General features: G+C 34.0%; 7 protein-coding genes and 1 long non-coding RNA gene across 17 annotated transcripts in view; 4 read left to right on the top strand and 4 right to left on the bottom strand.

Moving 5' to 3' along the window:
• Window positions 1-343: 343 nt before the first annotated feature.
• On the bottom strand, window positions 344-6,473 carry LOC132055333 (glyoxylate/succinic semialdehyde reductase 2, chloroplastic). Of its 3 annotated transcripts, none has more exons than XM_059447099.1 (12): window positions 6,189-6,473; window positions 4,995-5,073; window positions 4,667-4,732; window positions 4,357-4,432; window positions 4,215-4,270; window positions 3,600-3,684; window positions 3,372-3,432; window positions 2,073-2,125; window positions 1,925-1,995; window positions 1,760-1,832; window positions 809-913; window positions 344-731 (listed from the first exon to the last, which is right to left on the bottom strand). In XM_059447099.1, the coding sequence occupies exons 1-12, from the start codon at window positions 6,316-6,318 to the stop codon at window positions 573-575; spliced, it is 1,014 nt and encodes a 337-aa protein (XP_059303082.1). In that variant the 5' UTR covers window positions 6,319-6,473; the 3' UTR covers window positions 344-572. The 3 variants fall into 3 exon arrangements, with proteins under 3 accessions (XP_059303082.1, XP_059303081.1, XP_059303083.1); XM_059447098.1 differs by having other exon boundaries at window positions 4,995-5,076; window positions 6,189-6,469; XM_059447100.1 differs by having other exon boundaries at window positions 4,995-5,087; window positions 6,189-6,330.
• A 352-nt stretch (window positions 6,474-6,825) lies between these two features.
• On the bottom strand, window positions 6,826-10,049 carry LOC132055332 (heterogeneous nuclear ribonucleoprotein 1-like). 3 transcript variants are annotated; one of them, XM_059447096.1, is made up of 7 exons: window positions 9,899-10,049; window positions 9,648-9,785; window positions 9,485-9,525; window positions 8,319-8,482; window positions 8,106-8,208; window positions 7,864-8,033; window positions 6,826-7,765 (listed from the first exon to the last, which is right to left on the bottom strand). In XM_059447096.1, the coding sequence occupies exons 2-7, from the start codon at window positions 9,752-9,754 to the stop codon at window positions 7,202-7,204; spliced, it is 1,149 nt and encodes a 382-aa protein (XP_059303079.1). In that variant the 5' UTR covers window positions 9,755-9,785; window positions 9,899-10,049; the 3' UTR covers window positions 6,826-7,201. The 3 variants fall into 3 exon arrangements, with proteins under 3 accessions (XP_059303079.1, XP_059303078.1, XP_059303080.1); XM_059447095.1 differs by having other exon boundaries at window positions 9,648-9,784; window positions 9,889-10,047; XM_059447097.1 differs by having other exon boundaries at window positions 9,648-9,776; window positions 9,889-10,013.
• Window positions 10,050-14,658: 4,609 nt separating this feature from the next.
• LOC132058063 (uncharacterized) lies at window positions 14,659-15,585 on the top strand. The gene is made up of 3 exons (XR_009415176.1): window positions 14,659-14,851; window positions 15,070-15,182; window positions 15,492-15,585. It is a non-coding gene; the product is annotated as an uncharacterized LOC132058063 (long non-coding RNA).
• Window positions 15,586-16,629: 1,044 nt separating this feature from the next.
• On the top strand, window positions 16,630-22,345 carry LOC132055334 (nucleosome assembly protein 1;4). Its single transcript, XM_059447101.1, has 11 exons — window positions 16,630-16,784; window positions 16,874-16,917; window positions 17,463-17,558; window positions 20,319-20,411; window positions 20,578-20,665; window positions 20,753-20,814; window positions 20,900-21,087; window positions 21,171-21,351; window positions 21,440-21,483; window positions 21,645-21,825; window positions 22,066-22,345. Exons 1-11 carry the CDS (start codon window positions 16,712-16,714, stop codon window positions 22,132-22,134), a joined length of 1,119 nt encoding a protein of 372 aa, XP_059303084.1. The 5' UTR covers window positions 16,630-16,711; the 3' UTR covers window positions 22,135-22,345.
• A 5,687-nt stretch (window positions 22,346-28,032) lies between these two features.
• On the bottom strand, window positions 28,033-33,015 carry LOC132055336 (fructan 6-exohydrolase-like). Of its 2 annotated transcripts, none has more exons than XM_059447102.1 (6): window positions 32,646-33,015; window positions 31,363-31,803; window positions 29,774-30,351; window positions 28,811-29,052; window positions 28,611-28,710; window positions 28,033-28,250 (listed from the first exon to the last, which is right to left on the bottom strand). In XM_059447102.1, exons 1-6 carry the CDS (start codon window positions 32,800-32,802, stop codon window positions 28,068-28,070), a joined length of 1,701 nt encoding a protein of 566 aa, XP_059303085.1. In that variant the 5' UTR covers window positions 32,803-33,015; the 3' UTR covers window positions 28,033-28,067. The 2 variants fall into 2 exon arrangements, with proteins under 2 accessions (XP_059303085.1, XP_059303086.1); XM_059447103.1 differs by lacking the exon at window positions 32,646-33,015 and adding an exon at window positions 32,473-32,622.
• A 2,073-nt stretch (window positions 33,016-35,088) lies between these two features.
• LOC132055337 (putative hydrolase C777.06c) lies at window positions 35,089-42,394 on the top strand. Of its 3 annotated transcripts, XM_059447104.1 has the most exons (13): window positions 35,089-35,277; window positions 35,807-35,849; window positions 36,619-36,746; window positions 36,859-36,971; window positions 37,273-37,314; window positions 38,588-38,643; window positions 38,785-38,861; window positions 39,506-39,625; window positions 41,047-41,123; window positions 41,220-41,283; window positions 41,391-41,441; window positions 41,569-41,617; window positions 41,923-42,394. In XM_059447104.1, exons 1-13 carry the CDS (start codon window positions 35,161-35,163, stop codon window positions 42,084-42,086), a joined length of 1,101 nt encoding a protein of 366 aa, XP_059303087.1. In that variant the 5' UTR covers window positions 35,089-35,160; the 3' UTR covers window positions 42,087-42,394. The 3 variants fall into 3 exon arrangements, with proteins under 3 accessions (XP_059303087.1, XP_059303088.1, XP_059303090.1); XM_059447105.1 differs by lacking the exon at window positions 35,807-35,849 and having other exon boundaries at window positions 35,089-35,308; XM_059447107.1 differs by lacking the exons at window positions 35,089-35,277; window positions 35,807-35,849 and adding an exon at window positions 36,140-36,173.
• A 6,942-nt stretch (window positions 42,395-49,336) lies between these two features.
• On the top strand, window positions 49,337-52,189 carry LOC132055338 (protein indeterminate-domain 11-like). Its single transcript, XM_059447108.1, has 4 exons — window positions 49,337-49,707; window positions 49,939-50,187; window positions 50,393-50,789; window positions 51,086-52,189. The coding sequence occupies exons 2-4, from the start codon at window positions 49,977-49,979 to the stop codon at window positions 51,918-51,920; spliced, it is 1,443 nt and encodes a 480-aa protein (XP_059303091.1). The 5' UTR covers window positions 49,337-49,707; window positions 49,939-49,976; the 3' UTR covers window positions 51,921-52,189.
• Window positions 52,190-63,488: 11,299 nt separating this feature from the next.
• The window catches only part of LOC132055339 (DUF724 domain-containing protein 6-like), a 12,628-nt gene continuing 6,209 nt past the window's right edge, over window positions 63,489-69,907 (bottom strand). For 2 of the 3 annotated variants that reach the window (XM_059447112.1, XM_059447109.1), the window contains 5 exons: window positions 65,954-66,056; window positions 65,715-65,875; window positions 65,127-65,190; window positions 64,952-65,059; window positions 63,489-64,363 (listed from right to left, as the gene is read on the bottom strand). In XM_059447112.1, the coding sequence (XP_059303095.1) occupies window positions 63,672-64,363; window positions 64,952-65,059; window positions 65,127-65,190; window positions 65,715-65,875; window positions 65,954-66,056 (1,128 nt within the window). In that variant the 3' untranslated portion in view covers window positions 63,489-63,671. The remainder of the gene's footprint in view (window positions 64,364-64,951; window positions 65,060-65,126; window positions 65,191-65,714; window positions 65,876-65,953; window positions 66,057-69,907) is intronic. The other variant, XM_059447110.1, reaches the window with a different exon arrangement.

Consider the following 69,907-nt stretch of genomic DNA (forward strand, 5'->3'; position numbering starts at 1 on the left):
ATGACATGTAATTTGAAGATGATAACAATATTGTTATGTTTAGATCCCAAGTTAGTTGAGGTTGGCAATCTATTTTCCTATTTTTAAACCACTTCATTATGATATTCACTAATTTGAGTTCTTATGTATTCCCTACGTTTTCCTACTGATATACAAATATTATCTAGACTAGATATGACAATAACACTAAGCATGGGAGTATATGAGGTACTTAATCAGAAATCGTGTTGTGTTGATGAATGACAGGCATTTCTGCCGACAGAGTGAGATTTACTGTTGACTGTTGTAGTTAAAAGCTTCTAAAAGAACATGAATAGAAAGTACTCAAGTGCCATCATCCGAGTACGTGCAAAAGGTGCCAATTCAAATAAAGACATTCCAGTTGTTTGAACAATACCCAGAAAGATTTTTAAAAGGGTGAAAGGAGGTATACATGTAAAACCCTTTGAAATGGGTTAACAATGAAAACAATAGTTGTGAACCTAAAGATTCGCCGCATCATGGTGGATATATTGTACGCGAGCTCTACAATACAAAATGCCTCTTGTCACCAGGAAAGACTACTTTTATGTTTACTGTTGCAATTTCACTTTCAACGCTTCAATTACTGCAGAGAAGTCCTGGTCACTCAGTCCATGAGATTTTGCTACCTTGTAAAGTTCATTAGTTGCTGCAGCAATTGGAATGGGTTGTGAAACAGATTCAGCCAAACCCAGAGCTAGACGAAGGTCCTGAGAAAATCATATTTTTTGGTTAGAAGACAACATTTAGTTTGCCTACAGTAGAGAGTCTTGGAATGTTAGAAAACCTTTTGCTGATGCTTCAGAGGAAACGCTGTCGGATACGAAGATTTAACCATTGAAGGACCTTTAAGGGCATACATTGGGGCACTAATAGCACCCTGCGAGATCACCTGTGCATAAACGATGGAGCAAAACTTAGCAACAGATATTAGACATATTTCTAGATTCAATGCATCTTGTGAGAATCTTATACTAGAAAATCCCTCGGGTATGTCATTGAGACGACAAATTTCTCAAAAAAGTTCTCCTTGCATATAAAGAGGAAAAAGAAAGCCGGAAAGTCTTCACCCTGCATTAAATTGTGAGTACTTGCAACTCAAACAAAGATGAGCTGATTTTACATCAGCAAGTGAATTGAGGATTCATCGTAGGCGTTCTCATTTTACTTTTCCTCAGGCACAATTTATCTATTTTAAATCATTTTCACACCATGCATTGCTCAGGAGCTCGGGGAGCTATTAATAAGCCAGTGCAGACTTTTCACTATGTAGCCATCTCTGTAACTTTTCCACACTCAACAGCCTCACAGGATGCTACTCAATATCCTTTAAGTATCAGTTTTCAGCAAATCGAATTGATCATGGACATAACCTTTCCCCTTTGTTTCCCTTTTTGTATTTACTGCTGGCTTAATCGTATCCCAATAAAGGTAAATTCTCAACAACTTTTAATCAACATTGAATTCCATTCTTCCTCAGAAATCCAAAAAGATAATTTTTCAGGATGTTATCAACATTTACCATCCTACAGATATCCAGTTCAGAATCCCTAAAGAGCACAAACATGCATCTCGTTATATTGTTCTCTTCATTAGACGGGTTATTTGCGACTAGGCAAATAACAGAAAATCGTGCAAGATAATTTATAAACCATTTAGAAGATAAAGTGATACAAGAAACATATTCACAAGGGGGGGCCAGCCTAAAAAATAAGCATTTTGTTTTATCAGGAAATACCTCCACTAATACACTTGGATCAAGTCCAACTTTCTCGCTAAGAACTAATCCTTCAGAAAATGAGGCCATCATACTGCACAGTTTTTTAGTGAAAGGACGTTGACATTAGTTTTAGTTAAGATAGAACAAACTATGAAGAGATGAAAATGGATTCAGAAGCCGAACCTTCCCATAACCATATTGACAACAAGTTTCATTGCAGCTCCATTACCAACTTCACCAAGGTAAAATCTTGACTGAGATAAAAGGAAGAAAATATTAGAAGGTGGAAAGAGTTGCATCACTCAGACTCAGTGAAGAGGCAGAATGAGACCTTCCCCATGATATCCAATAGTGTAGCAACTTTTTCATACAGCACAGCATCACCTGAAAAGTTTGCATCCGTGGTTTTAACTTAATTCTTGATAGCCTCAAGAAATTGACTAAACAGCTTTTGACGAAATTAGAGAGATAAATGCATTGCCTGTGGCTATATTTCAGGTGAAGTATCATGTGGACAAATTAAAAGTCAATTGTTTGTCAAATAATAGGTTATCCCAGCTATAAACAAAGTTTGTGCAATCCAAACTAATTATAAATGAAGGGTGATTGCTAATTTCATAAATTTGTTAGACACCAGTTCTCATGCTTCTAGGTATACAGTAACAGCCCCGTCTTTTTTTTTTTTTTTTCTCTTTAAAAATAGTACATTTCATAAAATGAGAATTAAGAGTTATCTCACAAGATGATGAGTTGAAATTTCAGTCCCAGTACAGGGCACACCTTCTCAGGGTGATGGTGGAAGGGGAAGAGAGTTTAGACTTATGAATCACAATAGAAGTATGACCTCCCATAGGTTTATACACTACTCATATTTTACTCCCATCCCTTGGAGATATATAACCCAATTGATTCATATGTTATGGTGTGTTATCTTCTAGTTGAGAACATAAATCAGTATACAATTATCACCATAGATAGGTTCACCACCCAAAGCTTAGCCCCATCTTGACCAATCGCTTTACATATGCGACATTCAGATGCTTGCTATTTCAGTTTTATCTCTTTTCTGCTTTAACTCCTTTTCCAACTATAAGTTTTCCCTTAATTGAGATATTTTTCTTTCCAGTTATCGCGTAGTCTCTCATGCTTCGATGTGTATTACTATTTATTGTTGCAGTTGGTTTGCCTCTTGCTATTAGGAATATTATTTAGTACTCACGTAGTTTCTTACTCTTCGATGTGCATTACCATCTGTTGAACATTTGCGTTGTATCTTGCTATTTTACTGCTATACTTTTTGTATCTGCTTCGAAGTACTTTTCTGTTCCCTTCACTTTCTTTTCTCTTCTTTCCTTCTCTTTTCCTTTCTTTGAGCCGAGGGTCTTTCGGAAACAGCCTCTCTGCCCCACAAAAGCAGAGGTAAGGTCTGCGTACATCCTACCCTCTCCATACCCCACCTACCCCACCTGTGGGTATGTTGTTGTTGTAGATATGGAGTATATATCGGATAAGGAAAAACTTAAAAGTGCATAACGACAACCAAAGTTTATTATTGAAAACATGTAACAGTATCTAACCAATGCACATTTCATGGCCTATGACTCGAGTACATTGAAGGGAAAAGCCTCACCTGCAGTGAGAAATATTAGCTGTCCATCTTCTGCTGGCTTCTTGGACCCTGATACTGGAGCCTGTTCGAGAATATTGAAGAAACATGGAATATTATTCAACATGGTAACACACACAAGACAATAGTTTGTTCTTATTTGGTTTTTCATTGGCCTGGGAGAAAGGTGGCGCCGTAAAACTGGAATTATAGCTTTCGTGTGCAGAATGAATGACAGACAGAAATATTCACCTCCAAAAAATGAGCTCCAGTAGCTCTAATTTGTTCACAGATCAGTTTAGAAGTTTCACCATCAACTGTTGAGACATCTACGTAACTGCATTTACCCATACAGAATGAGAAGGCATAAATGAAATTCAGAGATCTGAATGAGAGTCAAGATAAAGCAACCCAAAGAAACTTGCGTTCATAAAATGCAATATCTACTTTAACAAAAATTTTAAATCACAAGGATGATTAAATCACCAGTTTTACATATGACAAGGTCCACAAAATTCAGATTATATAAAGGTGTAACTTATAATTAGTTCCGCCTAAAGCATGGAAACTTTGCATTTCTTTTCATTCCAACTTCTTGCATCATGAACAATCATAAACCTCATGTTTCCAGAAATAACTAAGACAGATATCTCACATAATAAGCACCGGGGAAAAGAATCCCAAGAAAATTCATTTTGAAATTAACAAAATCAACAAAGCATTTGCTGCACTTCTTGACTAGAATCACTTCCAAACTCAATCACATAACTAACAGTAAAATAATTAGAATTATATACATGTCACCCAGAAGAACAATTATAAACGTCCAAAACTTGAAAATTTCAGAGGAGAGAAAGTAAATCATACCCTTTTCCTGGACCCATTCCTTTTGCAGCTCCATATTTTCCACAAGCAACATCCAGCTGGAAAAATAAGGTAATGCTTCTAGATGCTAGCTAGACATGTCAAATAAACAGAAACATGAGAAATTGCACTTAAATAAACTCACTGCACTCTCCGGGTCTGCAAGCATGGAAAATGTGACATCACAAGATGCAGCAACCTCCTCAGGGGAGGACTTGTATCTGTAGAAACGAACCTCAAGTTACTTTGAAATGCAAAATATCCTCAAGTACCCGAAGCAACAACAATCGAGAAAACTTTTGGTGATCTAATACGAGGCCATACAAGCATTACCACAGATTACCATTGGGTACTTCACTGTTGGGTTATCTTATAAGTTTAAACCCACATTTCCTGGATTTCCAATTCAAACAAACTTATGCCTGCAGCTTAAACCAAAATCGGCATATACTTACTTTGCACCCAAGGAGATAAGGGGTTCACATTTGCTCTTGGTCCTATTCCAGACTGTCACGTCACGTCTGCAGCATGAGAACAAACACAATAAAACCATAAGAGCTTGAAATTCGATTATTCAGAAAAAGAGGTATTTAAGTATAAAGATTATGTCTCATTGTTCCAGACAAGACCACATGTTTAGACTGTTTCAGCTGGTTAACAAAGAACGATAACAATGATGAGTATGAAGTTAACTACACGCTGTCCTGTGATTTATGAAGTTTACAAAGTGAAAGCCCATTGAAATCCATCAAATTAGTCTATCAAGTAATAATTGGATCATACCCTGCTTTTATGAGATTTTGTGCCATTGGGGAGCCCATAATTCCAAGACCTAGAAAGCCAATGCTTGCTGGAATATCATCATCTGCAGACAAACTAAAATTTCAATCAGACAAAATAAACACCTAATATTTCTGTCAATTGTAAAATAGCATCAGAAAGAGATACCTATAACTCAATGCAAAATGACACCTTAAAAGAGGAAATCAGCTTCTCAACCACCAATAATTTCATCCTATTTCAATTTTCACGTGATGTTATGCTGCCAGAATAATTTCTTGTTGCTTTCAAGTGTGTGGATCAAGAGAAATGCCTTGATAATTTTCTATTGCTACTAGCTGCTGGTGCTAAAACTTATATTACAGTACTTAAAACTGCTAAAATTTAACGCTTTGCATAATAGCCTCGATACCATGCAGCCGTGATAAATCAACTCAAAAAGCTCATCATGTTATCCAACATATTCCCATTCAACTTTTACATACCAGTGCTTTGGATATCCGCAAGTCCTAAAGACTTTCCAGTTTCCACTGATTAAAGTCTTAAAGACCTTCCAATTTTCTAGCTACAGAAAGAGGCCTTTCCTTAAGCTTATATAAAACAGGGAAGAGTATAATATATGCTTAATAAAATAGACTAATATCTAAATTAGTCGTCCTCTTTCTTTTCTACATCTACTAGAATGTTACATAATCACTAGTACAGCCAGAAGTAGCAGCCAGTGTAGCGGATAACCTTATTTATGGAATAATAATAGCATGTTTGGTCAAGCTTTTGAGAAGCCAAAAATGCTTATTTTCTTCAAAAAGTGCTTATTTTAGAAAGTCAGAGGTGTTTGACCAAGCTTTTAGGCGGAAATAAAGTACTCTTGAGTAGTAACAGAAACTATTTTTTTCAAAAGCTAAAAGTAGTAGCTTTTGCCAAGAAACACTTTTGCAACCTTCGCCAAGCATAAATTACGTTTATTTTTTAAATTCCAGTTGGTTCCTCAACAGTCGCTATATTCTGGAAAACTCAATTGAGTAAACAAACCAAAGAGTAGCATTGCGCTCAGAGATACCCAACTGCCATCCACATATAATATCTTATTGCAAGAAAATCAAATAGTAACTTTAGTAGTAATAAATTTCTGAAACTACAATTAGAGAAACAGAAACACGTACATGGAGTGAAAATAAGAGGTAAAAGAGAGAGTACCTTTGGGAGTAGAAGCAGAAGCTTGAGCCTTGATTGAAACAAAGAAGCGATGTTTAACTGGGAAAAAGGAAAAGGGTTTGGAATTTAGGTGAGTTGATACACGGGGGCAAAATGTGGAGCACATTGCCATGGCTGCTTTGGAGATGAACTGAAGAGTGCAGCGGATAGGATTTGGAAACTGCAACTGGATTTAAGCCTGAATGCTTATCTCAGATAAGTTCTCTGGCTTTTCTACTCTGTCAATTACAGCTACTGGGTAGGGTCTATCAGTGAGACACTTGTCATTCTGCTATCTCTTTCTCTGCCTTATCTATCACTAAATTTTTTGCCTAATATACCATTGGCAATAATGAAGTTTAATATTCGCAAATACAGGATTAGCTATCATTATTTGCAACCACTAAACTTCTGCGCGAAATATTGAACAACTTACGTTTTATTTCCTCACAAGTCGTCAATTATTTTCATGAAAAATTCGTGTCAAAACATGTTTCAACTTAGTTTCTTAACCTCAATGTCAATTAGTCTTTAGTCCTAACGTCTGCTTACTATTTTAGTCTAAATAGTGAGCATAGATTATCTCCCACACAAACATGAGGACAAGAAATACCCAAGTTCGATTAAGAACTAACAAACAAACACAAAACAATGGCTTCTAGCCTTCTGCATAGTTTCTCTGAAAAAATGAAAAGTTGTTTTAATATGTACAGCACACCTCTAATTTACCAACTAGCGAATAGCCCGGTCGGTAGAAGCAACAGTATCCAAATTTGAGATCGGTACTACAAAGTTTGCAACTTCTTCCCCTTACCTTAACAGAAAGGGTAAAATAACTTAAGCCAAGAGACTGTTATAGTTCACTCAGATCAGTATGCTAATACAATCTACAGATGGTTTACTCAAAAATTAAGCAGATTACATCTAACTGAATCATCAGCCACAAAGAAATCTCAGCAGCAACGATTTTACATCTAGCTTGAGCCAGTCAAAACAATTGCAACATTAGACTCGTCTCAATTCCGGTAAGGATGAAACCTTCCGCCAGCAGCACCACCATTCCCATATGCTTTAGCACCTCCAGAGCTACCACCAGTGTCGTACCCTTTAGCATTGAAAGATACAGAGCCTTTAGCCCCACCATACCAGCTACCATCATCACCACTTGTATATCCTCTACCGCCAGCATACCCAGTGGGACCACCATAGCTACCAGCAGCACCATAGCTAGCGCCTCCATACCCAGCTGCTCCATACATAGGTCCACTAAACCCAAATCCATAACCATATCCACCATAACTTCCTCCCATGTTTCCATAACCACCATAGCCACCACCTCCGCCATAACTTGCTCCCATGTTTCCATAACCACCATATCCTCCGCCGCCGCTGCCGCCACTATAGCCTCCATATCCGCCGCCATACCCTCTACCCATCCTTCCACCATATCCACCAAACCCTCCTCCTTCAGATCCACCAAACCCATTGTATGATCTAGAACCACTTCCACCACGACGCTGCCTGCTCTCATTTGCATGTTCAGCACCAGCTCTTTTTGGCTCAGCCCTCTTAATTTCAACCTGAAGATATCAAAATGTCAAAGAACTGTATACATTTCATTTCACATAAGCACCAGAGAGATAATCAATCATGATAAGTACAGAGTCGCGTGACTTACTTGTTTGCCACTGATTTCATGCATACGGCCATTGTTTAAAACTTTCTCAACGGCATCTTCACTATCAAAAGTCACGAAGCCAAAGCCTCGGGATCGACCAGTTTCGCGGTCCAGCATGATTTGTTGCTCCAGAACATAGCCATACGAAGAAAAATATTCCTTCAACTCATCTGCAACGAATCACAAGATTAAAACATCATTTTTTTAGATCATAGATAATGAGAAACTGTATTCAATGGTACCTTCGGTTAAAGATATTGGAAGGCCGCCGACAAAAATTTTCTTTGTTTTTGGAGCTCCTTTGACTTGCATGTCCTCCTTGGGTACTGTCCTCTTCACTTCCACCTGATCCACAAATTACAGAAAATTTACTTAAACACATAAACTTCCATAAATGAGGATGATAAACCAAATAAAACATGACAGTACAAGACACTCCCACGCAAATATCCTACCGTTCTACCGTCTATCACGTGGTCTTCCTCTAAAACCTTATTTGCAACTTCTGGGTCAGCAAATGTTACAAATCCAAATCCCCGTGGCCTACCAGAGATCTTATCCATCATTATTACACAATCTGTTATCTCTCCGAACCTGCTGAAATACTTCCTAAAAGATTCTGGAGAAAATAACATGTACAAAATAAGTATAGAGCTAAAATTGGATATAAGAGTAGGAAATAAAGACAAACTGGACACAGTATACACAGTTCAACTAACATAAACTATTTGAAAGTGCATTCATACAAAAATAACAGTTTGTCTTTTTTAAAACATCTAAATAAATTACAGACCCAAAAGAAGACAGAGACAAGCCAATAAACAAAGGAGAGAATCAACTCGAAAATTGTTCCAAGAAAGCTCAAACAATGCAGAATTTAGATGTCAAAGAAGCATATGACTTAAAGGCTGCAGCGCTTTACTGATTTATTGAAGATGTTTGCAAAATTCGAACCAGGGAACTACAACTGGTGATGGAGGCATGGAGCTAAATATATGTTCATGGCTTCGTTGAATAAATCATCAAAAAAGATGCGTATGAGTTGTGAGATTTTAAAAAGTCGAACATTTCATATTTGTGGGGCAAGAAAAAAGCTCTCAAGAGATGAGAGTATGAACAAAGGGCCAACTTTCGTATTCCCACCTTCCTAATCGAAATTATAACTTCAACAGAAGCAGAGTTTCAAAACTTCCACTGCATCATAACCAAATTCCAAAATGATCAACAAGCAGAACTATTAGACAGCTGTAGTAAGTAAACAACTACTCCCTCCGTCCCAATTTATGTGGCACCTTTCGAATTTCAAGAGTAAAACTAGTTTTTCTTTTACCATGATCTTTTCGTATGCCTTTAAATATTTTAAATTATCAATTATTGGGACTTATAGTACTTTTTATGCAGTGTCCAAATAGTAAACTTTATTAAAAAACTAGACTTCAATATGTGGTCATCGATCCATATATCAATATACTTGTCCAGACCAACACCACATTTGTATACAAAGCCTATGCTAAAACAACCCGGCAAAAAAAGAGCCTGTGCTAAAACATCAATCACTTACAGGTGAAAAGGGACATAGAAAAGGAAACAAGAACAACTTAGCAGTATCAAAAATTAATACCTTCTCTGGTCTCCCAAGCAATGCCTCCAACAAAAAGCTTTCTATCAACAAGCAAAACCAGCAGTTATAACACTTTCACCACATCCTCATGCAAGAGGGGTGATTTTGTCATTATCTAAAACCTAAAGGACTCAAACTATAAAGTACTAAACTACAAACTAACCCTGCAGAAGAATCATCAATTGACGGCTTTAATTCATCGTTTCGTTCCATCTCTTCTGTGTTATCGCCGTAAACGGCAACGTTTTGTTCAGCTACATCATAATCCATTTGGTTCCTATTATTTCTTTCTCTAACTACCTGCAAATAAATACAAAATTATTTCTAAACTACACTTCGTATTTTATTTTTATTTTTTTTCATCTAAACCCTAAAGGGGGGAAAAGAAGAAACCCTAACAAAACCTTTGATAAATTAGCAGAGGCGTAGAAAGCTTGTGAAATTAGACGAAATTGAATAGTGAGAAGAAACCCTAGCTGCTGCTGCTGCTTTGCGCTTTTTCGTATGGTGGAGATTAGCAAATTGCCGCCGAGCTGGACTTCTTATAGGTTGGGTTCGATTCTATTTTTGTTAATAATAAAATTCAAATTAAATTAATAAAGGAGTTTTAAAATAAAGAGAAAATTTCAGAGACATGCCCTCACTTTTTACTTCGTTTCACTGACCTTCCTCGCGTTTGCAATATTACAGCTACCTCCACTATTTTAACTTTTTTATAATAACTATTTTGTTCTATTTATTACTAATGAAAAAATAATATATCTTGACTGCTTTGCCCTCCCTAAGATAATGCTCTTTTAATCAATTCTTATTTTGTCAATATATCCTTTAAAAGTTATTTCTTAGGAATATTAAGAATTATATGTACATGTATGCTAAGTAAATTTCTTAGTTCTCTGTCACTTTGCTCTGTCTATGTGTGATGTTTAATTTTCAGCGACTTCCGTAGAAAAGAGATCTATTAGATGGTCGCGCTTCTGGATACTGCTCAGAAGCCAGATGTATGACAGAGGCTAAATTTAGACAGCAATAGACAAGCTGCTAGAATTGTGAATGTAATGTACATATTGTTCAACTCATCTTCCTGGTAGTAATGATAATCTTCATAGAGCCTTCCTAATAGATTTTTTTGATGTATTCTCTATTAGACACTTCAATTCATGAATTTCAATGAAGTAGATCTTTGTTCATCCATTTGAAATATATTTTCTTGTGATATGGTAAACAAAATAATCTTTGAAGAGGACTAATCTTCCTGTTTGTATACTAACACAAAACAGTTCATTAGCTAATAACATAAGGGAGAATTTATCCTTATAGAGATCTTTGTATCGGGGTAACAAGTTATAGAAACTTTAACTAAGGGGGATTTTATTGAAAAGGTATAACCATAGTCAATATAAATTCTCTAAAGATATTCTAGTACATACACTATGTACTAGACCACTATCAAGTGTTCTAACGAGCAAGAACATATATAGTTAGTTCGTAGCTCATATACTAACACTTGGAGGAGAGGCGGAGCTGGGCCAAGTTTAAACCTCCACACAACAAAGTAAACCTTCAGTCTTGGTTTTGAACAAACCCATATTAAGCCTTTGACTTTAGTGTGATCTCAATGTCATAAAATCTTGCTCGTATCATATATACATATAAAAAACATTGTATTAAATTCTTATAAGAGAAGAACAATTAGTCCAGAAATTAAATGAATTTTTTGATAAAAAGACATTCTTTAAACTGATGAGGCAGTTTGGAGACCTTAACCTCTTAATCCCAATTTGTCAAATCCCATCAGAATACTTCATTCCTAGAAGCAAAAACATAAGGAGCACTTTGACATATATACTTACAAGAAAGATTACAAGTAAATTATTTTTATTTGTTGATGGCACAATCAGTAAAAAATGATTTTTTATTTATTTATTTTTTTTACAGAAAATACGATGAGAACAATGGAGACGGTTGAAGAGGAATAGGAAAAGAGAACTCTCGGTTGATGAGAATACTGAAGAGTACTTGGGGGTATTTTATTTTCAGTTTACCGGAAAGGAGATATTGACAAAATAAGAATTAATTAAAACAACATGATCTTAGGGAGGGCAGATCTGTCTAGATATATTATTTTTCATTAGTAATAAATAGAATAAAATAGTTGTTACAAAAAATTTAAAATAAGGGAGGTAGCCGTAATACTGCAAACGTGAGGGGAGGTCAGTGAAACGAAGCAAAACGTGAGGGGAGATCTCTGAAATTTTCCCTAAAATAAAAAACTAATCTAATTTAACACAAAAATAATGTTTATCGATTTTATTTTATCTTTCACTTTTTGTCAGTTTTTGTATACATATACTAGCTAAATTTGTCTGCATATTGCACAGCCATAAAAGAAAATCAACGAATTATGAAATATTTATATTTTTTCTGTAAAATTTATTCCGTATAAAATAATAAAAATTTGATGTATATCATATAAAAATTAAGGGCTGACCGGCCAAATAGATAGCTCTATTTCATTTTATTTTTTTGGTTGACATAGGAACCGCAACTGCTCCCTTTTGGGTGCACACATGGTAAATTTCACTCTTGTGTAATAGCCCGCAAATCACAAAAGAGAGTTAAATCACACTAGACAAGTCTCGAGCGACGAGTTCGACCCAGAAGACAAACCCCTGTTGTGCATATAGGGGTTTCGAACCTGAGACCTCCCGTTGAAAGTGTCATACTCAAACCAACTGAGCCACCTTTGAGGGTTATATAGCTCTATTTATTTGCTTTCATTTGTTTTTCCTTGAGCCGAGGGTCTATCGGGTATAACCTCTCTACCTCGCAAGACATGGGTAAAGTTTGCGACTTTGCGTACATTCTACCCTTCCTAGACCCCACTCGACCCCACTCGTAGAATTACACTGGATATGTTATTGTATTTATCCTATTTTGTCATCCAGAATCCCTACTTTCCGTGAGTTTTCATCAAAACACCTCAATTTATTTTAAACACTTTCAATTAAGAATGTGTAAATTTCGGTTTAATCGATAAATCAAGTCGGAAAAAAAAAACTATTGATTTATCGATTTTCAAATAATTTTATTTCTCCACATTGGCTTATCAATTTGATTATCGGCTCTTTAAGTTTACTTAACGGTTAAATGACAATTCAATAAGTTGTACTTTCTTATCTCTGATTACATAAAAGTGACTTTATTTACCCCTAGTCTCCTATTTCCCTTTCCTAAATCTCGTTTGGCTATAATATGTTGGAAGTTTGTTATATTAGTTTGACTATAATATATTGGAGTTTGTTATAATTAAATCGATAATATGATACTTGAAATTTTCTATCCAGTGAATGGTTATAGTGTTGTCGCTTTAGTAAAAGGCAAATGAGATCCACCATGTTATGTACTCAACTAATTGAAAGTAAAAACAAGGAAATAACTTAGACCGAATTGATGCTAAAATATTGTGGTTATCCATTAGTTGTTTGTTGTGGTAACACATGCTAATGTGGAAGTTTAAGACAATAAACTGGCTTAGAGGTTGTCATTGTTGAAGCCAGTACATATCAACAATGAAAACAAGAAGGGATATAAAAAATATTTATAGAGAAGTATGTTGGTCGTTGCCCAGCGGAAGAGTTTTTTTTTTTTTTTTTTTTTTTTTTTGTAGATTAAATTAATAATCGAAATGTTAAGGATCACTAACGGATAACGAATATATTATTAGTTTGATTATCGATTCAATATATTTATATAACCGTTAATATATAAAATCGAATCGAATCATTTGATAAATGACCCTACTTTCAATATTATATGTTCATCACTTGTTATGACACAAGAGACACATCACATTCACGTCTAATAAATTAAAAGAAATTAAATCAAGCATTCTTCTTCCTTGTTGTTGCTCTATGCTTTCCTTCTATCTAGCTTTATACATTTGAAATATAAACTTAAAAAATCTTGGCTCGTAAAATTGAAAAAATAAAAAGATTGCGTAATTATTCATTCTCCGCAAAAAGAAAAAGGTACATATAAAATGACACTTCAATTAAAAAAAAAAAAAAATTAATCATACGCGTAGAAATGAAACATCTAAATACACTAAAACGGATGCTTATGATAATAGTCATAATAAAAGTTACTACATCCCAAGCACTGTTATATATCTCTACTAATTTAAAGTCACTTTTAACTCCCTATTTTCCTACTAATTAGTCATTTACTATTTTCCAAATATTTAAAATACCACATAACTATTTTCCTTATATTTAAAAATTGACTAAATTATTTTCCTATTATTTATTGCACTTGGACGTTTTTTTGCCATTAAAACATCCTAATACAACTCAAACTCTAAACCTATTTCTATTGGACCCATAAAAATCATTTTTGTTGAAACAACCGACTGTATATTCTTATCACTATTATTACGAACCAAATAAAATTCCTTCCTATTTCTTATTGAAAAACTACTACATAACAGAACTAACAATTTGATCTCCTTTTGTTTTTCTGTTTGAATTGTACTGCCAATTTAATTTGATATTTGTCCAGTTTCGTTATTATATAATTTTTTTTCATACTAATGGGTGAGATGAGATTGTTAAGTTGCAATTATTTAAATAGATCGATTATGATAATTATTTTGGTTAATTGTGACAGGCTTGATGCTTTTTAGATCAGTTAATCAAGGAAAATTCTCTTGAATCCTCATCAAGCCGTCAAGGTATGTAACTTTAACCTACTTTCAAAATCTATTTTCTATTATCATAATATAATCTTACCGGAATGAGTTGTATTCGTCCATTTTCATTATTGCAGAGTCCTTTTCATATAAAATTGTTAAGTTTCAGATATTCAAAGAGATCGATTAAGATCATTATTTATAATCAGTTGTGATAGGTTCAATATTTTTTACATCAATTGCTCAAGGCAAATTCAAGCCACCAAGTGAAGGTATGTGATTTCAACCTGCTTCCAGGATCTATTTTTTTTTTATATATATTTTAATCTTTCTGGAAAGAGTAATACTATTCTTTAATAAGTTTTTTTTTTAATGGTGGACTCTATATATATAGATATGTTTTTGGTAAATTATATATTTATGCAATGCATTTGCGGAAGACAAATATTAGAAAGTAAATTTTCCTATGTTTTTCAATGTAACATAACAACTCATCTACATTATTTACACGGTTAGAAGTCTTATTGAATGTCATCATTGAAGAAAATCGTATAGCATGAAAAGTGTGTCGACCAAATATCAAGAGGAAGGCAAAATTGGTACCAATAAATTCCAAGAAGAAAGTAAGCAGCTTCCAGTAATGTTTGATTTCACATTCAGCAAGATCCGTATTGAAGGTTAGTTAGGTTTGTGATCTACTTTATTTTACATTTTTCCATAATGTATATGAGTATAAATTTGTGTATAACTACAGATTAGTTTGTGTGGATTGCAATGATTTATTCTAACATTTTGTATATATGCTTTTCACGTATTATGTAAAGATAAGGTTACTGATTCTTTTTATTTTGTTTAATCTCTATTACTATATGGTGCTTGTGTATTTCACATGTAGAACAACACAGCTATGGAGGGTACGACTATATGTCACACGGAAACATACGGACAATACACAAATTAATATGAGAAGGGCGCTACCTATGCAAATATTTTGTTTTTCACCTCAAGGTAATCTTCACTAATTTTAGTTGATTCGTTGATGCACAAATGTTATTATTCATCTCCAAATTGCTATTGTCGTCGTTTCGTACAACTGAGTTAGATGAATTTAGATAATATAATAGATGTTGTTTTTATTATTTGTTTACAATGTTTTGAGTTTTTTGAATAATATTCAACTCCAAATTGCTATTGTCACCGTTTCATTAAACTGACACATTTTCAGTTTCGTATAATTTATTATTTAACGTTTCGAAGTTGAAAAGATTTCATATCCTCATACTTATTTCATGATGATTTTTCGTAAATTTATTTCAGGTAGACAAGCTGAGGGTAAAAAAAATTCCTGACCACGCACTATAGATTCTCAATTTTTGTTCCATATGATATATAAATATTGATTTATGTACTATTGCCGCTCTTTGAGATTACTTTAGTGTACTCGAGTTAAACATGTTCATATTGTTATTGTAAGCTATGAATAGTGTGTATTATTTATTTACAATCTTCGTCAAGCTTGAAGTTTTACGATATATCGAATTCTGATTAAACTAAATAATTCAAGCTCAAGTCATATAAAGTTATCAAATAATGAATCATTCAAAAATACTAAAGAGCAAAGCCATAAATACTAAGCAATCGTATAGCCTATAGGACTTCCAGGTCGTCACCAAAGCTATGTCTTTAATCGCTAATCTTCGTAGTGACGGATTAAATTGCATTGTACATCCAGAATAGTCCTGAGAAGACATGATCCTAGGCCGATACTTGACATGTACCCCCTCTTCCAAGTCCATCGCAAGGAAAATGAAAACCAAGATTTGCTTTATTTGGTATCAAACAGGAACTGCGAGCAAATAGATCACCTTTCAAGAGTATTAATAACGTCACATGAATCGTAAATGCATGAATGTGATGTACCAAGAAATCAGCAAGAGTCATGCTTTTAATCCTCCAAGCCACCAACAAATGAACTATATACCATTTGATCCCTCTATCACCAAAAATATTAATTGTGATAAAATATGTCATCGAGGGATTTTACTTTATCATGAATCCATTGATTCTATATGACTTATTACTACTCCCCCTTTCGCACTTTATATAGAATTTTCTTTTTTATTATCCAAAAAAAAAATAATTATGAGCAATTTAGCGACGTATTAAGGACGAAGTTCGTATCTAAGTTCATCTTTTTATTTTTTTATATAGTATTTGTTATTAAATGAGGTACGCGCTTTTGATCACGCTAAACTAATATTATATAAATGTACTACCTTTTTAATGAAAGATGTATGTGCTCTAAATAACAAATATTTACGCTTTTACATGTTTTGATTTATTGGTTTGGTCTCGAATACGCACGAGCGTGGCACCGCCGTAGGTGCCTTTATAAACTTGAAATTTATAAAGGCACAAAAAACCGCTGGCACCAAAAACCCACCCTTTATACAAGTTCCCTCCCTTATCCCCCATTTCTCTTGTCTAATTGAAATTAATTCAATCTTTTCCAATTAGGGTTTCTAAATTCGTCCATTATGAGTAATAATCCGAATAAAGATCAGTTCGATATGTCCGATCTCGGCGGTTCTCTCCCAGCCGCTGCCGCCGGTAAAATTCCTAATCGTTTCCCCAAGCCAATTCGCTTATTATTCATTTAATCTTTGAATTCCAATTATTTTTTGGTTGTTTCTGTGTAGCTTTGAGTGCCGAGGATCGTGCTGGCTTAGTAAATGCGCTTAAGGTTTGGTTTTATATAATAATCACTCCGCTTTAATTTGTTTGTTTGGTTTTAACTTGGCACGGAGTTTAAGAAAATAAAAGAATACTTTTGAATCTTGTGGTCTTAAATTAAAGAATATGTAGGATATACCAAAATGTTCTTTAATCTTGTAGTCTTAAACATGTCATGTGGAAAGTTAGAATTAAAGAGTTGCCAAAAAAGTAAAGAGACATTCTTTTTGAAATGTACTAAACCCCTCCGTTTCAATTAGTTTGTCTGGTTGACTTGGGATGTAGTTTAGGAAAATAAAGATACTTTTGAATCTTGTAGTCTTAAATTAAAGATATGTAGAATATACCAAAATGCCCTTTAATCTTGTGGTCGTAAACTTGTCATGTGTAAACTGTAAAGTTGGAATTAAACAATTGGTAAAAAAGGAAAGTAAGACAAACAAATTGAAATGAAGGAAGTAATATTTTGTCTTTTTGCTTTGTATTTGTTCCACCTATTTTCAATCTAATAATGCTACGTGTTTTATCTTGTTTATTTTTTTGTTTGATGTGTAGAATAAGCTTCAGAATTTGGCTGGGCAGCATACAGATATACTTGAGACTTTGGCGCCACAAGTTAGGAAGCGCGTAGATGTTCTAAGAGAGCTTCAGGTGCTTTTATTCATCCCTTAAGATTATCATGAATTTTTGCTCTGTTTCTTCTTTATCCATTAATTTGGCATAGTGTGGAATAATAGAATTGATTAACCCTATTTCTCTGCGGTTTTGTGGGCCCTCTATTGAGTTAAAACTGATGTGTAATTCAATCTATAGTTCGAATTGTAATGTCTAGGTTGATAAATGTAGAGCAGAATTTAAAATAGTACCAGTTTCAAAAAAAAAAAAAAAATGTAGAGAAGAATTTAAATGATGTTTGAAGGTTTTTGAGGTACTATTTTTTTGAAAACTGATTTTGTGTTTTGGAAGTTTAAAGTTGTCCCTGTTACATGTCCTATAGTGCTGTTGGGAATGAAGTTAGTAGTATTATTATATAGGCTTTCTACGATTGACTTGTTTCCTCTGTAGTTTTTTTTCCCTCCCAAAATGATTTAACTCCTTTCTCTCTTTTTATTCATGTTGGACTTTCCAACATATTGCCTATGTCATTGCAGAGGGAACAAGTGACATAGTGCTGATAAAATCAAACCGAGAAATGAGAAAAGAACACAACTGAATGACTTAATTCCATTCTTGAAGCTTAAGAACTTGAATGAGAATGTAGAAAGTATTGACCTCAGCTAGCCCACTATTGACCAATAATTCTTGCCGCCTTGTCAGGTGATCCTTCTTTCCTCCTTCATTCAAATGTGAACTCTGGGTGGCATTAGCTGTGTGATAGCTATCTTCTTTACCAGCTTCACCAAGCCCTGAAGCTTCTGTTTCTTTACCCCATGTAACATTTACTTCTGAGGGCCTCTATCAAACTTTAAGAAAAAACAATCATTAATCTAGCTGCACTGCGTACTAGGCGTCTTTTTAGAATTTCATGAAAAGCTTTGGCTTATAAAATAATAGTGTAATTTTTAAAAGGATACCTTGGTAATAAGCGAAGGAACAGATGAACCAAGGGCTTCTAGCTCAGCAGGGCTGAAGTAGTGCGAGCTATTTGGATGCAGTAATTGCGACAGTGGGCAAGGCTTGTAAGGCTACAAGCTTGATAACTGGGAATAAAAACAGCTCTATAGATATATGAATGAGAATGTAGAAAGTATTGACCTCAGATAGCACACTATTGATCAATGGGGGGCTCACTTTTCCATTGATCTTTACCTCCTCTTTTTTTTTTTTGGTTTGGAAAATGGTAATTTGATCTTTACCTCCTCTTTGACTACTGCAAGGAATTAAATCGAAACCAGTTTCTTAATTTACTCAATCAACATTGGATAAGAACATAAGATTTAATTCAGCTAATTAATTACCTTCACTGGTTGATAAGAAACGAGAAGATGCTGCTGAAATAAAAACAAATAGGAAGATCAGAAATACAAGAAAACATATGCTTTGCTTCATGAGTAGTACTTCAGTTCCAAGCTTAGTTAATTTTAGGTTTGACAATTTATCAAATGAGAGAAAGTGGAAGAGAAAGATATAGTAATTGTGATGAGAGTAGAGGGCTTTGGAGTGTTGCCTTGCCCACAGACAAGTCATCGCTAAGATTTTCAATTAATTTTGCTCTGTTTCTTCTCTATCCAAGAGTCTTAAAGTTGGCATAGGTTGGAATAATAGAACTGATTAACTCTATTTCTTTGCGGTTTTGTGGGTCCTCTGTTGAGTTAAAGCTGCTTTGTAATTCAATCTGTAGTTCAATAGTAATGTCCAGGTTGACAAATGTAGAGAAGAATTAAAATGATGTCTGAAGGTTTTTGAGGTAGTATTTTCTTTAAACTGTTTGTGTGTTTTTGGAAGTTTAAAGTTGTCCCTGTTCCATGCCCTATAGTGGCGTTGGGAAAGAAGTTAGGAGTGTTATATAGGCTTTTGCTACTATTGAGTTGTTTCCTCTGTAGTTTTTTCTCCCAAGTCGGTTGAACTCCTTTTCTCCCTTTTTATACATGTTGGACTTTCTAACATATTGCCTCTGTGTTTACAAAGGGAACAAGCGACAGTGCTGGTAAAATTAACGAAGAAATGAGAAAAAAACAGAATTGAAGGGCTTAATTCCATTCGTAAAGCTTAAAAACTTGAAAAGTGTTTCTACTGTGGGGATAATGGGATAGTTAATCTAGCTCCAAAAAGAATCTGAAAAATGTGATATAATAGCACCTTGGATGTCTATGTGATGGCATAGTTGTTATTTCACTAACCATATGTTAGGTCTTTAAAGGATCGAGTATTTAAAAAGGGGGCACTCCGTATATGCCTGTGTTTAGGTATGTGTTTTTACATAATAGCAGGCTGTTTGGAATGTCCTTATGATGGAGAGTAGTGAGGATCATGGTGTGTTACTAGTCATGCCTGATTTTCCATCTACATTTAAATTGGAGGGACACAGACCGCATGACGAATATGATCATGTTTTTGGTGGCTGTGCCCTGTTGCAGTGGCTTGTCCTTTATTTACATAAAATAACGTGGTGTAAGTTGTGCTCATCTAGAAAGACGTCCTAATTGCATGACAAATGTGCTATGGTTTGTGACGTCCTGGCCTCTTATTCAGCCATGCTATTTTCTTTCCCCAAAAGGCTTAAAACTTGGAGCTACATCCTCGCAGAGGAACAGATTCCTAATGTAATGATTAAGTTGTGGGATCCATACTCATTTCTCCGACCGATTTTTCTTGTTATAGACGGATTAGTCTTACACTAGGCTGGCATGTTTCCAATTGCTCCTCTTGTAGATGGGAGAAAAAGTCTTAACATGATTTCTCTAAATGTAGAGCCAACATGATGAGCTGGAAGCAAAGTTTTTCGAGGAGAGGGCTGCACTGGAAGCGAAATACCAGAAGCTGTATGAACCATTGTATACGAAGGTGAGAAGAATAATCCTAAGTTGTTCCATGTCTGCATGTTGCAGCTGAAATTAACTTCCTGTCCCCATCCCCCTACTAAAAAATAAAAAATAAAAAAAGAAAAAAAGAAAAAGAAAAAGAAAAAATGAAATGACATATGGTTTGGTGTTTTGTGGATGTGTTACAGAGATATGAAATAGTAAATGGGGTTGTCGAAGTGGAGGGTGTTAATGAAGCTCTCGTGAACCCGGGCGCGGATAAAGAGACTGAAAATGGTAAGATTTGTTGGATATTTCTTTCATCCATGCAGATTGATCTTAACTCGGGCTTTAATATTTCATGGTGTTAACGTGTGGTGCCAGAGAAAGGTGTTCCCAACTTCTGGCTGAATGCAATGAAGACTAACGAGATATTGGCGGAGGAGGTAAATAATAATAAATGCTATATGTAAATATCTCTTGGTTTTGAAATGCCGGTCATTTAACTGACTGCAAATGACTCTGCTGTAGATCTCAGAGCGTGATGAAGAAGCTTTGAAGTATCTTAAGGATATCAAGTGGTGCAAACTTGATGATCGAAAGGGCTTTAAGCTTGAGTTCTTCTTTGATACAAACCCTTTCTTCAAGAATTCTGTCTTGACTAAAACCTATCACATGATTGATGATGATGATGATCCTATATTGGAGAAGGCCATAGGGTAAGTTTTAAGGAATATTATTTTTGGTCTTATGTACTGTGATCCTATTTTTGTTTGTTTATTTGATGTGGGATGTCTTGCAGGACCAACATTGAATGGTGTCCTGGTAAATGCTTGACACAGAAGATCCTAAAAAGGAAGCCAAAGAAAGGGTCAAAGAATGCTAAACCCATAATTAAGACTCAGAGCTGCGAGAGCTTTTTCAATTTCTTTAATCCACCCCAAGTACCTGAAGATGACGATGATGATATAGATGAAGATGCTGTAAGTTCTACAACTTCGATTTTGTTCATTTACGCTGTAATGCAGAATGTTCTGGATCTTATTTTGTAACTTTAATATATCTTGACAGGCTGAAGACCTTCAGAATCTAATGGAACAAGATTACGATATTGGGTCTGTTTCTGCTTTCCTCTTTAAGCTTTAGGATTCCTATTGAATTGATGTTTCAGATTAATTTTGAACCTGGTCACAACAGCTTCTACATTTTCCACGAGTTATACGGTGCTAGATGTTGTATGTGTTAAATTGAAAGAGTGAATCTGATGTGTTTTCAGCTCGACAATTCGGGACAAGATCATTCCCCATGCTGTGTCATGGTTTACTGGTGAGGCTGCTGAAGGAGATGAATTTGAAGATATTGAAGATGATGACGATGATGAGGATGAGGACGAAGAAGATGATGAAGAGGACACTGAGGATGATGAAGATGCAGAAGAGGAGAAGAGCAAAAAGAAGGTAAAATTAGTTTGGCTTGCTTCTACAAAGTAATTCATATTTTCTCCTTGGCTTTTTCTGGAGATTGCTTTTTTCGTCTTCTTTGTGTCTGTCCGATATGGTTTGTTCGATTGTCCTAGTAGTCTTCAGCACCGAAAGTTAGATGAATGGCTTTGACACATCATTTCTTTTAGGCGATAATGTAAGTCGCCTTTCATTTTCTTTAGTATGTGATGTTGTATTTCTTTGGCAAAATTGTAGAAGAGTGCCAAAGCACAAGCTGGAGAAGGTCAACAGGGAGAACGTCCGCCAGAGTGCAAGCAGCAGTAGTATGTGTTGTGCCCATAACAGCTGATTCTGAACCCCAACCATGTCATTGGTTGTTAATTTTGTTTCGCCGTGTTATAATGTCTGATCTCTTTGTGTTTATTTATTTTCCGGTCTTCCTTTTCGGTTAGTGGGCGGTTTTGTAAAATCTAGATCGTACTGTGTTTGCTGGGGGTTAGCTTTTGGTTATAACAAAAGTTTCACATTTATGTCCTGTTTCTGGCCGTGCTCCATCGCCTCTGCCTCCATTTCAACCCTTTTTTGTGGTCATTTAAGAACGCGTTTTAGTTCATCTTACACAATTGCTCAACCGAAGGAAGATGGGGTTAGTTTCATAGTCATTACACTTTTAACTTTATTCCATCAAAAGTTACTCAATTATTTTCTATAACGAAATAATCAGATCTTGTTTTATTTTCTTCATTAAGAAAGTCATTTTCTTGATTTATGAAGAATTTATTTTCTTCAAAAAAATATTTTTCAAAACATTTGCAACTAACCAAACATGAAAAAAGCTGGAAAACATTTTCCTTCACTCAAAACGCACCCTTAGTAAAAAATTTCCCGTGTGATCTTTTCGGTAAGAATGGATATATACTACGTCACGGCAGCCTAATTGCTCCGCATGTTGATTCGTTTAAAGAATAATAAACCGCTTCTGCTTATTGAGGTTATTTCGACTAAGTTTGGAATTAAATTAACATATATGACTTACCACTAAGTTATTTGCAAATGCATATATGACAGTGTCTCAACTCTCAACAAGATAATTGCCAAAAATGTATCTTCTTTATCCTTTCCAAATTAAAGCAAATAGGGCTGTTCAAAACCGTCTGTTACCAATAACCCAACTGCAAAATTGGCTTATTGGTATTGAATTATCGGATTAGCGGTTGGGGAATGGATTAAAATTTTATAATTAATGGATTAAAATTTTATAATTAACAACTTATCGGTTGGGGGATGGATTACTCAATTTTGTTATTGGGTACACCGTTAAACCATTAAGGATTTATCATATTTATAATTTTACCCCCAAACATATATAATATGTATTGTAATTGTAATTTGCAAACCTAAAGCTAAGCCCCAATTGGCTAGGCCCATTCAGTAAGTCAGAAGACAGTAACTATTACTATTCTCTTAATTAGTCAAATAACCTTAATTTACCTAAAGCACAACAACTGCGTGCATGTACTATTCTGCAAGGTAAATTTGGATTTTTTTTTCTTATGATCATAATGGGTTTTTTTTTCCTGATTAATGGGGTTTCTTCTATTTTTACGCTTTTAGAATTTCCCTTTTTCCCTCTTGCATTTTATTGGTGTTTTTGATTCGTGTGATTTTCTTTCAATTTTGTCCTTTAGAGTAAATTCTTATTGTTTTAGAATCCTAGAATCATACTTATTTGGGGTTTCTGTTTATGACTTGATGAAATTTACTTGTTTGAATTTATGGGTTAGGTTAGTCTTGGGTTTGATTTATGATCTAGATCTTGTGTGATCGATTCATTTTTCCAGTTAACTGATTAAATAGTACTAAGCACATAGCAATCCTTATTTCAATTTTCAGGATTTCAAGATGTCCTTTTTTTTTAAGGCAACCATAATGTCTATGTTTTTTTTGTGTTGGAAGATGAAGTTACTATAGCAGTAATTGTGGTTCCAAAGAAAGACGGCGAAGTGATCACCATCGGAAGTGTTGAGATTAAACTTGTGGATTGTTAACTGGCTATGATGATTTTGGCTTCCTAGTTGTTAAATTATGAATAAAACGTTCGTCTTTCAAGGCAAAAAAGATAGTTACATATATAATTTAACCGATACACCATCCGATAACCGCCCCATAATTGCTAACCCGATACCGAACCAACCGATATCTTATTGGTTGGCTAGCGGATTAGTAATTTTAAAAGCCGATAACCGTTAAGCCGAACCGTTAAGTGTAGTTATCCGCCCAATCCGCCCGATAAGCAGCCCTAAAAGCAAATACTAACGCTTTCCCAATATTTTAGGACTTACCTAACTGGCTGTAAAATCTTTCCTAATATTTTAGGACCTCTAACCGACTCTAGAATCTTTCCTAATATTTTTAGGATTTCCATCAATTAATCCTTTTCCAACTTAAAACCCATTTAGGTTTTCCTAGAAGGTCAGGATTCCTTGTAGCTGCTACTGTTTAAAACATTTATATATAGTACTAAAACTTTCTATGTATAATAATAATAAGGGACGGTGAACACCCATATTAGCTCAAAAACCAACTTCCTCAAAGATGTACTTCTACGAAATTGATAATGAAGGAGATGATTATTTTGATGCCCACGAAGATGATAGTCTTGACACAAGCAGTGTTGAACCAACACCTTACGACCAGTTCTTGATCAAAATTGAGGGAATTTCTGAGAGAACAGGAACACGAAGAAGATGATGATGAACCCGATATCTTCCACTTAGAGAGCACAAGTAGAACCGAAATATTTCAGGAGCGATGTGATCGATTGCCATGTAACAACTTACCCTGGAACACCGCTGCAAGAATGTTGGATGTAATGGGAGTGCCAGAGCACAAAACAACCCATGATGTTGCACCAAATACGATCTTTTGTTGATAGAATTGCTAATGAACCTTATAACAGGAACAAGAAAATACTCCCGATGAGATTTTTTATTAGCGTTTTCACGGATTACTTTGTAGAAGAGAGTAGTGAGGATTCCAGCGTTTGGATTCCTATGAATACGGAGCAATTCAACACAATTTGTGCTGGCAATGAATCAGTTGAAGATTTGGAGAAAGTAAAGATAGAAGAAACAGAGTTGGGAAGTGATTGTGTGTGTGATATGCATGGAAAAGATGGAAGTTGGAAGTGAAGCAACAAAAATGCCCTGTTCTCATATGTACCATGGAAATTGTTTAAAGAATTGGTTAGGGGTAAAGAGGGTTTGTCCAATTTGCCGCTTTGTGTTGCCCTCTTAATCGTGTATAGAGGCGGATTCAGAATCTAGAGTTGAATTAATCCTTACTGAATTAATGTTCAAGAAAATTGTAAGATTGGTCTTTTCTTTTTCTTTTAGATCGTCCTATTACCGCTAGGCCTTGCAGATTGTGGAAAACCCTTTGTATCTAAGATCAACCGCAAGGGAGTCGATCAACAAAAAGTTTGAAGATTTATATTATTGACTTAATAGTCATTAATACAAATAATTACTTGTATTGATTCGAATGGATCAGACCAGTAAGGAGCCACGTTATAGATATTCAAGAAAATTTAAAATATATGTATAAAAGTAATTTTTGAGTTATATATATCTATAAAGTTTTCGGTATATACTATAATATGTATTGTAATTGTAATTTGCAAACCTAAAGCTAAGCCCCAATTGGCTAGGCCCATTCAGTAAGTCAGAAGACAGTAACTATTACTATTCTCTTAATTAGTTAAATAACCTTAATTTACCTAAAGCACAACAACTGCGTCTGATTAATGGGGTTTCTTCTATTTTACAGTTTTTAGAATTTCCCCTTTTTCCCTCTTGCATTTTATTGGTGTTTTTGATTCGTGTGATTTTCTTCAATTTTGTCCTTTAGAGTAAATTCTTATTGTTTTAGAATCCTAGAATCATACTTATTTGGGGTTTCTGTTTATGACTTGATGAAATTTACTTGTTTGAATTTATGGGTCAGGTTAGTCTTGGGTTTGATTTATGATCTAGATCTTGTGTGATCGATTCATTTTTCCAGTTAACTGATTAAATAGCACTAAGCACATAGCAATCCTTATTTCAATTTTCGATTTCAAGATGTCCTTTTTTTTAAGGCAACCATAATGTCTATGTTTTTTTGTGTTGGAAGATGAAGTTACTATAGCAAAGAATTGTGGTTCCAAAGAAAGACGGCGAAGTGATCACCATCGGAAGTGTTGAGATTAAACTTGTGGATTGTTAACTGGCTATGATGATTTTGGCTTCCTAGTTGTTAAATTATGAATAAAACGTTCGTCTTTCAAGGCAAAAAAGATAGTTACATATATAATTTAACCGATACACCATCCGATAACCGCCCCATAATTGCTAACCCGATACCGAACCAACCGATATCTTATTGGTTGGCTAGCGGATTAGTAATTTTAAAAGCCGATAACCGTTAAGCCGAACCGTTAAGTGTAGTTATCCGCCCAATCCGCCCGATAAGCAGCCCTAAAAGCAAATACTAACGCTTTCCCAATATTTTAGGACTTACCTAACTGGCTGTAAAATCTTTCCTAATATTTTAGGACCTCTAACCGACTCTAGAATCTTTCCTAATATTTTTAGGATTTCCATCAATTAATCCTTTTCCAACTTAAAACCCATTTAGGTTTTCCTAGAAGGTCAGGATTCCTTGTAGCTGCCACTGTTTAAAACATTTATATATAGTACTAAAACTTTCTATGTATAATAATAATGAGGGACGGTGAACACCCATATTAGCTCAAAAACCAACTTCCTCAAAGATGTACTTCTACGAAATTGATAATGAAGGAGATGATTATTTTGATGCCCACGAAGATGATAGTCTTGACACAAGCAGTGTTGAACCAACACCTTACGACCAGTTCTTGATCAAAATTGAGGTGGAATTTCTGAGAGAACAGGAACACGAAGAAGATGATGATGAACCCGATATCTTCCACTTAGAGAGCACAAGTAGAACCGAAATATTTCAGGAGCGATGTGATCGATTGCCATGTAACAACTTACCCTGGAACACCGCTGCAAGAATGTTGGATGTAATGGGAGTGCCAGAGCATAAACAACCCATGATGTTGCACCAAATACGATCTTTTGTTGATAGAATTGCTAATGAACCTTATAACAGGAACAAGAAAATACTCCCGATGAGATTTTTTATTAGCGTTTTCACGGATTACTTTGTAGAAGAGAGTAGTGAGGATTCCAGCGTTTGATTCCTATGAATACGGAGCAATTCAACACAATTTGTGCTGGCAATGAATCAGTTGAAGATTTGGAGAAAGTAAAGATAGAAGAAACAGAGTTGGGAAGTGATTGTGTGTGTGTGATATGCATGGAAAAGATGGAAGTTGGAAGTGAAGCAACAAAAATGCCCTGTTCTCATGTGTACCATGGAAATTGTTTAAAGAATTGGTTAGGGGTAAAGAGGGTTTGTCCAATTTGCCGCTTTGTGTTGCCCTCTTAATCGTGTATAGAGGCGGATTCAGAATCTAGAGTTGAATTAATCCTTACTGAATTAATGTTCAAGAAAATTGTAAGATTGGTCTTTTCTTTTTCTTTTAGATCGTCCTATTACCACTAGGCCTTGCAGATTGTGGAAAACCCTTTGTATCTAAGATCAACCGCAAGGGAGTCGATCAACAAAAAGTTTGAAGATTTATATTATTGACTTAACAGTCATTAATACAAATAATTACTTGTATTGATTCGAATGGATCAGACCAGTAAGGAGCCACGTTATAGATATTCAAGAAAATTTAAAATATATGTAAAAAAGTAATTTTTGAGTTATATATATCTATAAAGTTTTCGGTATATACTATATAATCTTTCGACGAAGAATGTTCAACTGACAAATGACCACCCTTCAGTCCAGTGGCGGAGCCACATAGAGCCGAGGGTGTTTATCCGAACCCCCTCGGCGGAAAAAAATAGATGTTAAAACCCCTTATGCTTCTTCGTATGTTTATTTTTTTATACTTTGAACCCTCAAATAAAATCTTTCATTCGCCTTTCATCGCTTTCTTAGTCTATATGGCTCCACCACTGGATCATACGGATCACTTAGTTCTTGTGTTTGAATATTTCACGAAAAATATAGTTTATTCGAGTGTGTCACAATATGCATGCGTATAGAATTCGAGAGTTCATTCATTAATAAAATACAACGTTGTCAAAGAAAATAAATCTATATAGGTTTGTTTTTCAATTGATCTGAGCTGTTTTCATGCTCCAAGCAGTTAATTTTGAGATGTCAACACTCTGAGAACCATTGTTGAAGACATACAAATGGGTTCGACCATCGATGGCTATATTAGTTGGGTAAACTCTAGCTGTAATGCAAGCCTTTCCTTCTCCACCAAAGCTCTCCACTATTGAGTGATCAATCTACAAAAAGAAAACACAATATAAATTGAATAATATTCTCATAAGTCATAACTCGTCCATTATGTATGTATTCTGGGTGAATGCTTTTGGTATTACAAAAAATATTTTCTGGTATCTGATTGAAGGGATTAAAGAATGATAGTAATGTAAATAACATGTCTAAAACTAGCGCATGCGATATTCCTCTGTGTCTCTATGGTAACCAACTCTAAAAGCAGGAAAGTCATGTTGTCACTTGGTGAAAAATGTTTTCTCAAGCAATTCTTTTTTGGATAAAAAATTGACTTATTTCGGGAAAACATTTCGTGAGAAATATTTTCCCTTTTATACAATTAAGTTATGACTTATGACTAAACATACCAAAGTCCTCAGCGACAATTTTTCTTGAACAGGGTCCACATTCAAGAAGGCTCCATAAGTGGTTTTGTCATAATCACTAGAAGGCAAGTGTAAGGAAGACCTACAACATGGAAAATGAAAACTAAATTAAGGGAAATTAAAAACATCACAATTACATTTATTTAGGATACAAATAGGAAAGAGATCAAATTCAAATATACCTGCTCTGATCACTACACATGAGGACTATAAAATTATTGTTATCTCCTTTGAAAATTCTGAAGAAAACTGCAGTATATTCTTGCATGTCATCAGATGCCAAGACTAGTAAACCAAATGGTCCAAGCGCACCTTTTACTGATGCACCTTTTATGCTACACACTTGTTGTGGATTTGTCCAATTTGCTTCCCATTTCTCTGCGTTTTCCAACGTTCTTGCTAAAAAAGAAATTTCTATATCTGCCTGTAGGCCAAATAATAGTTATAATTAGTTAAAGCAAAAGCTTTTCATGATCTTAATCATATCCTGATGTGATCCAACGTTTAATTTCTATACAATACCGAAAAATCGCTAATTTCGACTTGTATTTCATCGGAAGTTGGCTCGTCGGAAAAGAATTTCCGACAAAAAAGTTGTCAAAAACGTTTATGTAACTACATCTGTCAGAACTACATGTAACCATTCATAGCAAGCCGAATTAGCTAGTAACTTGAAGAATATAGCATGTTATTTGCTTTAATATGTATTGATATAACTATACTTTTACGTTATTAGGTCAACTGAAAAATAACTACAAATAACTGTTCGTAATAAGTGAGGCTAGTAATCTAAAAAAAATAAGATAGATACCGTGATAGCTACATTTTTTACACAATGGGTTAAGATAAAACAATAGCTATATTTTTACACAGTCAAGTTGGATTAAAAGATAATTATAAGTACCCTCCCTAACAACAATGATTAATAACCCGAAAATTAGGCAAGTTAGTATAAGTGAATCTCCTTAGCTTTTTCTTTATATATACAACAACAACAACAACAACAACAAGAAGCCCAATATATTTTTCTTTATATATGTTTACTTCTTTATATTTTGACTCTTATTAATAAAAATCCTGACTCAACCACTAATTACTTATTTGCGAACATGTTAAAATATATTGACATTATAAATTTTCTTTACCTGCGTAGCAGTGACTCCAGAAATTTCACGTACTGATCCAGCCATAAGAACTGTTGTACCTTCAACAACTGGGTTCATTCGAAGCTTTTCAATTTCAACTATTGGCCATTGCAACAACTGATTTCCAGATTTATGTAGCCAAATTCTTCTAGGAATTCCTTGAAGACCAGCCCACCCCCTAATACTATTAATCTCAAGATTATTTACTGATTCATTAATCCATCCAAACGATATCCTCCTATTAGTAGCACTATCAAAAAATGTTTTAGAAGCATAAAATTTCCCATAGTCATATCTAAATCCTAATCCAATGTCCAGTGAGTCATTATCCGGGATAAAAATATCCTTATTCGGATTATATATCCCAATTGTATAGTAATCACTGCTTGCTTTACTTGCCTTGAATACATGTTTCACATTTGGACCCATTATGGAAGTATCTAAACCAATTTGACTAATCGTTGAAACAGGAAAAAAATCAGGGCATTCCCACATTCCTGAATTTTCCAATGAATGCAATGGATGTTCAACCTGAATCCAATCAATGAAGTTTTTGCTTCTATACAATAGACCAATTCCTGTTGTTGAAAAAAAAAAAAATTCAAAGTTGTAAGAAATAAAAATTGATTAGGATTTAATATTTTAATTTATACTTCATCTGTCTCAATTTATGTGGCACATTCGGAAGTTTGAGATTCAAATTTCTAAACTTTTACCGTGAATTCGGACATAGAAGTTTTGAGTTTTTTGAAATAAAATTTATATGTTTGCAAACCACGTAAAAAGTACTATAAATCACAATAACTAACAACTTAAAATGTTTAAAAGACATATATAGAAATTATGGTCAAAGAAAAACTTGATTGACTCTCGAAATTCTAACCGCGTCACATAAATTGGGACAGAATGAGTATCTAGTTAGGATTTATAGTCAAATTTATGTAGGAACAAATTTTCTATTTTTAGCCAAAGTAGCGTCCGTACTACTCCCTCTATATGTGATACTTTTCGTTTTCCGAAATTCAGATTGCATGAACTTTGATCAACATTTTAATATGTACACTTTTCATCAAATTGACATGAGAAAAGTTGCAACTTATGATATTTTTCATGTTGTTTTCAAAAATATAAATTTTAATCTTAAAGTATTGAGATAATTAAATCCAATTCAGCTTCAAAATTTAGTCAAATTGAATCTCGAACAACGAAAGTATCACATAAATTGGGGACATATAGAGTATTATAAATAAGGGTGGTGCTAGTTTTTTATTTTTTTATTTTTTATTTTTTATTATATAGTGGAGATTATAGAGAGCATTAAGTAGGCTTTTGGCCATAGAAACCAAATATTTTTCACTTTATTTAGAATTTTGAAATTGGAGTTGAAGATAGAGTTGTGTTTGGTAATAGTTTTTACAAAGAATATTTAGTTGTTTGAATATACTAAAAGTGAAAAGAATGAAAAAGAAAAAAAAAATACAACTTGAAATTGTATTTGAAATTTTTATGGCTAAATGCTGATTTTCAAATAAAGTGAAGAAAAAAAATTCGGAAAAAAAGAATAATTATAAGTTTATATGAATATTCACCTGTTCCATTTTGTTGATTTCCAACAACCATTCTCCAATATCCATCAGGATTTAACCAAGCAGTAGTTGGATCTCTAAAATTCTGACCATCAATTTTATTCACAGAATTCGGTGCAATTAATGGATTATAAGGCGATTTGACCCATTCGACAAGAAACGGGTCGGCTAAATTTTTGGGTACAGCTAAATTTTGGACTTGTATATCAGAAAAGTCAACACCAGTGTAGATAATTGCCGGTTTTGTCCCTGAAAGGAGAGTTGTAGAACCAGAAAAACAGCCTTTGAAATCGTACGGTTCTGATCGGAGTAGAGCTGGTGGTTGTGGGGTCCAGTTGATGAGATCGGATGACGTGGAATGGCCCCATACTATGTTGCCTGCTTGTGCATTGTAAGGATTGTATTGGTAGAAGAAATGGTATATTCCCATGTATATCATTGGTCCTAAATGCATAATCATGATATATATATTTATTGGTCGTAACAATTTGGTTCAGCCAAACAAACAATAACAACTAGTACTATATCTCAATTTGATTACAAGTTAATGTTGGATATAAATCATGAATGTTCATGTTTCTCTGTTTAAATTCACTTCGGATAAACATTGGAGTATATATAAAAAATAGTAGTACTAATATTTTGATTCAACAATGTAATATATTTAATCATTAACAACGTAGTTCGATAAAGTCATTTTGATATAATGGTAGTCATATCAGGAAATATTTTTCATGAATAGACAGAAGTCTGGCAGTGTTTAAGCAGAAAAGGGCAGAGTCATATATTACTAGCTTTCTCAAATTTCTCGATAATCAAAGAAGAATGTTTCTCATGAAAAGGTCATTTTTGTATGTTTCATTACCCTTTTTTTTTTTGGCGAAAATCATTTAATTTCCATCTAAATGGGAAAATAATTTGCTCCAACCAACACTTGGAAATCATTTTCAATCTTTAGTAGTGAAAAATTTCATCGAAACGTTATTTGATTTGTCAATTTTTTCCATTGTCACTCACCAATCAAACAACAAAAAAAACCATCTGTTTTGTGTAAAGTGACTTAACATCATGCCAAACACACTCATCAAGAGTAAATTAACTTGAGAAACTCACCATTAGGATCTGTGGAACCAGAATTATGAATTTGATCACCATGACAAGTAGTCGTACGTGGACAACAGGAAAAAAGAAGACTCACGATTAGGATATATAAAATAGCACAAGTTCAAGCAATACATTGACTACTAAAATGACATGAAATAGAACAAAAGTTAAAAACAGTTCACCATTCATCCAATACTTGGCAGGTTGAAAATGAAAACCAGTCCTGTATATCTGATCCGGTGTCTCTATGACACGAGAAGAAGCTTCAAATAATTGAATGCCATAGCCCTGAATTGAAATGAATAAGAAAATTGGAAGCCAAACACTAAAATAACCCATCCTGTTATTTAAGTGATCAGAATTTGGCCTTGCTATGAAGTATGAAATAGAGCCTCAGAATTTCAACATATATTCTGATGCTTTCATGCTAACTCCTATATAAGTTTCTCTTTGTTTTCGTTAGTGGATGTTAAAGTTAAAACTGGTGAAATAGTTGAGACATGGTGGATGATTTATAACTAATATGCCATGTGCAAGGTTGGAGTTGGAATATGTTGTTCATAATTTTGAAAAGTCATAATGGACCATTCTTCTTGGCATGCGTTAAATGATGGGGAAGAAACCATAACCGAAGTTACACCATATCTCAAGTTGGGCCTCAATGGGTAAACGGAAAGAAAGAAAAACTGGACCATTGACTTATCATCTATGTAGGCCCAACCTACGAGCGAATGGACAAATGTACCCATATCTACTTCCAACTTGCGAATAGAGGCGGATACAGGCATACAGTGTACATGTTCGGGGCACGAGATGTCGCTTTGTCAAATTCTTATTAGATATGCAATATAGATATTAAGCAAAATGAAAACATAGATATATAAATATATATAAAGAACGACATTGCTTGTTATTCATTTGCTCACACGGTCTTTAAATGTTGAGATTGTTTTACAAAAATCTATGTACCCGGGTCATGTGTTTATTGGAACTCAATAACTTTGACTCATACCTTCTATTTAAAAATCACTTAATATTTAAAATAATATATTTTGAACCAAATAAATCAAATAAGTTATGATAGAATATTGAATTTGAACCCATAAATTTAATTTCTAGATTCGCCTGTGATTATGATTGTGATTGTGCCCATGACATACTAGTTGAATTGTTGGCTGAACTTAATGAAGAAGGTCATTTTTCTGATTTTTTGGGTTTAAAGTTTAAACGTGTTGTATCCTCTGAAATTGCTTAAAATAGGAATAGCCTCTCGATATGGTATTTACCTTTACTTCACTTTGAAAAAACAAAAAGAGTATCAGCTTGTACAGGACCACGCTAGAAAATGGACCATTTCCACTGCAAGGAATTCTACACACAACAGCAACATTAGAGTTTTACCTAACTAATTTTCCTTTAGCACCTAGCTTCTATTTAAATTATAAGCAAAATTAAAAATATTAAACACTGCAAAAACTATTTGGTATATTTAATTTGTAGAAATTTAATTTTGTAAGCATGGAATGGATTAGAAGTCATTAGTATATTGTTGGATTTCAATGTATGCTTCTCCCATGCCCCAATTACCTGTCCAGAGTAAGACAAAGTACGAATACTATTTTCTAATGTATTTTTACGTCATTGACTTTGGAAAAATTAAAATACATAACAACTTCAGTGTAGTTTATTTAAAAATAGTTTCTAAGAGTAGTTTTAAATAAATACTTTTAGAAATGCTTATTATATTTTGAAGTGTTAATTTTGGTCATTTTCACTCTGCTATTTAAGTTCTATTTTTCTCTTTTATTTAACATGTAATTCATATTGACAAATTTCAGACAAAAATGCTACTCCTCCCCAATGTTTGAATGTTTCTTCTTCTTTGATAATTTTTGAATGAAGATGACTATGAATTTTGGTTTCAATCTGTTAACCTTTGAAATGTCCCACTTGACGTTTAGACATGATTTTCTTTCTTTTTTGTTTCTCTAAAACAGATTCAAGGTTACTTTTCCATTTATGAATAAGCAAAAGATCATCAATAACGTTTGGAACTTTGAATATTAAAGGTGATAACGAAATTGCAAAAATTCTCATTTATTTTCTTGTAAGAGTTTGACGCAGCTAATGTTGAATGATTAGTGCTCGATGTAATACAGTTCCGGTTAAAATTTTCTGAAAGAACAGTCCTCCACTATACTAACTTTAGATATTTGGATTTAAAGTTACATTCAGTAGTTCAAACTTCAGAGATTAGAGTTTGAAGAAAGATTTAGTTGTTCAAACTTCAGACATATATGACAACTTACAACTTCAGACGTATAATCTTTGACAAGCCAAACTTTTGCGTGTATTTTGAAGTTTTTTAAATTAATTTTGAAACGTATACACTTGTAAAAATTTATAAACTCCGGATCTGCTTTAAATGGAGATCCTAAACTTGACTATCTCTGCACTTGTCCATTTTTTAAACTGCAGCTCTAAAAGTAACTTTCTCCCCAATTTCTCCGACTTTCTTCATCTCATGGCTGGCCCAGAAGGAGGTGCTAATACATTAGGCCCGGCCCGCTAACATGTCAGCGAAACTCGAACTCTTGGCCCAGCCCAGCCCATAATTCTCCTTTTGTTCCTACATACAAGTCCAACAGTTGAAACCAAACCAAACCGGTACGGCCAGTTTAGCTCCCGTCGTTACAAATGGCGGCCTTTCTCGGAATAGTTCGTCCTCCTTTTCATACACTCTTCTCTATAACCCGTTCCACTCGCCAATTTTCTTGCACCAGTAATAATTCAATCTTAATTTCAACAAAAAGGAAATCTCAATTCACAGCTTCTCTTCATTCTAGTAAGTATCTTCCCTAATTTGAGTGATAATTAAAACGGAATTACAGTCATTAGGGGTCGTTTGGTAGCTGGTTAGAAGCTACATTATTCATGTATTAATTCCATGTTTGCAATTTAGAAACCCGCATAACTAATACTCCCTTTCAATTTATATAAACTCATTTGATTGGGCACGACATTTAAGAAAGAGGAAAGACTTTTGAAACTTGTGGTTCAAAATAAGTCTTGAAAATTTATGTGGCTGTAAATCATTCATAAGTGAATTTGTTTTCAAATTAGGAAACAGGTCGTTCATTTTGGCACGGATTAAAAAGGAAATAGGTTCAAACAAATTGAAACAGAGGGAGTAGATGTTATGAGGGAGGATTGAACTTGGAATAACAAAATCCTATATCTTCTATCCCGCATAAAATAATATATACACATAGATTCCCTTATACGTACATGTTTGCAATTTTCTTTCATCAATAACAATTCAATCTTGATATCACGAAAAGGTAAATCTCAATTCAAATCCGTCTTCACTGCTTTTCTTCATTCCAGTAATTATCTTCCCTAATTTTCAATATTTACTTCAGTCAATCTAATGAAATTACACTCATAAGACAGTTCAGGGATAATTACACTAATATTGACACGTTTTAGTCCATATTTTGAGTGTTATCCAGTTTAGCCCATATTTGTATATAAACACCTTTTTATATACTTTTATGTAGGTTGATACATTATGTATAAATTATAATGCTTCTCCCAGTATAATGTTGTATAATATTGTATAAACTGAAAATATGGCAACGCAGCGTAATATTTTATGTTGGGTTGTATATTTTTGGAATTTGCCTTTTTTATGGCTTCTCTTCATTCTAGTACGTATCTTCTCGAATTTTCAATTATTTTCGCTCTGTTTGAGTTGTCATATTAACGGAATTACAGTCATAAAGGCGTCGTTTGGTAGCCGGTTAGGAGCTAAATTATTCATTTATTCAATCTTGCATAAGTGATACCATGTTTGGTGGCTTTCTTTTGCGATGTTTGAAATTCAACACGCCTAATGGGGTGTTTGGTGTGCAATTTAGAAACCGCATAACTAAGTAATGTATAAGTTATGAGGGAATCTATGTATTATTTTATGCAGGATAGAAGATGGAATAACTAATACATGAATAACTGAACCCAACATAACTAATCCCTACGTTAAATAACAGTACATGGATTCCATCATAACTAATCCTTGTATTACGATACCTGCATAACTCTAACCAGCTACCAAGCTACCCCTCTTCACGTACGGTAATTTTAATCACATTACAGGTTCTACAAGTTCGCAAAATGGAGCTGAGGTATCTGCAAACCAATCTGAGATAATATTTATCGGAACCGGTACAAGTGAAGGAATTCCACGAGTGAGCTGCCTCACTAACCCCTTGAAGACTTGTCCTGTAAGCCTGAGAAACCTAAATGCTGCATCCTTATTTGTATTAATTGTTAAGAGTACTTTCGATTAAAATAATTGATTAAACTATATGGAATTCTTTTAATGTCCTGTTATAGGTGTGCACTAAAGCTACTGAACCGGGTAACAGAAATAGGAGAATGAACACTGGCATCCTTGTTCGCCATACCAGGCCCTCTGGCAACTGTAACATTCTTATAGATGTCGGCAAGTATGTTAGAGACTTTTAGATCTTGATTGCTTGTGAATGCTTTTGTTTTTCAGTTAATTTTCCGGAGACTATATTATGAGATAACTCATAATCTTACTGATGTTGTTTAATTCGGAATGGGGACAGTATTTTGAATTGTTCAGTCAAGTTGGTCCATCCTGATTCAAATGTAATCTTATGTGGCATCATCTTAGCTAAAACTTAAAGTTTTCCATAAAAAAATGATCAATTGTGGGAAAAACAAAAATCATTAAGTTTTAATTCTTATTGTCTAAGAGCACTTTCTCTTTGTGCAATCCAGGTTCTTCTACCATAGTGCTCTGAGATGGTTTCCTGCTTATGGGTAAGCCGTTTCTACTTGACTTCATAAATCACTTTGTTTCATTCTGAATTTATCTGGTATTGTGTGTTTTAAGTGGATAAAATAGTGTTACTAGTGTGAAGCAAGAAAAGAATATTTTTGCGCAGAAATGTTTAGGCTGCATGTTTCAACTTCCTCGATTCTAGTCCTGGGCAACTCATTCTACTGCTGGCTGTATTTTTTCTTGAGGACCTTGCTAGGGAAGTAGATAGTTATCGTCTTTATATCAGAAGCTTCAGCCTTAGAACCTACACATGTTATGAGTAATTGTGATTATTTTGATGCTGCTCAATGTCATCGCATAGTAGAATTCTTTTGTAACCACATCAATTGATCAGCTACCATATGTTACATAGGTTCTTTGGTTGAATCTGTCATGATTCTGGTGTGATGTCTTTGAGCGATGAAAGAGTTTGCTTTTTCAAGCATGTGGAAACGGGATGTTATGCCCTGTGGCCCATTAGGTTTCAATTAAAAGGTTTATAACTCTCTTAGAGATTTCATATCTGGTTCCTTTTTTGCTTATCAAATGGAAAAAAGAAATATTTCAAATAGCTTTATTGTTCCATACCATGCGAGTGAGACATACTTGTAGCTAGGAAGACTTCGTTTATCACATTTGCTGATGAAAGTTCTGACAATAGTGTCTATGAACTTCTTCCCATGTCATCCTTCTTTCCAATTTTTGCTTTTCTGACAGAAGCTTTTCATGACCTATTGAGTGCGTGAAGAGCAGGGCCGAATCTATGTATGAAAAATGGGTCACGTGAACCCATGGTCACCCGACTAAACTCGGTATATTATGTATATAATTCTTAAAATATAGCTAATATTAGCCGAAAGAACACATGGTCAAACTAGATTGAGGGGAGCACTGGTTAAGTGATGGGTTTAATTCCCTAAGGTTGTGAGATTGAACCCTACTAAATGCACTTTTGCATCCTTTTTTTTTAAAAAAAATTTCTAAGGTGAATTCATTCTCCTGAAATCCTGGATTCGCCTCTGGTGAAGAGTACAAGAGAGCATCAGTAGGTGAGACTGGAAACGTGGTATAAGATACAGCACTATGAGCTTGTTCCGAGATATAGTTTGAAGAGGGTTTTGAACTTGCTAAGTTAAATGGTCGAGACAACAGAATTTCAATGTTATTCTTCTAGGATTAATTGTTTCCTTCTATTTTTCCCTTTCATGAATTGGATACAACTTGTTGCTTATGATCTGTATGCCTTACTTGTGTCTAGTTTTTCTGTGTCAGGATAAGAACAATTGACGCGGTCATTATAACTCATTCTCATGCTGATGCAATAGGAGGTCTCTGATAAAATTACTTGTGATTTTTAGTGCAATGTGGATAAGTCTTTTCCTGTCCATTCGCGCTGCAGCCCACCCCCCTCCCCCCAAAAAAGTCATCCTTTCTCTCTATATCTAAGCAAACTGCACACACTCCTGCAGGTATGGATGATCTTCGCGATTGGACTAACAATGTCCAGCCCTCTGTTCCTATTTATGTGGCCAGTCGTGACTTTGAGGTCTGAGTTCCTCTGAAATTCATAAGATGCAGTGCTTGATATCTCGTCATGAAGCTACAGATACGAACATTCATGCAACTAAATGATAATGCATCATCTCATTGTTAGCATCTCTTGGTTAGCTGAGTGATTGCGGAATTGAATTCATTCAGCCTTTATCATTTTCTTGATAGATATTACCTTAATCATGTGTGGTTTACTTTGTATTTCTGAGCAAGTTAGAGCAGTGCAAGTTCAAGGAAACTCATAAACAAACAAAGAACTTGTCCTAGCTGAACAGATTCGACTTGCAGATTCTATATATATATCATCCTGGTTGCAAGAGTGCATGACGAGACATAGTTATTGAAGTACTAACATAGCTTGTAGGGACTGTGCAACAAACATTAAATATTGAGCCATATCCTTTTGTTGGATGGATTTTTATTTTCAGCTACTGGCTGGAATTTCTCAAAAGTTACTATATTTGTTTTATAGTTCACTAGTATTCTTTTGCCACTCTGAGATAGCAATATGCCTGAGTTGATATAACTTGCTCCAGAAATTGTTATTTTTTTTATGACATGGCAACCCGCAGCCGCTACCCTTCGGGAAATTGTTATTTTTATTAGCTCAGAATTTGCATTTTTTTTCTCTTATTTTAGGTGATGAAGAAAACTCACTATTATTTGGTAGACAAAAGTGGTATCATTCCGGGAGCTGCAGTCTCAGAGTTGCAATTTAACATCATAAAGGAAGATCCATTCGTTGTACATGATCTTGAGGTTGAGTCTTTTTACTCTACTAGTTGATTTAGTTGGCCCCAATGATCTAGGGGTGTCAATGGGACGGTTCGGTCGGTTATTTTAAAAAAATTATACCATCCCAATTCTTTGGTTATTTTATTTTGTATAACCAAAATTAGACTTTTCGAGACCGTCCCATCATCTCGGTTTTTCTTCGGTATCGGTACGGTTCGGTTAATTTTCGGTTATTTTAGTTTTAAAGTGTCACCTAAGAATACACCACCATTAAAATGTAACGACACAGACCTCCACAAACCTGTTTGTAGTACACCATCAAATAAAGATTCTATTTGTTTCTTATGAAATACTTAATGTAAAAGCTAATAAAAAAACTACACAAAGTAATTAAACTGAAATGTGTTATATCAAGTAGTAAGACAACAACGACGTGAATCCTCATTGATTGACCAGGGAGAAGAATAACTTGCCAAAAACAACAATGTTGAATTGAGCCAAAACAAACATTAGCTTATAGGCCACAGAAATCACAGCTTGAAGTTGATACATATACATCAAGCAACATAGTAGAGGGGACCAAGATGGAGGTTAACTTCTGTTAGTCCTAACTATAACCAAAAATGCCTACTTAAATCATCTAAATCTATGACCGTATGACTATGTATATGAGGTATCTTTTTGAATAAGCTTAAATAAAAATCCACGGTTTTATTTGAAAAACGCTATAAATCGGTTCGGTATGGTTAGGTTCGGTCGGTTTTTCATATTTTTTTGACACCCCTAGGCCCCATTAATATTTTTTTCAAATACCTGATTGCTATTGGATGTGCTACTATGTCTATATCAACTGTTTCCCAACGTAAGTGACGTTAACACACTTGTCTTCTTGGAGATCACAATGTTTCGCGGATTGTTTGGCTGGGATCCTAGCTTGTTATTAGTATTTGTATAGGTAATCCCGATGGCCCTGTAAAGCTTAGACTTGCAAAGCTTAGACCTTAATTAATAATTAGGATTTCTGTACTATTTTCAGAGTTTCCGGTAGCAACTTGAATGCAGTTATCCCTGATTGCTCAAAGTCTTCACAGGAAATCGGAAATAGCATCGTAAGGTGCAGTAGATGCAAATTTTTGCCACTCATCAAACCTATGAAAAGCAGTAACCCGTTGTTAAGAAAACTCATGCTTACCCCATTTCAAAAGAAAAAAGAAAACCATATGGAAAGAGAAATTGTACAACACTAATCTGTAGTACAAGGTGTGCATGTACTTCTCTCGACTTGGCCTTTTTGTATTTATTGTTGCCTCTCTCACGATTTGATCCATCGGTTCTGACTATAGTATCCCTAACTAAAAATATCTGTGCATTATAAGTTGAAATGGTTAAGTTATGATGGCTTTGCTTATTATTATGCCTAATGGTTTCCATTGGTTCCCAAGTAGATAATTCCTTTACCAGTGTGGCATGGCTCTGGTTATCGTTCTTTGGGCTTTCGATTTGGGAATACTTGTTATATCAGGTAAACCTTATTCTCTAGCTTTGAAGTTTCATCAGCAGGCAGCAACCTGAGCGACTAATGTTTTCCTACTAACCTATCCGGACCTGGTTGTCATAGCGATGTAAGTGATATACCCGAGGAAACTTACCCGCTTCTGCAGGACTGTGAACTCCTTATCATGGTTGGTCTCTCTCTTTGCCTCTCTTCCTTGAACTCCGCATTCCTTTATCCTGCAATTGGTTAATATTAAATGCTAACCAACTAATAAATGTCTCCTGACATTTTTAGGATGCTTTGCGGCCAGATAGATCTTCCTCAACACATTTTGGCCTTCCAAGGGTGAGCTCTAATCTTTTATATCCTTTTTCTCTTTTAGGCTGACTCGAGGGCAGTGGTATCTTGAGCTTTTAACAGTTGAATAATTTTACATTTCTTGTCATTGACATATCCATGAAAACAATTGAAGGCTCTGGATGAAGTGCGGAAAATCAAACCAAAAAGAACACTTTTCACTGGTATGTTGGTTCGTTCTTTTCCTATATTATTTACCTTGGTTCTTTCTTTTTCTCTTTTACTTCTGTATATGATAGGCTAGGCTTTCAGTATCTCTTTTGGCTTGTGCCTTTTAGACCTTAGTAGATCTTCAACTACCAGAGCTTTGATTTGTCTTTAAGGAAGATTTTTATACTGCAATTATATATGAATTACTTGGTAAATTCTGCTAATGTTATAATGCCGATAAATCAATAGTAAATGAAATTTGACGCACATCAAGAACTGCTTCATAGCTAACGAGCTCATATTTTGATGTGGTTTGAAGGCATGATGCATCTCATGGATCATGAAGTAGTAAATGAAAGGCTACTGAAACTGAAGGAGACGGAAGGCATCGATGTGCAACTTAGCTATGATGGGCTTCGAGTACCAGTGAGCTTGCAGGCTTTCAGGTCTGACTCGACAAACCTGGCTATTCTTTCTGAATAAATGAAGATCGTTCAGAATTTTGCATCACAATTCTTTGGGGCCAATGTGGAGGCCCCGCTAATTCTTGCATATGCATATTTTAATTTCTGTTATATGGGAGGAAAACAACTACACTTTGTTTACCAAAAACAATTTACGAGCACAAATTGGAGATGTTATTTTGAATCGGAAGATTGATCTAGGATTTTAAGTGGGCGGTTGCAAAATACAATTGCATCCACGAACATTATTATTTTGTGATGGTGTATGCAGACTGCAAACTCAATATGAATATATAATTTCAAGAATATACATTTTGAGCTCTTTCATGTCCGATGTGTGTTCTTACACGATATGCTAAACCTATGCAATTATCTTCCCTTTCCCGAATGTTTGTATCTTCTTAAATTATATTTAAAGTAGCGATTTGGAGACTAGTAGGAGCGTGCCATATGTAAAGTTGTAGATTTTGGAATCAAATCGTGGTCTTTTCAAGTTTAAAATGCCTGATTGAGAAGTGAAAAGGGTGGAGTATATGTAGAAATTTTGGTGTGAAGAAAAATGGACCAAATTAAAGAAGATGATAACAAATGGATGGTGTGGAAAAGTTCAAAATGAGCAGCCAAGGCAAATGACAATTTTCTTCTCTATAAACACGACAAGTTGGAGTCAACATCTTATATACGAAATAATTGAGTATGGTACTTCTCTTTTTGATAAGCATGAACTGCAAAGGCGGTCAACTTGAGGGTATATGCTCAGTGCTCTAACTTCATTTCCATTGTGGCCAGTAACAACTAAAAGCTTTTTTTTTTTCATTCAAATTGTGACATCTTCGTTACTGTACTGTTATAATAATTACATTCGAGAAAAAGTGTAAATTAAGTAGCACCAATAAATATTAAAATGAATTAAGATTGCCCTGATAGGTTATGTCCATGGTCTGGAGACCTCGGCTTCTAGGTGTAAGACCATGGTGAATGAATGTGCTAAATGAGGACAAGATAGACTTAAAATTACATCTAGGAAACTGTCTTAAACGAATTATAGTCTCTTGAAAAGAAATCGGGCACTATCTATATATAGTAGCTTCTAACTCCGCAAAAGAGCTCTCACTTCCTCATGAATTTCTATTGCATCGAGATCTTTTGGCTCAACTTTATCCCCCATTTGGGTATGTGTGCGATCGTGCCTAGCTGGGCAGTTATCAGGAGCTACTATCTGGGAGTCGCAGGTAGCGCCTCGAAAAGCATGAACGAGTCACATTTAGGGAAACTTGCATGTGTGGGCAAAAAGACAAGATTGAATACGTCTCTACCAATACCAATCTCCTTTGGAGCAAGGAGTGTTTTAGTTTCACAAAAAATTATAGGTTGGTAAAATAACAACAACATACTCCTCAATATGATCTCATAAGTGTGGTCTATGGAGGGTGGGGTGTATCCACACCTAACCCTATCTTTGCGGGTAGAGAACTTGTTTCCTATAGTCTTTCGGCTCAGGAGGTTGATAAAAAAAATAGAAGTTAAAAAGTTAATTTTTGTTCTATAATGTTGGAACGTGACGGGCTTAAACGAAATAACATGAATAGTGAAAATTCATTATTTATTCTAATTCCAACTAGTCCCAACTTTTCCCAAACACAGAACTTTTCTATTGAACTTATTTGAATACAAATCAAATTCTATTTTAGCTTAAAAAAGAAAAAAAAAGGAAGAGAGGTGAGTCCGTGACAAGGACAAGTATACGGACGCAATTTGCATGGGGTTTGAAATGTGGAATACGGCATGGGCCACGTGTACTGTGGAGTCCTCTTATTGGTCCCCCCAAAATGGGCCCCATCACCACAGCACTCTCAGTTTCCTCTTTAGACTTACCCTAATTTTTGTGATGAAAGTCGTCTAACACTTTCATTTCTGCAATTTCCTTGTGTCATTGCCTTGCCCACACGCTTTGAATTTTATTTCCTTTTGTATCACCACCTCCTATATAAAACATGAAGCGCGTGCACAACTTGTACATAAATAAGTTTAAGATATATCTTATGTAGTAATACTCTTATATATACGCTCTTTCCGTCTCAAGTCATGTGATACTATTTTCTTTTTAGTATGTCTTTCGAAAAAGAATGATATCTTTAATTTCTATATTTAGAAATAATTTTTTTTTTTATTTTTTATTTTTTACTCCGATCTATAGCGATGCAAGAATCGATGGAATGTTTTTGATCATAGTCTGTCTTTCTTTTTAAACTTTGCATCGAATCACATATCATCACATAAAATGGAAGGAGGGAGTGTGTGTATAGACTGCTGTTTTTTTTTTTTTTAATCGTTTCGCTTTAACTTAAAAGAATTGTCTCAAAATAACTATCATTTTGAGAATTCAAGACTAAAGTTGGCAATTATTTCCAACTAGATCTTTAATAGTTCTTCTTAATGTTGTTCAATTCTCAAAAGACATCAAATAAGTATGATAACTTAGTAAACTACACCTTGTATTTATTGTTTTTCTTAACGAGCGTGAAAAGACTAAAAAACAGTTAAAATGAGATGGAAGGAGTATTATTTAGGGGTGAAAAATAGTGATTAATTTTAACCCCCTAAATTGCAAATTGAAATTATGGTATTCCCCAAAAATGTGGAGCGCAGTTAGAATGGAAATTGAAGAATCATGTGCACATCGTTATCGGAGGTTCTTGAATTGTCTGTATGCAGTTGTTTCCTAAACTCATTCTGCGAAACTCGAATTGTCTCTCAATACCAATTTCTTTTCGAATAGACAATACTACCACTCTCTTTCTCTTCTATCATCTTCTTGCTGTCATGCATAATATGACTATATACAGCTCTTGCTTTTGGTAGGCCCTCTATTTGCTCAATCATTTAGCTATGGACCCCTCTTGTTTCCTATGCCTTCTCGTGATCTCCTTCATTTGTGAATAGTTTTTTGTTTAATCATGTGGTATTCGACTTATACCGGTTCAGCTAATTTAAATTCATGCTAGATAAACTTACGAAGAGATAAAAACAATTCTGAATAAAATCGGGTTAAGGATTTAGAGTTTATGAGTTCTTACAATAATCTCGAGTATATATGACTGTTTCACAGTTAAATATTTATATATATTTCGTAGATTTATTAATACATATCTGAGTTTAGACAAAATTTTTTGACGTGAATCACGTGTCATAGGTTGTATCTGCCCTGTTTTTCAACCAGAAATCTCAATACTTAGAGCTCATATTCAAAATTCCTGATCAAGGGTGGAAGGATCTCAACCATCGCCATCACAATATCCCTTGATGGTTTCTTTCTGAAATTCCATACTTCTCTACTTACTAATTTGAATTAATACTTGAATTTACATTATATACACAGTTAATGCAAGAAGTTTACACTGTCAAGTCAATTTTACGCATGTAACTTAATCTTACTTTTAAGGTTACAAATCTCACATGCTAAGAGTAACAAAATAGTGTAAATAATTCTTTACGCGAACTGCGTATATAAAAAGTCTTATTATTTTATGCAGTGATACATTGTTGTACATGTTACATAAAAACTAATTGCGTAGTAAATGTGGATTATTATCCTAAAAAATAATGTAACTTCAACAACTTGTTATACTATACAAGCGTAGTAAAACTTATTTGTGTTGTTAGTATATAGAACATAAAATTCCTCTCCAAAAATTACATCGAACCCGTAATTTTTTCTAGTTCCATTTTCCTATCTACAAATTAGATGCATGAATATTGCTAAGAGATCTCTAATCTGATAGTAGTAAATTAATAATGGAATCTAATAAAACTTGTGGAGAACAACACTGAGTAGCACTCTAGGAGCTCACAGTAGAGCTTTTTCAATTAGTGTATATTTTCTGATCACCTTTTTAATTTTTATAAAATAAAGCAGATACAGAATATTATTTTAAAAAAGTGAGAGATGAGCTGGGAGAGCATGTCTGAGACTTTGGGTAGAGCAAGATCCCATTTCCAAACTAAATCATTGAGGAATAAACAAGATAATGACAAAACCAATACCATTATTTTATTTCACTTTACCATACTTTTTCTCCTCGTAAACTGTGGATGCATATTTTTAATCTGAACACTACCTAATGAGACAATCTTGGCTTTTATTTTTAATAAAAATTGAATGGTTTTATTACTTTGCTTTATAAAGCGTAAATCCTGAAAAACTCGAAAATGATATCATTACAATTATAGTATAGTAGTAATCAATTACTGCGAGAAAGAAAAAATCTCAATTTTATTTTTTGAGACACTGAATTTACCGTATTGAGGTTTACTATATCTGCGAGTCATGTTAAATACGTTTACTTTAAATCTTATGTTTCTAGGAGTATTCTTCATAGAAGTTTATATAAAATTTCTAATGCTTTTAATTATATTTATGTATCATATTTGTCTGAGATGATCATGAATATTCATATAACCTATCGCTATTTGTTGAGATTAATGAGGAACATCTTTTCATATTGTAATCTAATTTGTTATAACAGATTTTATCTTATTATATTAGCAACATAGTCATATAAAGGGTGGTCAGTTGAATACCTTTCAACAAAAGATTATATTGAGTATATAAATTAAAATTTATTTTTCATAAACACATATATATAGTTTTGACAACCTTTAACGAAATTTTTAACTTCACCACAATATCAACTAACTATAAACACTGGTTAGTGCAGGTTAATTAAGGTGAATATACAAACATTGTTAGTCCGTGTAAGCACAATATTTTTCAGTGTAAAGTCTTTTTACCCCCAGAAAGTTACCCAGTTTTTCAGGTTGATAGCTGTATTACTTTCTCCTGTAATGGGGATCCGTGAAGCCGCACTGGTTTCAAAAATGTTCTTAGTTTATGTCCTTTGCTTGCTTTATTATTTATTTATTTAGTTTTAAAATAGGGAAAAGGGTCAAAAATACCCCTTTACTTTGGGAAAAGGGCTAAAAATATCCTCCGAACTTATTTTAGGTCAAAAATACCCCTCTCATCCTTAAAGTTTTCAAATATATCCCTGTCTTGACAGAAATTATCCCCCAAAATAACCCGAAATCATTATTTAAACCTGTTCCATCATTTAAACCCGACCCAACTAAATAATAACCCCTAAGATCCCCTTATTCCCCCAATTCCCTCAAACTTCAAACCTACGTATTGGGGGAATAAGGAGATTTTATAAGTTATTATTTAGTTGTGTCAGGTTTAAATGATGGAGCGAGTTTCAAAAATGATTTCGGGTTATTTTGGGGGATAATTTCCTTCAAGACAGGGGTATATTTAAAAAACTTTAAGGATAGGAGGGGTATTTTTTGACAAAATAAGTTCATAGATATTTTTTAATTTTTTTTTCAAAGTAGAGGGGTATTTTTGACCCTTTTCCCTTTAAAATATGGTCAATTTCACACGCATTTAACTAGGAAAAGAATAAGAGTTTTAAAAATCTAAAGCAAAATCAAGTCATCAACAAAAGAGTTACCAGTCGTCGCTTTAGTTTGCTTTTCTCATCCCTTAGGGGTCGTTTGGTAAAAGGGCCTTTGGCTTTGTTCACTTCGAAGCTAGATTTTTACCAAATAATTTTTAAAATATAAGAAAATAAAAGGACAAAGAAGTCAAGCAATTTTAACATTTACAGATTATAATTCTTTACTTTATATATAATCTCTAACTCGTCCTTACTGTAGAGGATACTTTTAAGGAGTCGCTTGGTTCAAAATTGGGATGTCTAAAGATTATAATTCTAAGAGGGGACAGGGTGCAAATATGCCTCTCAACTTTGCGATTTAGAGTAGATATTTCTCTGTTATAAAAGTGGTGTAAATATACCCCTGCCGTTACAAAATGGTGTAAATATACCCTTTTTGCTGACGGAATTTTTTCTTAAAATCATTTAGTTTATTTTTTTAATTAAAAAGAAATATCAGTTGGCTTTAAAAAAAGTCTACTCATTTTTTTTGAGTAGACATATTTTTCTAAAGCCACATGACATTTTTTTTTTTGGTGGGTTGGGTCTAGTTCGTTTAAAAAAATGGGTAGACTTATTTTTTTAAAGCCACGGAAATATTTTTTTAAACCAACCAGACCCGACCCACCAGAATTTTTTTTACCATGTGGCGTTAGAAAAATATGTCTACTCCCAAAAAAATGAGTAGACTTTTTTTTAAAGCCACATGACTTTTTTTTTTTTTAAAATTAAGCAATAAGCTAAATGATTTTTTTTTTTTAAAAAAAATTCCGTAAGCGAAAAGGATATATTTGCACTATTTGTGTAAGGGAGGGGTATATTTGCACCATTTTGTAACAGCAATGGTATATATACATCAATTTTTTAAATGAGGTATATTTGCTCTAAATCGCAAAGTTGAAGGATATATTTGCACCTTTTTCCTTCTAAGATTATAATCAAGACTAAGACTTGAGTAACTTATCATACCTTCTAAACGGGATAAGTTATTTCAAGATTTTTGATATAAATAATAGCAATATTAGCTAATACCTCCAATCAAACACGGCACGGCATAAATTCAATTGTAAAATTTATGTCGGAATAACCTGCCTACCTAATACCTTGAACCAAACCACTCCTAAGCATACAAGTTATGAAGAAAGATTGAATGTTGTTCGGTCATCGAAGGCCTACTCAATCTCATAGCTCACCTTATGGATTTTTAGGAATAAATAGGTTGAGGGAAGAGGAAGAGTAAGGAGGATAAAGTTAGGCACGACTCACTGTTTCCACTCTTTTTTTTTTTATAAAAAATTAGAATGGCCTGCAGGATGTCAGAAATTTCTGCAAAGCTTGTCTTCCAAAAACAAAATTAAGGTTGAATGATTAATGAAATGAAAGGTAGAGAAAGGGCAACCTACTTATAAAGAAGTGAAGTAAGAAAAACTAGTAAACTTTTAGGCAACATGGTGTCTGTATTAGTAAAATTAAGAGTTAATCAGTGACTCAATCATATCACTGTAAATAACACTTAGAAAGTTGTATTGAAAGGGGTCTACTCGTGTGTACCAATGATGTTAAAATCAACATTTCCATTTCTATGTTCCTTCACTTTCTCTCTTATTTCAAATCTCCAATCTTTCTACATGCCTTTTTTTTTCAAGTTAACTTTATGAGAGGAGGGAAAGTGTTTTTTTAACAGAAAATGATTTTTTTTTCTTTTGAGACTTCGTTAAAAGGCAGAATTATTAGTAACACAATAAAGAAAGATGATATTGAGAAAAGAACAAAAGAAAAGACAGAAAGTGCACGTCAGAGTTAGCCGTAGGGTGGTCTCCTTTCTCTCTTTTTTTCTTGCTTGTGGAGAGGATTTTCTCTTCTCATCCACATCTCTCTCTCTCTCTCTATCTTTCTCTTTCTTCACAGTTGTAAGAAATTTGGTCCAGTTTCATTTGTTCTTATATGCATGGTTATTATTTGGATTTTCTTGATTTTAGCAAGCTTATTGAATGAGAAATAGTGTTCTCTCTCTCTCTTTCTCTATAACTGAGTCCTTGCTTACTTCTTTCTCTTTGTTTCCTTTTTCTTTGTTTGGGGTTTGGAAAAAACAAGATTTGTTTGTTGGGTTGATGCCAAAGGAAGAAGAAACCACAAAGACTAAAGGTAGTTGAAGGTTTTTTATTTTTTTCTCAGGTTCAAACAACTCAAAGTAACCAATTTTGTGTTCTTTCTCTATAAATTTTGTACATTTACATCACCTACTTTAGCTTTTTCTAGGTTTGTTTTTGTCTTTAGATCTCAAACATATTTATATCTTTCTCTTACTGGTTTTAGTATATGAGTGTGTGTTTGAAAAGTCTTCAGTACTTATGAAATTAAAAATCTCAAAATCAGCTTGCTAGATTAGCTTGAAGAAGAAGAGCAAGAATAAGATGATGAAAAGTTTAATGAATCAACAAACTCAAGTACCTGTTGTTGTGGAGGAAAACATGTCCAATTTAACTTCTGCATCTGGTGAAGCAAGTGTTTCTTCTTCAAACAGAAATGATAATTATCCTCCTCAGTATAACTTTGCTCCTCCAACTCAACAAGCTCAGCCTCAACAACAAATCAAGAAGAAGAGAAATCAACCAGGCAATCCAGGTCTAGATTCAATATGTCTGAATTTTTCTTATATATGCTCATCTTTTTTTTTATTTGCTTACAAACTCCAACAACAACATACCCGCTGTGTAATCCCACAAAGTGGGCTCTGAAGAGGGTAGAGTGTACATAGACCCTCGGCTCGAGTAAAAACAGTTCTTTACTTATAAAATCCCTTCAACATTTTTTCCCTTTTTGGTAACAGATCCTGATGCTGAAGTGATAGCTTTGTCACCAAAGACACTAATGGCAACCAATAGATTTGTTTGTGAAATCTGCAACAAAGGATTTCAAAGAGATCAGAATTTGCAGCTTCACAGAAGAGGACATAACTTGCCATGGAAGCTAAAGCAGAGAACAAGCAAAGAAATAAGAAAAAAAGTTTATGTTTGTCCAGAAGCTAGTTGTGTTCATCATGATCCAGCAAGAGCTCTTGGTGATCTTACTGGAATTAAGAAGCATTTTTGCAGAAAACATGGTGAGAAAAAGTGGAAATGTGAAAAATGTTCAAAGCGTTATGCAGTTCAATCAGACTGGAAAGCTCATTCAAAAACTTGTGGTACCAAAGAGTATAGATGTGACTGTGGAACTCTTTTTTCAAGGTAACTAACAATGAAAAATGTATCATACAGAATTTTTTAAAAAAAATATAAGAAAAAACTAGTCAATCTAGAGTCTAGTCAGATACTAGTGTTCACATAGCTTTACAATGGAGATTTTGTCTTTATTCCTCTCTCTCCTCTTCATTCTCTTTAATTTATGTCAAAATTAAAATGCAATTAGTTTTCTGGTTTGTTGGAGCATATACCCTTCCTAGAAGGTGGATTTGACATTTAGTTGTAATCTTTTGCTTTGTGTATGTTAATATTTGACAGAATATTTGTTTTGCTTGTTTCAGAAGGGATAGTTTCATAACTCACAGAGCATTTTGCGATGCTTTAGCAGAAGAGAGTGCAAGAGCAATAACTGGAAATCCAATTCTACCATCTCAAGCTGGTTCTTCCACATCTCACATGAATTTTCAGTTTCAACCATTTACAACTAGCAATGAAATTCCAGTTACATTTTCTATGAAGAAAGAGCAGCAAACCGGTTTCAATTTGAGGCCCGAGATTCCACCATGGCTATTGGTTGGTGGTCCTGGTCCTGCACCGGTGCAACCTATTGACCTAACCTCATCGATCTTCCAATCCTCTAGGTTTGGTGATCAGGACTACACGCCGAGCCACCACCACCAACAAGAGTTCAACCCTAACCCTAGTCTATCCGGAGCCTCTCCACATATTTCTGCAACCGCGTTGTTGCAGAAGGCAGCTCAGATGGGTGCAAGCATGAGTAACAAAACGAATACAGTTTCTGTTGGACCCCACCAAGTTCACGTGTCTGTTGCTAATGCTGTTAGCGCAACTGATTTTGGACTTAATTTGTCATCACGTGAAGGTTTTGTCAATAGCTTGGCTTCATATGGGAATAAAGCTGTTGCTAATGCTACTGCTCCTGCTCCATTAACGAGTGCATCTCATCCTTCGTCTCTTCAGGATATGATGAATTCCTTCTCTTCAACTGGATTCGAAGGATCGAATTTTGATGATCCATTTGGCGGTAACGATGATATGACTAAGGATTTTTTGGGTTTAAGACCTCTTTCTCATACCGACATTTTCAACATTGCTGGTCTAGTTAATACTTCCAACGAAAATCAATCCCAAAATCACAAAACATGGCAAACTTAATTTAAGCATAATGCAGGTTCTTTCTTCCCCACTTTCTGGTCGTTAATGGCTGTAATTGTTACAACTATATTTTATTTTATTTTATTTTATTTTTTGTGTATGCTTTTTTTTGCTCAGAATAAAGAGATAGCTAGAACTGGGAATTGAGAAAACCCTAGCCTAGATAGTCTCTTTTGTTGTTACTTAGCTGTTATGGACAGTGACATCTTTATACAAAAATAGTGCATTCTGAAGCACTCGGAGGAGTAAAATTAAATTCATGTTAGAAGCATTTTTGTCCTTTAAATATTTTTTTGCACTTACATTTATAGTAGAATTTATTATATGTGTGATAGTTCATAATCTATAAATGTGTAGTGTTGTTGTGTTTAGTCTTGGACCACGTTTCTGCACTCTTTCCTATATTGATTTTGTTCATGATCGATCTTAAATGGTATGCTGTGAAAGTATGTTTGTATCAACTCTTTTGGATAGTGACATTCAAATTAAATTCAAATTCAGTTTGATAACGAACTCATGTTCTTTATAATTTAATTTAAGAAGCAATTAATAGTAGCTTTTATTGCAAGTCCAAAAGATATATAATCATTTTGTATGATGAGTAAGGAGTGATGACCGGCCGGCCGGTTTAGTTGTTAATGTATACTGGTAGTACATTGTTAGATATTAAATTAGATGACGTGACTGATATTATACTACTATAGCATATAATTTTATATGTTGGAAGTGGGTTCTGCATAAGCATGTAATATAAGGACAAATTTTCAATTATACTTGTTGTCTAGTTGGTGAGGCACATGTAAACGATCAGCACAAAGCATTCTTTATGACATATGGATATCCCTATTTTCAATCCAAATTGACCCTCTTTTACCATTTAAAGGACCTTATGTTTACTAGCATGAAATTTTGTCTTTGCATAGTAAATTATATTCGCCTGTAGTTGTACGGTTGGTGGTACCAAATAAAAATTAGCATTGGATTCATTGATGGGAATAATTGGCATTTGAGTAAGGTGAGTGTTTGGGCATGTGGTTTGTCCATCGGTAAGGATATGCATATTATATGTTGATATTATAGAGATTTTATTTGCGAAATAAACCTACTAATTAGAGAAAATTAATCACTAATTTTATTATGTTTCCATCAATTAATTAATGTACATATACCTGAAACTATCTCATCAGTAATTTAATTGTATAAATATTTTTTAAGTGACCACATTAATTGTTTAAGAAATGACCACATTAGCCAGAAAGTGCAAATAGCATGCGTTGAGGATTAGATGCAAGTAGGTTGATGAAAATGGTTTGGACATGCTTTGTGTCGCCCTATAGATGCACAAGTCCGTAGGTATAAAACTATGGTAAGTGAAAGTGTCAATAAGGAACGGAGCCGATAGACCTAAAATCACATGAAAGAAAGTTGTTCCGGATGTTTTGGAAGACCTACAAATTCTCAGTACCAATGCTGATTTAGCGCTTAAATAGGATGCAATGGAAGAGAAAGATCCACATAGATGATATCTTCTAGTTGAGAATGGGTTTTAAATGAAAGAAGTGGAATTCATATAGTCGATCCTAAGTAGGCGTTTGGCCATCAAAATTGAAACCATGGTTTCAAACCAAATAAGCGTTATCAAACCATGGTCGTGGTTTGAAACCTAGTTTGAAATCATGGTTTGAACCCAAATCATCCAAAAAAGCTTGGTTTGGGTTTGAAACCATGGTTTCAACTTTTTTAAATACAAAATTTAACCCATAAGTTAATATTTTGTAAAAAAAAAAAAAAAACCCCATAAGTTGGTAAATATTTTTAACAATTACCCCCATCAATCATTTACCAATCTCATTAACTTCCACTAACGTTTATTTATATCTACCAATCTTTAATTTATGTAGGAAGATTATATTAAATAGTAGTTACATTACTATTCATGTTAAATTTTCAATTTTATTGAAGTAAAATTTAATTAATTGATGTTGCATTTTTTAGAAAAGCCTTCTAGTAGTGTACTAATTTTGTTATAAACTATGATTTGCTCATTTGGTAAGATTGTATAAGAATTGAGAATGTTTTGATAGTTTTCACAATTGGTGGGGTTTTTATGTTTATAAGAGAAAACACAACTTAAAATATTCAAATTGTATATCCAAACATGGTTTCAAACTATGTCCAAACGGGGCCTAAGTTGTTTGGGACTGAGAGGTAGTTATTATTATTAGCACATAAAATTTAAAATCATATTTTAATGTATATTGGATATTTGAGTGAGACAGGTGCATGCAAGGTGTTGTATAGAAAAAAGTAAAGGGAAAAGAGATGCTGTTTGACCCCTGACGTGGGCTGCAAATGTGGGCTTCAATCCCAAGGTGGGATCAGTTTTGACGCCCATAAAAAGGCTGTTATATTTTCTTTTGAGTTTACCATCTACCTAACCCTTACCTTATTTTCACCACCCCACTAGGAGCCTGTTTAGAGGGCTTAAAAAAAGCAATTTATAAGCTGAAACAGCTTATAAGTAAAAGAAAAAAAAATAAGTTGAGGTAGACCAATTTATACAGCTTATAAGCTATTTTAGATAAACTAAGTCAAACAAGCTAAATTATTCTTTTGGGTTTATTTGAAGCATAAAATGACTTATAAATAGACCAGCCAAACACTCAAAAAAATTAAAAATAACTTATAAGCTACTTCAAATGGACTCTAGCTAGTTTGGTCTTCCCTCTCTAGCGTCACAAGACAAACAGGTTATGATTTTGAGATTTTGCCCGTGTCATTGTACCATGTACTCACACAGCCCCACGCTTATTTTAACCTGCTGCAACACTGTGCACTCAAAAGCATGAAAATTCTTACACTATTAAACCTGTTGGCAAGAATGAAATCAAATACAGTATATGAAATTACCCTTGCTTACGAAGCAGAGCCACCTCATTTTGCTTGTTTCTAGTGTAACTTTTAGCTCTAAATAATACACAATCATTTATATCGAATTAGTGGAAAATAAAGTAATAGTAATTAGTAACATGATATTGCCATTTATATTGTGTTGATAATTAATGTAATACTCTCTACAGATCAAAAAGAGTGTTCACTTAGTTTTTTTTTTTGGTATAAAAAAAACGGAAAAGGGCCAAAATTATCTCTGAACTTTGAAAAATAGTTCATCCATACCCTTCGTTATACTTTGGTAATTATACCCTTACAGTTATACTATGGGGTCAATTATACCCTTGCATCCTAACTGTTGCCACGTGGCATCATCGCCCTTCAAAATTATTTTACTCTCAAATAATTTTTTACTCACTAAAATAACTCAATCCGACCCAAATTTTTTTTCAAAAAAATAATACGGATAATTTTTCCAAAAAAAATATAAAAATAATTCCATTATTTTTTAAAAAAAAAAATTCGGCCTGATTGAGTTATTTTAGTGAGTAAAAAATTATTTGAGGGTAAAATAATTTTGAAGGGCTAGATGATGTACGTGGCAACAATGCTGATTTAAGGGTATAATTGACCCCATAGATAAATCAGAAGGGTATAATTGGCCCTAAAGTATAACGAAGGATATGAATGAACTATTTTTCAAAGTTCAAGGGTAATTTTGGCCCTTTTCCGTAAAAAAAATGTCAACTTATCAAATCAAGAAAGAATTAACCTTATCTTTTCATATTTGCCCCTATTAAGTATTATGTGATCAAATCCGATACCTATTTAATTAGGAGCAGTTTAGTCAAATTACCTATTTTTGTTTAGGAGTTAGTATTTTCTTAAGAGGCGTGTAAATAGCTATGTGAATTTTCTTAAGGGGCATGTAAATGGCTTAGTGGACACTCTTTTTGATCCGAAGGGAGTAATGTTTTACGCTATTGAGATTTTGATTCTTGCATGGTGCTATATAGAATAATAATCTCTCTATATATAATTGCAGGACATAGGCCCGCTGACATGGCAGTCTAAAAATTCAACATTTACATTTATCTTTATTCTCAATTTTTTGCCTTTATTGTATTAATTAATTAAGAAGGAAAAATAATTAATCACCATTTCCTTTCCAAATAGTTCTGTCCAATTTGTAAACGTCGTCTCCCAAAAACTTTCCTTTTCTCTCTCCTTATAGTTATTAGTGAATTAATCTATTCCGACACCGCATTCCCACGTCCCTTTCCTCCATTCAATCCCATCAATCCATTTTAAATACCGATTAGTTCTACTATTGTGGAATTTCTTTGCTTATACGCTGCCATTTCCGTTGTTGTTTACTAAGAATCAATATAGAATTTTTTGCTTTTTATTTAATCTAATCATTAATTTATATTTATATTTATATTCATATTCATATTCATCCATTTCTAATGCCGATTACTCCTAATATTGTAGGGCTCTTTTGCCTATACGCTGTTATTTCCTTTGTCATTTACTGAGAATCAATGTAGAATTTCTTGCTCTTTATTTAACCAAATTATTAATTATGTTTTTGATTTTTAACGGTACTTTTAATTTCAATTGGTATCACTATGTTGTTGTTTCAGACACGCTTTTGGAGAAGCAGTAGGTTTTTTAACGTGCTTAGAATTCCAATAATAAAGGTAACAAAGTTAATGAATTACATTCGTAGTTTAATTCTCTCCTTTGCGGTCATTGACACTATTGTTTACATAAATTTTTTTCCGTACATGTATTCTTATGTTTCGATTTTTAACGCTTTCATTTTTTGGTATGATTCTGCTTTTTTCACTATGTTGTTGTTTCAGACATCCTTTTGGAGAAGCAGTAGGTGTTTGAATGTGCTTAGAATTTCCAATAATAAAGGTAACAAAGTTGATGAATTACATTCGTAGTTTAATGCTCTCCTTTGCAGTCATTGACACTATTGTTTACATAACTTTTTTTTTTTTTTTTTTTGTATATGTATTCTTGTGTTTCGATTTTTAACGCTTTCATTTTTGGGTATAATTATGTTTTTTTTTAAGGAAAAAATTTCCTCTGGTGGACATGTATACTGTCGCTCCAATTTTTTTCTTTTTCTCTTCATTTTATTTTATTATTTATAGGAATAATAAAATAAAGCAGAGAGATTTTTTTTTTTTTTTTTAAAGTTGAAATTTTGATAAAGAGAAAAAGGCATGCTGAATAGGGGGATAATTTTTTTTTTTATTGATACTTTAATAAACATTTGAAGAAATGCACTTACGTTTTCACATGTACCTGTACAAGGTCTATTAATTAAAAATATTTTTTCAATGTGTTTATGAAGACACAAGGGTACCAGAGCAAGAAGAAAATTCAAGATATGTGTATAACATTGACATAAATTCTGAAAAGAAGACTTGAAGCTATCTTCTTAATGGCCTTAAGAAGTTTGTTGGGCATAACACTAGTGATATTGATTGATATTTGTAATAATTTTAATTAGGATTAATAGGTAAAATGACCATGACATATTCGCTCTCAAGAACACCACCATTGAGTAACTACAAAAGTAGTGCCTTAATCCATATCTGGTTTTCTATCTTGATCGTTTTTTCCTTATAATTTATTTTAAGATTTTTTATACTTACTTATATATTTTTATCTTTTGTTATGTTTTTGGTATTTATGATAATTTAATCTCTTATGTTTCTACTAAATTTACAAAAGATCATTTCATAAATTTGTTGAAGTTTTATAGTACGCTTCAAAGTTGAAGAATTCATTCTTTTTATGTATATAAATATAAATATAAATATATATCTAGGACAAATTCTACAACAAGAGAACATATAGAAGATTAAAAAAATGATTAAAGACTAATATTTGTATATCATTTAGTATCTTTCAATTTAAATTGAAATATCCTCAACATTTATAATTTTACGAGAATCTGCCTTTTATCACTTTTAAAGTATTAGCTTTAAGTCGAAGTATTCTAAAAATTTCTAATTTTGTAACAATATGTCGTTTGTTATTTTTAATATTCAATTATTGGAGAAGGACTTTTCACAAGTTCAATAAGGTTATTCATAACCGCGCAAAGAGCGGGCATATTTACTAGTTACAATATCATTCTCGTCCCCAAGGTTCACTTGCACGTGTAATTATGTGTATAAGCAACGACAGACATTAATGGAGAATAATGAAAGTATGACTATACAAAAAAGGCTGAAATCATCGGGAGACACTTGTGGGTGATAGCATCTTTCACTTAGACATCTGAACTAAACCTTGTTCCATTTAGACATCTGCGGTAGGGTCCGATTGTGTCATTTAGACACTTTTTGCTGACTCAGCCAAATATGTAAAGAGTGTGTAACACACTCGCCGATGACATGGCAAAGTAGTCAATTAACTGATTACATGTAGCATTTTGGGTCCGAAATAATAGTTAAAAATGAATTATGAGGAAAAAAATAATAATATTTTTTTGAAAAACCAAAAATAGAAAGCAAGAAAAAATTTTCAAAACCCAACCCTGTATACCCACCCCCTCCTTCCCCCTTCTAAACAAACTCTACATACTTTTCGCCGGAGAATGAATACTTTTTGTGGAAAAAAATTCTGGTGGACCCTTTTTTTAAAAAAAAATAAAAACAGATCTATTTTCTTTTTAGGCTGAAATTGATTATATTTATTTATCATTACGTTCTAAATCTTGAAAGAATTAAATCTAATCAAGCTATAGTGGGTTAGTTTGAGTATAGTCTTGGAGAATTTTGGAAAGTCATTTTATGTGCAATTACAATTGCAATAGAACTTCCACTCAGATTTTTATTTTTCAGGAACTCCATGTTTTTCTCATTCCCAATGTTTTAGTTCGTTTTTGTGCTTATAATTTATTTCTTAGCTCATTTGTGTAACTGGGTTCTGTTGTATTTGGTCAGTTTGAGTGTTTTTTGTTGTGCTTTTCATAAATGAGCGTGTGAGTGAGTTTTTTAAAACACCCAAAAAGTGTACAGAACAGAAAATCACTAATCAAACCCAACCTCCATCATCAAATACGCCAAAGATAGTTTCTTTTTGTTGAAGTTTTTTGATTTCCAAGAGCTCCATGTTTTTCTCCATCCCAATATTTTAGCTCGTTTTTGTGCTTATAATTGTTCTTTGGTATGTGATTTTCTGCTGCTTCTACTAAGATTTTTTAGTAATGATGGAAGGTTTGTTAATGGTGGAATTTTAAGTTGAGAAGAAAGAGAAAAAGAATAAAGAAGAAGGAGGAGAAAATAAAAATAATAAAAAATCTTTTCTTTTAGCATTTTCACGGGTCTGTTTTGTGTGATTTTCACACAACTTGCCAATTCAGCGAAAAATGTCTAAAAATACAGTCGGGTTTTATCCCAAGTGTCTAAATGAGACAAGATTTAGTTGAAGTGTCTAAGTGAAAGATGCTGCCAACCACATGTGTTTCCCAATGGGTTCAGTCGACGAAAAACAATTACTGGAGAATGACTGCATGCATGTGTAAAATAGAAGTGGTCACGCACATGAATTTTGGTAGTATGATATTTGTAGTATTTAGTGGAATCAAGCTAGACTGAAAGTGACTTTACCCCAATTCAATGACTACCGGCATTATGTCAACATTCTCTAGATGCATGCCCACTCGGGCTATACTACGTCGTATTATAATATTCAATTCAAAGCTAATGGCTGATTAATTCCTTACTTAGGAAAACTCGCCTATATGGATTATATATGTTTTCACACGTGACATCAAACACATTAATGATGCAATATCGATCAACTTGCCGCCCTTCCATGTATTTTTTTGTTTCCCAAATAGGGCCCGAATATATTCGGAGGGAAAAGCGCTCTCTAACGTCAAAGATGACTCCGTATTCAAGAGGTCTCGAACTTCAGACCTCTAATTAAGAATGAAGTCGTTTTACTACTCCAACCAACCCTTGTTGGTCTTCCATGTATTTCCCACATTAGTATATCTCTATATTGTTTTCATCTTATAGTTCCACATACAGAAATACAACGTGATATACGTAATACACTTATGAGTTTAAGTTATATATATTATTAATAAATTCACATTATTAGGTAATTTTTGCTCGTTGTAATAATTTCTCATATTTTCAAGAATACAAATTTCACATTTTTAAAAAACTTATAGATATTGTTTGTCTAACTTATGCTGATTGTTCAGGTAGAAAAAAGGAACAATTATAGTTGAAGTGTGTTTTAATAAATAGATAGTAATAGTTAGGTAAAAGGAAAAAGGAACGTGTGAAACTCGCGAAAAGAAAAACGATAACTCTATAAATTTTTCTTGCCCATATAACTTATTCAAGGTCTTATATAACCGTGGAAGTGGTATAGGCAGTTAGGCAGCCGTCCTCAATTCTTACTCGAGGAAGGCAAGTTGTATTAGTGTTCTTGCAACCAAGCCAGCATGCAAGATCTTCTTTTCCCGTTTTCATCTTGTGTCGTTGTCTGTCAATCACCATGTTTCTACATTTTTACTAACATGTTTCAATTTGCACAGTCTTCAATTCAAAGCAAATTGCAGTGGTCAAATGTCACATGCCATTTCCTTAAGTCTCTGATAAGTCATAAATCTATGCAACATAGGAATTGTAATTGGTTACTATGGAACCGCTTCAAGCACTAAGCCAGGACAAATTGTTATAAGATCATAGATACAGCCATACAGGTAAAGATGGATTCTAGCTTTTTAAGATTCATAGTACTTACAAAACATACTTGTAAAATTACAGGCTCAAATTTAATACAATATATTAATAATTTCTTATTAGATATAAATTATATTGTGTTATTACGTGCTGAATTCAGTTAAATCCATCCGTCTCTGGTTACATGTTTGTCCAAATTTCTAAAATCTGCTAATTTTGAAAGTTTCTTTTTCTTTTTGGAAATGCTCTTCGAAAAAGTACTTTTGAAGAATATCAGTTTGTGTTTGACTAATCAATTTAAAAAATACTTTGATTAATATTTAATTTTTTGATTTCTTGTGAACACCTCTATTAAAAGCGCTTATTTTTTTTCTAAAAAATTTGACCAAGCACCTCATATGTATTTTTTTTTTTAAAAAAAAGCACACACTTTTGACTTTGTTGGTCAATATAGGCTATGAGTGCAAATAATGATAAAGCTGCAATCCCAAGTTAGCCGACGTTCCGATTTCCAACCAACTACCAGTCAAAATTGGTCATGTTACTATCCTCCTTCTCTGTCACCCTTGAAAAGTCCACTTTTTGTCTGTCAAATTTTGTTAAAAATTTACCATGTGAGAATTGTTTGTGATTGTACGACATATTTTTGTAATTTTATTATTAAGCAAAATTAACCTGTCTTTATACTATAGTAATTAATCGAGTTGACCTGTATCCATTGTTACTATGCAAGTGTATTTGTATTGAAATATGATGGTCCCTTAATTCTTACGTGAATAATAATTACTCATCTTGGATTTCCAATCATCTTTTCACTTTTTAAACAGAAATTTAAATAATGTACATGCCCCCTATAGTGCTGAATAAATCATCAAGTCGCTTTTTATGGACAATGTCTATCTTTTTTGTTATTTGTTGCAACCTCTAATCATGAAGCTTTTGAAACGGTGGAAATAAAGTGCACTTAAATAAAGGAAAAAAGCAAAAGACCTTTTGATAAGTTTATCATTACCCTCAAATTTAATTCGGGTAATAATTAGAACCACATCAACGAATTGAAAGTCCCATCAAATGTATCCAAATATCACCTGCCTCTACTAACGTGAGACAAATAATTACTGATAATACTATCGCAAATAGCCAGCCATAGCAACTCATGAACTCATTAGCAAAGTCCAAGCATAACCCATCCAACTACAACGTTCACATGTCCATCAGGACATTAGTTGTACAAGTTAATTACCTTGAAGTATGATGAATATGTAGCTGGAAATAAAGCAAACAATCCAAATAGACCATTAATAGATATGGAAGAGAATCGAAAGGTTGATTTAAAGACTTTTATATCAAGGTCAGATATAGTTTTAATTTTGAACTGCTAATTCAATTTATGCATGCACCAAATCGTCATATATGACTGCAGCCTTGAGAATACTGAGGTATAGAGGCAACATCACATGTATAAAAGAAAGGCTTAATAAATGTACCGGCAAATTTCATATAGATACTCGAAATAAGGTTTGTTCTAATTGAGCACCTGAACACATAATAGTGTTCCTATTGGACACTTATCGTTCAAATTTAGAAAAACTATTTGCGCGTATTCTCAAGTGCCTATTAGATAGCTAAGTTAACCACATAAAATACGTCATTTCATTTAAGTATACACATTAGCCAAAATTGGAATATGCCTGAAGTTTTATGGCTTATTGAGGCAAATACATATAATTAAAGAAGGTGACGTATCTGAAGTTTTTAACTTTTTTACGTAAAGGAAGCTTGAGAATACGTACATAAGTTTTTTTTAAAAAAATTGAATCGAAAGTATCTAATAGAAACACTTTATTATGTGTTCAAGTGCTCAATTGGAACAAGCTTTAGTTCGAATGTCTAAAAGAAATTTAAAGTTATATTGTGATTTTATGCAATCATTCGTCTTGTTAATTCTAAATACATATGAATTCAAGTTTCATGCGTAAATAGTAGTCAATGCAATTATATCAGAAAGATCAATATAATTAGATGTACTTGCAACAAGTGAATCACCCCTTTGCCTCACAACTTTTACCATTGCTCGAGTTACTAATTCCCCAATTTCACCTTCACCATTTGTAGATATTGTAGTACAGTGTCATTAAAAGCCATCACTTGATGTAAAGTGATGGCATACTATTTCATGGGTCTCCATGCACATAACAGAAATTGTGTGTTTCCATATGACGCGCAGAGGTGATTCGAAAAATAAATGGTTGATCTTTAAATCTAAACTTTAAGAAGATGGATTAGTATAACGTTGTGTAATGTTGACATTAGGTACTTTTTAAAAACAGCAATTTAATTAATTAAAGTACTAAATTAACCTGTGTTTGATGTCTTTTATTCTTTTGTGTTATAAAATAGGGAGGACAAAACAAGCCACCATGCTCGGCATCTGTCGTGTTCCCAACGGATGGCAGCTGTGAGCTAGACATTACTAGCATCCAAGGCACGATGGCACGAAGGAGCTGACTCTATTACCAAGTGTTACAATCCAGGAGAACCACACCCCAAAAGCTAGCTATTAAAGTGGAAGAGCACAAGGCTGTATAAGCCCACATCAAGCACATATCAGTACCAATGTGTAACATAACATTTTGTGTATGCGCTTCAATCTAAATAAGCCCGGCATGGCGCTTCACTTGTAATTTTTTCGCTGCAAGCCCCATCAACCTTTTCACTATTTTTTTGTTTTTTTTGGCACATTTAACTTTTAAAGCACTGTAGTAGCCACCTGTTTGATGTGAACTTCTGAATCCTAAAAATGGGGACAGTTCAGAGAAAAGAAAAAGACACATTCATACTGAGCTACTAGCACTACAACCACCATACCTCGAGCCAAAACAAGTTAGGATCGACCATACATGTACTTCGAAAAGCTCTCTTACAGAAGTTAGAAGGAAACATTGCACCAAACAGCGAAACTTATTTACAAAAATATGGTTTCATAATGAAAAACTTCTGTACCAAATTTGTTTATAATGAAAAACATATTATCTAAACTGCAGACAGCAAGGATTTCTTAACTTACCAACATTTCTACAAATCAGTTCTCTTTCAGATGAAGATTTACAAACGTTGAAATTCTCTTTCAGCTGAAGATCTGCTTCACTGAAGCAACTGTTCCTTCAATATCACGCTCAACATGACGAAGGTCATCACAAATGGCACCCTTTACAGATTTCGATACCTTGATATGATTATCCATCGTCTCTAACACGTTCTTGGCTGACATAAGTTCTTTCTCTAGATCCCTTATCTTCAAAGCAATCTTGTTAATCTCAATTTTAGCTATCGCTTTGTGAGAATAGCATTTTCTGATTTTGCCCTCTTCTTCTTCCAACTTGTTTCGAAGGTGAGTTTGCCTCTCGTTGTTCGACAGCAAATCCTTCAAATGACGTTTAACCGGCACTAGATCAAATCCATACTCCTCCAAGTCCTTGATAGAGTCCAGCATGTCACTAATGAGATCTGAACTATTAAGTTCAGCAACGGTTAATTTGGGTATCCTCTCAACGAAAAAAGCATAGTTTGTCATCTTTAGTAAAGCTACTTCTTCCCTTTTCTTCTCCTCATATTGTATTAAAGGCGAAAAATGTGGATTTTGTGGAATTTTTGCAAATATTTCCATAGATTCAAATTCTCTCCAAAGAGCAGAGTTCTTCTTAAATGGCAGTGCCAGACTCGGCTCAGGCGTGATGGAACTAAGTTCAGCATTTGGCATTTTTTTAGGTTGTTGGGTAGTGGGACCAGCACATTGTTGGACTGCTGCAGCAGAGACTCCTGCAAATGTAATTTTTAAGGAAGATACTAAAATGAATAATTGAAATGTGGCTAGATTACCTTGAAAAGAAAGGAAGTACTATAAAAATACTTCTTTTCCTTCTTAAGTCCATAATAAATTATCAAGGTTGAGCTTGTATCGAATTATAAGGTCTAATTGAGCTCTATCGAATTATAAGGTCTAATTGAGCTCAAACTCACAACCTATCCATAACTAACTTCAGTCTTGCACACACACCTGGATATTCATCTTTTCCTGTTCAACTGCAGTTCTTGCTGTAAGTGAACACATGCACTTAGAAATAGATGATGCTTAATTTTAGAAAGCTCTCTTCCATATTATAACAGTATCAAATAATGCAGACAGCTCGGAGTTCTTTATAGCACTTGGTACAAAAGTAGTTATTAAGCAATCTAGATAGAAGTTAAAACTAGTAGGAATAATTGAAGTATGTAACATTAGAACGCAATTTCCTTGAGAACCACAAACTTTGAAACAAGAAGCTAAACACATAGGAATTACAAAATAATTGAAAACAGGATTCGTAGATATATTGTGTTAAATTGCACTGAGAATGCATGCTTTACCTGCTGAAGTATTTATCCCACTAGTTTTAGTTGAAGATAACTCAGCTTGATTTGCATTCTGTTGATTAACCGAGTCATGGAGAGTGCTTTCAAGTAATTGTTTCTCCATACCCGTCATCAAGCAAAACATTATGCAATCATGCAATAGGGAACAAAACTGTACACCAAAATTTGTTACCTGGTGGTACAGCAAGTGATCTATGGGCAGACAGGTCCACGGTACTTCTTTCTCTGGTACCCTGGATGACAAAAATAGAAAGTAAACACCAGAATAAATCAGAAATAACAGAAAAGTGAATCTATGGAGGAGAAAGGCAAGGAACTCAAGCAGATGGACTATTCATACTTTAATCAATGACATCGTTTATATCATTGAGATCTTTATTTAGGCCTCATGCTGTTGGTAGAATCAAAGCATCTAGGTGATGGTATTCTGGTATCCAATTATCATATACAAATATCAATTCCTAGATTTTAAGTAGGTGTTTGGCCACGCAATTTGGAGCTCAAATTTGAAGTTTTGATTTCAATTCCATGTTTGCGATTTCAATTTTTTTAAAATTTAAAACTTCACCCATAAGTTTATATTTTGCAAGACCCACAATTTCAAAAGAAAGAAAGGAAAAAAAAAAAAAAAAAAAATGCTCGACGTGAAGAGATTGTTTGTACCGTGTGGGAGGGTTATTTTAAAGAATAGCTAGTTACTACTGTTGATTTATTGGACAAGTGGATCTTTGCACCAGATGAATGAGCAATATGTTACCTCAACAATCTGAAATTTGGAATCACTTTGCTTCCCATCCTCATCTCTGGTGCGCTTGAGAGAGCGGACACAGGGCGCTAGGATTCCCACATCAACCACATTTTCAATATCCTCTTTGTTCAGCTCTCTATCAACACCCTCTTCAACTAGTTTATTGCAGTCTGCATCCATATATAGTTGAGTTCTTCACAAATAGTGATGGATATCAACTAGGGAGTGTAGAGTTAAGAGTCGCTTACCCCCACTAGAACGAGTGATCTCAGTTGACGAACAATTTTTACTTTCTTCCATTGCATGACTTGATTGATTATCTATTGAACCAAGTGTTCTTGGTTTTCTAGTCTGCAAAAGTTAGCACAAACCACCAAAAGAGTCAGGCTCTAGAGAACTCTACCTCCCTTTCTCATTCAAACCCCGATATAGAGATATGTTAAGTATGCAAACCAACAACCTTTGCTTCAACACAGCTGAAAACGGCCATTAAATAACAATGCTGATTATGTCATACTGAATATTCTAAAGTTGATAAACATACCAAACGCATCAGTAGCCAGTGAACTTCAATTTAACATAGAACAAACCATAGAGCTTGATTTTTTTATCAGTAATCACAGAGCTGATTACTGAAGTACATTGTAGTGGCAGTCACAAGATTTTCGGATCTAGTCTCTTTTGCTTTGTAATTTTTCACTGAGCCGGTACAGAGAAAATTGAGAGAGCAGGGGATGAAAGAACGGATATTTGGAATCTCATTCCCTACCACAGAAATGTACATTTTTCACAGAAGGGAAAGCATGATATAAAAGAGAAGGTTCAAAGAGGAAAAGTTGATGGGTACAATGTAGAAAGACTAGAAGTTCATCTTTTCTTGTTCTCTGAATGCTTGAAGGTTTTTTTAGGAAAGAATGTCAAGTTTCTCAACACACTGGTCAATGAGCTAAAAGACTAGAGAAAATAGAAGGAAAATCAATTCTATGGAACATCAAATCAACCTCCTTTAAGACCTTTTGGATTGGTCAAGCAATAGCGAAAATGTCTCCTCATAGTTGACAAACTAAAAGAAAGATTGACAAACCAATTTTATTCTAACAAAAACAAATTTCTGAATGCTTCAACATGTTACATTTTTCTGAACGTTCCAATGATCGCAATTAAGTACGCTGTATCAGCTATTCTTGAACAAAGAGAAAGCAATGAAACAAGCCAACATGGAATTAAAGGGGAAATAACCCATATATACAACCCACACATCTAGTTTACAGCTGACTAGCCTACTGTATCATCAGTGTATAGATAATGTATATATATGGCCCACACATCTAGTTCGGTATATAGATAATGTATCTGTTTTGTATAGCTATATATAAATATTACATATTTAATGTATATGCTTTGTATAATCATGTATAAACACACGAAACCAACTCAAATTGAAGTTTATTTCGGTCATAATAGTTCAAAGATTTGAAGTTCTTTTTTTTGATGACAAAGATTTGAAGTTCTGAACCATTTTAGATATGTTTAAAGACTGTATTTCAGATTAAACTCGTCAAACGTCAGAATAAAAGCTCATCAAACGTTATAGACAGATGCTGCAGGATGAGATTTCAAAGAAAATGATAAAGCAAAAACAGAAGATAGAGAGATTGACATAGAGGAAAAGAACAGGAACCAATTAGGGGTGGCAAATAGGCCATTTGGGCTAAAGTTGGGCGGGTCACTATAGATGGGCCAAAGCCCAACCCTGCCCAAAGCTTGTTTGGACTAAGATGGCCCGAGTCAAGATAGGCTAAATGAAGGGTCATAACCCAACCCGCCCAACTTAACCCACCTTTTCAACATTTTGACAAACTAAAAATATTGATATTCTTTGATTGTAAATATTCTCTCGCTCTAAATAAACGGTGTTTTGAAAATCAAATTTAAATACTTTTTGGGTATAAAAAAAACTCAAACATATGCTTTTACTCAAACTAATAAAGATATTCATTGTAAATATTTCCTCATAAGTTATCTCAATATATTCGAAATTATTCCGAAAATAAATCAAAAGAAAATTAAATGTTAATTGATGTAATGAATATTGATTTTGTCAAATTCCTCTCTTTTACCCCTTTGTCTTATTTATATATTTTTATGGTTGTCTTGGACCAGTGTTGTCAAAGGCGCGCTTAAGCCCTAAAGCGAGGCTCAAAACATGTGGAGCGCTTCGCCTCGCTTTATGTGCGCTTCAGTGTCATCATCAAGGCTCGAAGACATATTTTTCCTTGCCAATTAGTCTCTCTTGAAGAGATGACACCAGATAATTGATATTTCACTCCATCGTTATGTTTTTACAATTTGTTTGTCCATATATTTGTTATCCATGCTTATTATTATTAGTCTTGGGCTAAACATATATATATATTATTATTTTGCACCATTGCGCCTTTTTTCATTTAAGCCCACGCTTTATTTGCGCTTAAATCCCCAGCCGACTTTAGCTTTTTTTGCGCTTTTCGCTTTTGATAACACTGTCTTGGACATAACTAAGAGTGGCAAACGTATGTCGGATATGAGTGGGTCGAAAATAGGTTACAAAAACAGATAAGCATAGACCCTCAAGAAAAAGAAAAAAATCAAAACTTAAAAATAAAAAGTTACTAATAAAAAAATTTAAATAATGAAATAAAAAATTAAAAAAATATATTTTTTCTAAAAAAATTAAAAACAAACATTTTAAAAAATAAAAATAATTACAAAATAAATCTAAATAATAATTAAAAAAGAATTTAATCATGTTTTGTACTTTTATTCTTATGAATGGAGGACAATTGATAGGTCAGTTTGGGCTCATTTCATGGGCCAGTTTGGGCTGATTACTTGTTGGGTCAACTTGGGCTAAGCCCAAATCAGCCCATCTTCAAAATCACTCTAGCCCAAACCCATTAAAGCATAGGCGGGTTGGGCGGGTCAAATGGGTTTGGGCTAGTTTTGTTACCCCTTAGAACCAATTCTAAGGTGACAATCTATACAATTCCAACAGATTACTCAATTGACTTGACTGTTAATTGTGTTATGATGAATTCAATTAGACGCCTCACCGGTGACCACCATAGCGTCCCCAAAACAAATCATCAGAATCCGAACAATAAACCAAGAAAATTAGTTACCATTTTCCTTAAATAGTTATGGCTATCTTCCTTTCGCTTTTCCTTCTTTTTCTCTTTTCTCTTGGTTTCGCGGCTCTCTTTCTTCTCCACTTCCTAATCACCTCCACCCCCTTCTGCCTTCCAGCGAGAACCCAATTGTCGAAGCTTCTTTATTGTGGGTCCCAACAATCTTTCTGTCAACTTAGCTGACGACCACTCCGAAAGTCACTCATTGCTGAGCTAAAGAGGTTTATTGGGCTAAAATTGGTAAGAATGAGGAAGTTGGGCCAAATCCCGTAGACTAGATGCTTGATCGGTACTGGGCTGTAACGATCTCAAATCAATAAGGTTTAGAAGTCCTTTTATATCCTTGTTACTTAAGAAAGAATATATGCTGCCTTAAATAAATGATAGAGAACCGCACCAAGGGTGCTGCTTAGTGGGTCAATGAAGTGGGTTTAAGACCCATGATTTCTCTAGCCAAAACTAAAGGCCATATATTTCAGATAGATCTCCATATACTGCAACCATAAGGGGCAGCCACCACATCAGTCATCCACTTATCCTCCATCACATACACTGCCATGACCACTTCCTTCCAAAGTGAGTGGTCAATTGTTGCAAACTTCCACAACCATTTCATCAACAAGCTCTTGTTCTGTCTACTCATGACTCTGATTCTAACCCCTCCTTCTTCCTTGCCGATTGTCAACTCCTCCCACTTAACCAGATGGAACTTCTTCTTGTCTTCATTACCTTGCCAGAAAAAGTTTCTCCTAAGATTATCTATCCTCTTAATTCTTTTACACTCAAGAATCAAATAGTTCTAAAATACGTTTTGACTCAAATTTAACTTCAGATCGTGATAGATACTCAAAAATGGATTTGGTATTACACTATCTACTTGGCAAGGTTATTATATACATCTAAATATTTAATAACCACTTTTCTTATTTTGGCTTTTCGGGTTCGGATCCGGAGCTGTTAGCTTCAATGATTCAACAATCACTATAACCCACTTCCTCTCTGGTAACTTCAACTTCATCGCCCTGAAGGGCGAGT

This window comes from Lycium ferocissimum, chromosome 5 (genome assembly GCF_029784015.1).
Source record: "Lycium ferocissimum isolate CSIRO_LF1 chromosome 5, AGI_CSIRO_Lferr_CH_V1, whole genome shotgun sequence".
NCBI classification, from domain to species: Eukaryota; Viridiplantae; Streptophyta; class Magnoliopsida; order Solanales; family Solanaceae; genus Lycium; species Lycium ferocissimum.

Bases quoted from the DNA above. Each gene is read 5' to 3' on its own strand.
- LOC132055333 (XM_059447098.1), bottom strand. From the start codon at position 6,318: ATGGCAATGTGCTCCACATTTTGCCCCCGTGTATCAACTCACCTAAAT. The intron at 4,733-4,994 runs GTATGATCCAAT...CTCATGCTGCAG, and splicing joins CAAAATCTCATAAAAGCAGG to ACGTGACGTGACAGTCTGGA. The intron at 1,833-1,924 runs GTTCGGCTTCTG...AAAACTGTGCAG, and splicing joins GTCAATATGGTTATGGGAAG to TATGATGGCCTCATTTTCTG.
- LOC132055332 (XM_059447096.1), bottom strand. From the start codon at position 9,754: ATGGATTATGATGTAGCTGAACAAAACGTTGCCGTTTACGGCGATAAC. The intron at 8,483-9,484 runs GTATTAATTTTT...TATTTTCTCCAG, and splicing joins TGCTTGGGAGACCAGAGAAG to AATCTTTTAGGAAGTATTTC. The intron at 7,766-7,863 runs GTAAGTCACGCG...TGATATCTTCAG, and splicing joins ATGAAATCAGTGGCAAACAA to GTTGAAATTAAGAGGGCTGA.
- LOC132055334 (XM_059447101.1), top strand. From the start codon at position 16,712: ATGAGTAATAATCCGAATAAAGATCAGTTCGATATGTCCGATCTCGGC. The intron at 16,785-16,873 runs GTAAAATTCCTA...GTTTCTGTGTAG, and splicing joins TCTCCCAGCCGCTGCCGCCG to CTTTGAGTGCCGAGGATCGT. The intron at 20,412-20,577 runs GTGAGAAGAATA...GATGTGTTACAG, and splicing joins ATGAACCATTGTATACGAAG to AGATATGAAATAGTAAATGG.
- LOC132055336 (XM_059447102.1), bottom strand. From the start codon at position 32,802: ATGGGTTATTTTAGTGTTTGGCTTCCAATTTTCTTATTCATTTCAATT. The intron at 31,804-32,645 runs GTGAACTGTTTT...TTATGCATTTAG, and splicing joins TGCCAAGTATTGGATGAATG to GACCAATGATATACATGGGA. The intron at 30,352-31,362 runs GTGAATATTCAT...TTTCAACAACAG, and splicing joins AAATCAACAAAATGGAACAG to GAATTGGTCTATTGTATAGA.
- LOC132055337 (XM_059447104.1), top strand. From the start codon at position 35,161: ATGGCGGCCTTTCTCGGAATAGTTCGTCCTCCTTTTCATACACTCTTC. The intron at 38,862-39,505 runs GTCTGAGTTCCT...CTCTTATTTTAG, and splicing joins TGGCCAGTCGTGACTTTGAG to GTGATGAAGAAAACTCACTA. The intron at 39,626-41,046 runs GTTGAGTCTTTT...GTTCCCAAGTAG, and splicing joins TCGTTGTACATGATCTTGAG to ATAATTCCTTTACCAGTGTG.
- LOC132055338 (XM_059447108.1), top strand. From the start codon at position 49,977: ATGATGAAAAGTTTAATGAATCAACAAACTCAAGTACCTGTTGTTGTG. The intron at 50,188-50,392 runs GTCTAGATTCAA...TTTTGGTAACAG, and splicing joins AAATCAACCAGGCAATCCAG to ATCCTGATGCTGAAGTGATA. The intron at 50,790-51,085 runs GTAACTAACAAT...TGCTTGTTTCAG, and splicing joins TGTGGAACTCTTTTTTCAAG to AAGGGATAGTTTCATAACTC.